Genomic DNA, 72,089 nt, shown 5'->3' on the forward strand with positions numbered 1-72,089 from the left:
TATTATCTATCTATTTATCTATCTATTATCTATCTGTCATCTATTTATCTACCTACCTACAAATACCTTCTAGGGAAGGAACACACAAAAAAGACCACTCCTTTAATCCTCTCCTTTTAAATAAAACATAGAAAAACCTAATTTTTGCAGAACTCATCTTCCACAACAATGTAAAACTGCTTTTAGTGCACACACCAGTCCAATATATCCAGAAACCTTTGTGCTCTGTACCGTGCAGTAAACTCTTTTTCATTTGTAATATCCTCTTTGTCAACATTCTGACAGCACTATAGGTGCTGGAACTTTCTTTCCTTCACTTCCTAGCATATATTGCTCCTGACATTGTCCAATGGCTTTCTTGTGCTAATTTGAAAACCCTCCTCTCTATGCATGTAGATTGACAGACAGGAGAGCAAGAGCAGAAAGATAAAGACTCGCACCCCACTTCCTGTAGAGAGACAAAGATCAGCCCCCCACTTCCTGTGGAGAGACAAAGACCCGCCCCCCCCACTTCCTGGAAAAATAAGTTCACTAAGTATTTAAGTCTTACCACAGGAAGAAACAACTCTCTAGTGAATGGTCATAGCACCATCTAACCTGATCCTCACAGGTCTCTGCCTCCCTAGCTGGCACCCTTTCCTGTACTGAGGCAGTCCTGCCTTTTTATTCTAGCTCTGCCCTCCTAGCTATGTCACATAGAGAGAGACTGCAGGGTTGTAGACCACAAGGTGCCTCGATATGTGGCCAAAAAGTACGAATTTCCATTATTATTTCCAAAAATTTGAACTTTTTCACCAAAATTTAGACCTTTGACTAAAATATCTTACAGTTTTTACAACTACAGCAAACGTCGCAGACATAACAGCGCCACCATTTTCGAAGAACGCTCCGAATGCATATGTTGTTGCACCCATGTACATTTATACAAAAATACTAACGTCCCCTTCATGTGCCGCGGGCGACAAACTTTTGGATTTGTACAAATGATTTATTCTAAACCCTTGAGATACATTTAGAACGAGTGGCTATTTCTGTTCTCGGAACAAGAAAGAAATATCATGTCAAGTGCTTTGCCCAGTCACAAAAATTTCGGTGTGAGGCTCAAAAAAGGAAATGTCAAATTATTGCTGACGCTGTGAGGAATGTGTCTGCACCTAACGGAAGAGATTAGAGAGCGACAGGAGGAAGTTTCATCCTCAGACGCCTCTGGTGGTGCCGGACCTGTCACACAACCTAAGAGAGTAAAAAGCCTTGTCAACACCTTACCAAGTGATGACGCTGATGGCTTTATTCATCACTAGCTTCCAGGTTTGGTATATGTTTTCTTTTCCTCATTGCTCAATGTCAGGCTGGTGCACATAAAGCTTTCCACAGGAAACTATCCTGATCCTGAGAGTCTTTTGTCAACTTTTACACTACATCTCTGGGTCCAAAGTAAATTACACCCTAAACTATGTCACTCTAAGGGTTGAATGTGTGGTTGCAGTTGTTACCACCAGTCAAAAGGGTCCTTGGGTGTGTGATAATGTTTCCTTAGCAGCTTTTTCTTATAGATCTCATGTTGCTATATGGTAATTTAGTAAGAAAGGAGCCACTCCAGGAAGCAAATATAACTTGTAATCTATGGAAGAAACAGTGGAACATTAGGTAGCAGGAATCGCACTTGACTTTACAGTTGCAGGTGGCGGCAAATATCTTGTGAGTGATGTTACAGCAATACAGCATGTCTCACCAGAGCCCTCCATCTCCAGCTAGCTTCTTCTTTAGCTCACTCCCATTCAGTACTTGTGCAAACCTAGAATCTCTTCACCAATGCCTCCAGGTTTGGCCTACACGTAGCCTCTGTCCCTTCACACTCCTGTGCCATCTCGGGGTCCCCACTGAACCATAGCTGTACTTTTGGATCTCTGACATTCTGTACTCCAGAAGTTGAGCTTTTCAGTCTACTGCTTCTTTTCTTACAATCAAGACAATCTGCTTACAAATCTTTCTGTGATTTGTTCAGTTTCAGACTTGCTACCTGTGTCTCCATGTCTCTTTCCTCAAAAACACCCCCCCATGGCGGCCTAGTTGGTAACTCTCCCTGTAACCTGCTACTCTCTCCTAAAACTACACTACTAGCAAGTTCCCCTTTTGCTTTTCTAAAATCTCTTCCCAGCTACAGGGCCTGGCAAACTATTGACTCTCTCCTCGTCTTGTGTCTGCAACTTTTGTTTCTGGTTGTGTCCACAGATCACCAATATATATTTTAATTTTTGCTTATCTGTAACTCAGCCCATAAATGTCGGGGTGTCAGGCGCTGAGGTTGTCTTCTGTTGGAGCCCATTATTGTGTTAGAAAATGGGTACAATGGCAGATCTTCTGGTACTCTCTCCGTTCTGGTTTAGGCTCTGCTCACATCTGTCTCCAAGGGATCCTTGAAAAAACACAAAGAATCTCATTATAAATCAACAGAATCCAATGGCATCTGGTACTATGTCATGGCTTGATGTGAGCAGAAACGGGGGCACTATTACCCTACATCTGAATGATTTATTCTGCAATCGTCTTTACGCTGAATGGGAGGGACCGAAAAAAAGTCTGTGCAGTAGGAAGAGGCAGTCTACTATAAAGCCAAGTTTATACATGGTAACTACATAGAAGGGAAGTTCTGGTGACTAGTAAAAGGGTATTTACCTCCAGGAGTCACATCGTTGTTGAGATGAAGGTTCTCCCAACTTCTGTCTTGCCTGATGAAGAGCCATCTGTGTATCTATGCCTCGTTCCATTCCCTTCTATGGAAGTTATGGAAACATCTGAAAAAGCTTGGCCACCTCTCTATTTTTTCTTACATTGGATCCTATGGCCAATAATCACTTGGATAGATAGGACAGATATCTATACATTATGGATATGCCATGGGAATACCCCTTTGTGCCACCATCAGTGAAGGCACTAGTGATGACCGTGACTTAACATTCTTCAACTATCACAGATTACTACCTCTGCTTCCTGTCCTCTATACCACGTTCAGATGACTTAACATGGCAGCATCTGTGGTGGCCATCGGCCTTTATCGTCCTTCATCGTCCTTCATGAGGTATCTCAGACATCCTACGAGCTGCTAAATTGTGATGACCAACTTGGAAGTTCTCATCATCTTCCCATAATGACCATACCCTTGGCTTGAGTGTCATAAGTTGTGTCCTTGTATTGCTTTAGACATGGACGTTCGGCCAACTAGTAGTCAGGAGGATCCTTTGATGGGTTTGGGCATTGGCCCCAGACATGAGGTCCACCAGACTTTAGGATACACTTGGTGGGCTCAAGGTTGTCCCGTCTAACTCCTGACTTTAGACTCATCTGCCTCCCGGTCCTGTTGACCAGCCATCACTATAGATGTTCTATAAATCTATCCCAATATCTTACTCATATACTTTGTATCAATCTTAAGTTAAAAAAAAAAAAAAAAGCCTAGAGTTTTTTTTTTTTGAAGATCGAAAAGTATAAAAAGTGCAAAAAATAATCAGAATTGCAGATTTAATTTGCATCATTATATCAAGAGGAGCGAAATGTACTTAGACTAAAAGTCTAACTCTTAATACACGCGGAGTCCTTCACGACGATACATTAGTATCAAGCAATCTATCATAACAGCGCACGTAAGGGAAAGTAATGAAATGACATGAAACATTTAGTAAAATGAAGCCATTAGTAGAAGCTTCTTCTTATGGGAGGAGAAAATGTAGAGAAAATATATAAAACAAAAGTGGAGTATAAGACGTTGTTTTAGAAATGGTACTATGTGATATGCAGAACTTTTTGAGCCTTCTATACTCCTATGCAACCATTTCTTTATATTAACTGAATGAAACAAGTCTGTGCTGAGTAGAGAGACAGTCTGTTGTACAGCAGATGGAACTTCCTGTAATCACAGGAACCCTGGTTTTCCTTTGATCCTTGTCAAGACTTCTCCCCTCCCCCCAAAAGAAACAGTGACTAGAAGGGCATACAAATATTGGTCTTCACTGGAAGGGCGTAATAATTTTTGGCTTTTCCGCGTGGTTGAGAACTATGGAAAGTGTCGTCTGCCCCCTCATTCGGCTTCTTTGATGTAGGATTAGGATTTAGGAGGTCAAAAATTTTAAACATTAAGAGTGCACTGGCGAGTCAGTAAACTATATAGCAATACTATGATCAGTCGGTCCTGCCTATGTCAGTGGGAGGACTTTAGAGTTTAGCATCTACAGCTCTGGAGGACCCAACATGTAATACTCCATATGTCCTGTGGGAGTGCTGCAGGGAAGCCAAACACCTGCTGCCAGAGATTTTTGCTGATCACTAATGATCAGCTTACCAATAGGAACTAGTCTAATAAAAAGGGATTGTCCACAGTGCACAAACCCTTTAAGATCACGACACTACACATATATTACATCCCAAATACATCATTTTTGTGAAACCCCAATGTGGATGACCGTCTTTGCTTGGTGACATGTGCAGGGCTGTATAAAACCTTGTAAACATTGACTTGGGCATCTTCCCAGATGAGAACGGGCCGCGCTTTCTCTGTGAGAGCCATTGATCATGCCAAGTGATCTGGCTGGATGCCATAACTGCAGACACGTGTGCCGAGGAAGGGCAACGAACCCCCTCTCCTTCCAGAGAAATTAGTAAAATCACTCATAAATCTGCTTCACTACCTGTCACCTTTCGCTGTAGGGCAGGCAGAGCTGACAAAAAGCCGAACAATTCATTAGGAATTAGTGACTGCAATGAGGCCCGAGGCACCTTGTACCTCATGCCTTAGTAATGTCAGCTATTCCTAGTGGATCGATAGGCTGATTTCTCAATGGTAATGGTCTTTTTCTAGCTTGTAAGAGCAGGTGAGTATTTCTGGCTGAATATGATTAAAAGACCCCTAAAATACAAAAATAAACTTATTTTATGGCCCTGTATGATGATGAATGAGGTACCTAATTCTTTTTTTTTATTTCTTTAGTGCATGTATGTTTAGCTAAAAATCATTTTTGCAATTGGGTTCCACTAAAAATTTAGCCTTCTATACCTTTTTGTGTTATTGGCTGCAGAATGAGTTAACTAAGGGTCCATGAGTGAGCTCATTCTGATTTGATGGCTTATACCTCTTATCTTCCTTTTGGGCAACTCTCAACTAATTTTTGACCACAAAGTTTCAGCTCAACTCTCATCTTGTCATAAAACAGCTGAGATGAGCTCAAGAAGAAGGAAGATAAGAGTTAGGAACTGATAAAGAGCTCACTCACATTTTCTCAGTTAACTCATTCTGCAGCCAGTAAAACACGGAGGCTATGGAAGGCAATTTTTTTTGGTAAAAAAATTATTTATAGCCAAAAATACATGCATTTAAGTAAATATCAATGCTCCCAAAAGTCTACATAGACTTAAAAGAAATATTGTACTGTCACTTTGTTATTCCTCCTGGAATGTAGGATTAAATTGACAGATGACTGTTACCATTTTCCTTATTGATAGATTATGTGCCTTCAGAGTCAGCACTGACTATACAAGCCCAATAAATAAGAGTTTATTCATTAGTTTATGCATTTTCCTGGAGGAATAACAGAGGAACAGCATTTTAGGAAAATGATCCAGAATTGTCATGTTGGAATTTATGCGTTTACCATGGAGTCAGATGATTCATGGGATCTTCTTTAAAGAGGCTCTTGGCATGAAGAAGCCCACCGCGGGTCTCTTGCCTCGTTTCATAGATCTTCGGCCACCAAATTCCACCATAAATTTTAATTGTATCTGCATCCTCATCACTTACTGTATATTTTCTATAGTCTCTCTGACATGGGATAATGCAGGGCTTCTACCTAAAAAAAACACCCTTAATGCCCACCACCTGGTGCTCCTCCGGGTTGTGCGTTGCCTATATTTTTGCACCTCGGGTCGCTCACCATCCTGCACCCGGTTCTGTGCCGCGTCCTGATTTGGCCACCACTTAATGGACTGATATCGCTCATTGCAATCTTTCTTCTGACTCGTGGTATAAAAAATTAGCAGCTGCATAAAAATAAAGTAAAAAAAAGCGCCAGGCTAAATTTGGAAAACACGAGTAATCTATTCCTCGCAATCTGTCTGAGTAAGACCTGCATCAATGTTGCATCGCTCCTTGCTGTAGGGAAAATATGTTTTGATATTGTGTCTGGAGTTGCTCTTTAGACATGTAAAGTATCCCCTTATGTGCATTAATCTTTAATAAACCTCGTTTATGAATTGCAAATTAATTCGAAATTCTGCAATAGAGAAGAAGATGCAGCGCGGGATCAGGAGGCTGCGCATCTCCTCACAAGATCTGCTATAGGGGGTATGTAACAGAGGCAGTCCATGGGGCCACTGTGGGGTCATTGCAGTCGCAGAGACTTGGTTGGTTCCATCCTGGTGGGTTGAATATGCAAGAGACTCCAAACTGTACTAAAAGTGAATTGTTAAAGGGGCTGTCCACCTTTTTTTTTCTACCAAGGACTCTAGTGTGCTCTAAAAATAATAAAAAGGAGATACTTACCTACTGATCCCACGCCGCTTATCTGTGCGATTACCAAAGTCCCCCACCGCTCAATTGCCTAGATTGTTCTGCCACTCATTAATATGATTGCCCTGGTCCCAAGCCACTTCTCCACATGACTGCCCTTGTCTCCTACAGCTTCTTTGTACGGCTGCCAAGGTTCCCCCACTACTCCTCCATATGGCTGCCTTGGTCCCTCAGAGCTCCTCCATGCTCAAGTCTCCTGCCATTCCTCCACATAGCAATGCTTCTCCTTACAACCACCCAAGTCCCCTGCCATTCCTCCATATGGCTCCCAGGGTCCCCTTCGGCTCCTCCATACAACTACCAAAGTTTCCTGCCGTTCCCCCACAAGGCTACCTGGCTACCCTGTCACGCCTCCATATGGCTGCTTTGGACCTCCAGTGCTCCTCCATATAACTGCCTAAGTCAACCACTATTCCTCCGCATGCTTGCCTGGATTCCCTGCTTCCAGGGTCCCCCCGTTGCCTGGATCCATGTGGCTGCCTTGGTCCTCCAATGCTCCTACACACAACTGTCCAAGTCCCCCGCTGTTCCTCCACACTGCTGCCTGTGTACCCCACCGCTCCTCCATATGGCTGCTTTTGTTTTCCAATGCTCCTCCATACAACTGCCCAAGTTCCCAACCTTTCCTCCACACGGCTGCCTGGGTCCCCCACTGCTCCTCCATATGGCTATCTTGGTCTTCCTATGCTTCTACATACAACTGCCCAAGTCCACCGCTGTTTCTCCACAAGACTGCCTGTGTACTCCACCGCTCCTCCATATGGCTGCTTTGGTCCTCCAATGCTCCTCCATTCAACTGCCCAAGTCCCCAACCTTTCCTCCACATGACTGCTTGGGTCCCCCACTGCTCCTCCATATGGCTGTCTTGGTCCTCCAATGCTTCTACATACAACTGCCCAAATCCCCCGCGGTTCCTCTACATGGCTGCCTGGGTACACTGCTGCGCCTCCATTTGGCTGCTTTCCTCCTCTGGCACCCCTACATACAACTGCCGAAGTCCTTCACTGTTCTTCCACTTGGCTGCCTTGGTCCTTCAACACTCTACCATACAACTGCCCAAGTCCTCTGCTGTTCCTCTACAGGCTTCCTGGGTCCCCCGCTGGTCTCCTCTCCTTCTTTTGTGACATTGTTGGTATGTGAACTCTGCAGACAATCAGAAGGGAAAACAAGACCGGTAGGGACCCAAACAGCAATACGGTGGAGTGGAAGGAGAATGGTAGGCGAGTATCTGCTTTTTAATATTCTTAGAGCACCCTAGGACACGTGGTAAAAAATACAAACTGGGGGACAACCTCTTTAAAGATGTTTGGGAATTGGCACAAGGGCATACCTGACAACTCTCCTTGAGTGTCACAGAAGAATGGTAGACCTCTTAGATCCCCAATAGAGTTACTCCAGGATGCTCCACCATGAGATGGAGCCCCGGAGTCTAAATGTGGATTCAGGAATGGTAAATGAGAATAAAAGGCAGTGGAAGAAGTTTGTAGGGGAGCATAGCCTGTGAAAAGGGGCACCGTTTGGGTAATTGTTAACTCCTCTCAGATACACCTCTGTAAAAGTTGGCACAAGGGTTATTAAAATGGGAGTGCAGGAGGGAATAAAACAAAGACCTTCTGTTTTGGTTGACAACTCCTACCACCATCATGGGGTTCCAGTTAAAATGAATAAAATTCCAAATATTCCAGATTTTTGAAAACTTGAAACCTGTAAAACTGGAAATATAAGCTCATATCCACGTTTTCTGAAGATTTCAAGACTTGTTTTATATACTAAATACTTCCACTTAGCGCAGATCCAAGACTGCACCCACAATTACGATGATGTCGCCCCGATGCTGTACTCTATTGTACAACACAAAAAGGATGATGCCCCCTGTTGGCAAAAAAAAATAAAGTTTCTCAGTCAGAGTTCCTTGTTGGATGGAGACATCCCTGTTCTCCAGTGCTGGACTGCAAGGTCATTTCCCATTGTTCCTACTGGGATTCTTGTTGTCAAATTCAATATGAGCAGTAATTTCTGACTATGGAGAAATTTTTGGAGTAATTCCAATGCAGATACCATATATCTTCTGCTAGCTGAATAATTCACTTACATATACCAAAAGGCAAACCACAAGGCTGCCAAAGGGCCTTTAGAGAGGGGGGTGGGCAAAGTCTGGTCTACTGGATGGTAAGAGCTCACACAAGACTCACCTTTACATAGGAACTGAGCTGTTAGCAACTGGGAGATGTATTGGCCTATGGGTCAGCAAAATGGAAGAAACGCTAAGGCCTTCAGTCTTGTGCAGAAAAGCCTAGCATAATAATGAGGGTCTGTTTTGTTCTTTAATTCAGAACCCCCGGACCATCATATACAACATATATACCAAATCTTTCCAAATGACTGGGAGGCTCCCAGAAAGGGGAAGAGTAGGCAGAATTCCTGAACCCGGACAATACTGCCTGAATGTCAGCCGGAAAAAGGGCAGACCTCAAGAACCCTAGAAGAGTAGGTAAATCTCCGGAGTCCTGCTGAAACTGCCCATATGCCTCCCAGGAAAATGGTAGAAGAGTAGGCATATCTCTCGAGCTCTGCCGAAGCTGCCCAGATGCCTTCCCGAAAATAGCAGAGCTGATGGACTCCAGAAGAGTAGGAAAATCTCTCGAGCCCTGCTGAAACTGCCCAGAAGCCTCCCAGAAAAATGGCAGAACTCATAGATCCCAGAAGAGTAGGCAAATCTCCCGAGCCCTTCCAAAACAGTACAGATGACTCCCAGAAAAATGGTAGATCTTGTAGACTCCAGAAGAGTAGGCAAATCTCTTTAGCTCTGGGGACATGAGTATGGTGAAATATCTTTAATCCCGCAAACTAATGTGGTTCCTGACCACTATGAGATACAAACATCACTTGCTCTAGAGCTGTATTATATGTCACAACGACAAGGGGCGGACACTGACTGCTTGGGGCCCCTGTGCAAGAAATGTGTCTGGGCCCCCCTGCTGTTATGCCGACAAAGCTACAGATGTATATATAGCCACACACACATATATACCTCTTTATTATGTATATTGCCGTCCCTTATTACACAGTGCCCTCTCTTGTTATGTACAGCACCGTCCCTTACATATTGGATTATTTATAGCTCCCTGTCTTTATTACATACCGTCCTCTCTTGTTAGATATATAATGCAATGACGGCTGATGGAGCATGAGAAAGCTTCTTTTCTGATGGAGGAGCTGCTGGACTGGTCTCCTGGTCACCGACTGCTCCATCAGCTGTCATTTTATATTTAACAAGAGACGACTATGTAATAAAAGAGGGTGCTGTGACGGATAAAAATAATAAGAATACGCTATGTAAGGGACAGCACTGTACATAACAGCAGAGGAAGCTATATAATAAGGGACAGCACCATATATAACTACAGAGGATGGTACTTAATAAAGGAGGGTGTTATACATAATAAAAGAGGAAACTACTGTATATAACTAAGGACGGCGCTATACATAATAAGTGAGCACACTATATACTAAGGAACTATGCTATACATAATAAGGCTACATTCCTGCATCTGTGTGCAGTGTCAGTGTGCTGCCCTGTTTTACTGACGCATTCAGCATGTCCTATTATAATCCTCAAAATCGGATCAGAACAGGACATACTCTGACCCTCTTAGATCTCATTCTCAGATCCGTGATTTTCATGGATGTGTGAATGGATCTGTAAAACTCTACGAGTCCGTGGACCATCCTATAAAAAAATCTGGCAGCACACGGACATTTCACACAAATGTGAGAATGTGGCCTAAGGGATTTTACAGATAACATTATCACTCCAAGTCACACAGTGCAGATACAGAATAATATTTACATCCAGGCACTTAACGCTGACATCTGAACTGATCAGAGACGGTTTCTGCTGCTTCTTCTCCATCTGGTCGGACCTTCATGTTGACATCTCCCAGTCACGACTCGTCTTGTCACGATGATCTCCAGCCTAGAAAATAGTAAGGTCACATATTGTATGCATACATGTGTCTCCCCCACACTGCACCCCTGACTACAGATATGTACCCCCCACATTAATATACTATTAGCCACTTAGTAATCAAATAATAAAGTGGTAAGCAGCACTGTGCCCCCCATTAACTATAATCTCCACCGGCCAATAATATAAATTATTCAGTCTCTGTGACTCTCCCCAATTAACTGTAAGGCTATGTGCACACGGAAAACATACAAGGCTTCACAGTACAAGCAAAGTGAAACCCCCATAATTGCTCTCTCCCAGCACCCCCATCATTGCTCTGTCCCAGCATCCCCATCATTGCTCTCTCCCAGCACCCCTGTCATTGCTCTCTCCCAGCACCCCCATCATTGCTCTCTTCCAGCACCCCCATCATTGCTCTCTCCCAGCGCCCCCATCATTGCTCTGACCCAGCACCCCCATCATTGCTCTGTCCCAGCACCCCCGTCATTGCTCTCTCCCAGCACCCCCATCATTGCTCTCTACCAGCACCCCATCACTGCTCTCTCCCAGCACCCCCATCATTGCTCTCTCCCAGCACCCCCGTCATTGCTCTCTCCTAGCACCCCCATCATTGCTCTCTCCCAGCACCTCCGTCATTGCTCTCTCCCAGCACCCCTGTCATTGCTCTCTCCCAGCACCCCCGTCATTGCTCTCCCAGCACCCCCATCATTGCTCTCTCCCAGCATCCCCGTCATTGCTCTCTCCAGCCCCATCATTGCTCTACCTAGCCACACCATCTCCATCATTGCTCTCCCCAGCCCCATCATTGCTCCTCCCAGCCCCATCATTGCTCTCTCCCAGCACCCCCATCATTGCTCTCTCCCAGCACCCCGTCATTGCTCTTTCCCAGCAACCCCTGTCATGGCTCTCCCCAGCCCCATCATTACTCTCTCCAGCCCCATCATTACTCTTCCCAAGCCCCATCATTGCTCTCTTCCTGCACCCCCGTCATTGCTCTCTCCAAGCACCCCCATCATTGCTCTCTCCCAGCACTCCCATCATTGCTCTCTCCAAGCAGCACCCATCATTGCTCTCCCCAGCCCCATCATTGCTCTCCCCAGTCACACCATCCCCATCATTGCTCTCCCCAGCCCCATCATTACTCTCCCCAAGCCCCATCATTGCTCTCTCCCTGCACCCCCGTCATTGCTCTCTCCAAGCAACCCCATCATTGCTCTCTCCCAGCACTCCCATCATTGCTCTCTCCCAGCAACACCCATCATTGCTCTTCCCAGCCCCATCATTGCTCTCCCCAGTCATACCATCCCCATCACTGCTCTCCCCACCCCCATCATTGCTCTCTCCCAGCAACGGCCGTAATTGCTCTCCCCAGCCCCATCATTGCTCTCCCCATTCCCATCATTGCTCTCCCCATTCCCACCATTGCTCTCTCCAGCCCCATCATTGCTCTCCCCACCCCATCATTGCTCTCTCCCAGCAATGGCCATAATTGCTCTCCCCATCCCCACCATTCCCATCATTCCTCTCCTCAGCCCCATCATTGCTCTCCCCATCTCTATCATTGCTCTCCTCATGATTGCTCTCCCCAGCTCCATCATTGCTCTCCCCATTCCCACCATCCCCATCATTGCTCTCCCCCACCTCCCCTCATTTTCCTGTTACTCTGTCCAGCGTTTCAGCATAAAAAATAAATAAAAGAAAAAACACCACTTACCTCTCAGCCCACTCCCCTGCAGCATCCTCCTCGTTGCCGGGAACTTTCTCTCTGACCCAGGCGCGTGCTGCATGATGACGTCATAAAGCTGTGCGCGGCTGGGTCAGGGAGGAAGCGCCGGGCAGGAAGCAGAGGACGGATCCCCCAGCTCCGCTGCCATTTTCCTCCTGTCAGCAGCGGAGCTGGGGGGATCGCTCCCTACCCGCTGCACATGATGAGGGCAATCTGGCCATGGGCCTCCTGGGGCTCCGAGAAGCAGGCCAGATTGCCTCAATATTAGCCGCCCGGCAAGGGCCCCCCTGCACTGCTGGACCCCGGTGCAGTTGCACCGGCTACACCGGCGGTATGTCCGCCCCTGACCACGACATATTTATGCTGCTTTGCAGCAGACACATGGGACTAAAGCATCAAAATGGACTAGTGAATAACTGCAAAGGGAATTGTAGTTCTTACCCTTTTTTTTCACTATTTTCTGTCTTTTTACTCCACGTAACGTCTTCAGCATGAAACGAGTTAACTTTGTGTTCATCGTTACAGGCTTCTGCTGCCTAAAGACACTTGCAATGAAATTCACCCCCTACCGAGTAAGAGGCACGAGGGTGTGTTTGATTACACTATTGTTCTAAAAGACCCCGTTACCGCCACTTAGAATTGATACCATTACCATTCAGAATCAATAGCATTATCACCTGAACAATGGCGTCCTCCGACGCTGTTCTTACCTCTAGTGCCTTATAATTTTGGTATATCAATATATTACAATAAAAATAATAGCACCGGGATATCATGCTGGTATCACTACAAGCCGCCGCCGCCAAAAGTGTTTATGTGTTTTATGACTATATTTTTCCAGGTTTATAAATTACAAAAAGTTTTTATTTTTTTCTTTTCAAGCCCATAAATATTCTACAACCTTTTCATGGGAATTTAAATAAGGGACCTGATTATTTTATTTTATTTTTTTTTCATTTTTTTTGTGCCTAAACCGGTTTTGGAAATAATAATACTATAAAAAAAAAATTAAAAAAAAACCCAGATCCTATAAAAAGACAAAAATGCCAGAATTTTGTCACAATAAACAGATGGCCTTGCTATCTACTGCCGTTTTCCCTCCTACAAATAAAATCAATGGATTCGTTTTTGAACAGAGGGTGATTTGTTTTGCTGGGAGATATCTTTTGTTTTAGGCTCTGTCGGGCAACGGAACAATACCAGGATAAGCCCGATCGTGGAGATTTGTTTTTTTTTGTTGTTGCCTATTGCGTTCCGTAAACACATGCACCAAAACGCTGTTCGGATAGTGGTAAATATTTGCCTAAAATTAAGTATATGACTTGGCATCCACCGCGTAGGATCACATTGCAACAGTAAGATCCTAATTTGATGCTATGCTGGGAACAGATAGGCATTTTATCCCCTGTAGTAATGCTTGCCTCGGAAAGATGACCTATTTTGTGTTTTCCCATTCCCGGGAGTAAACATCAAATTAATATTTTTCATAAGTATGAAAAAAAAAAATCATCCATTTATCTACAGTTTTTTTTTTTTTTCGGTGACGTTTTTAAAATTGATATTTTTCATAAATTGTATTTTTGCCCAAAATTTTTTTCATTGTTTAACAAAATAATGATTTATGTAAAATTAGAAGAACAAGGAAGATTAACCCTGATCGAGGTCTTAGCGGAAAGAATAGAAGGGTCGCGATATATAATAGGTCACTTATTATTAACGGGCTTTACAACGCTCTATGATATTCGCCGGAGTCTCTGGCGGTTGTTTGTGTAAAGCAATAATTAGACAAGGGAAATACGGTGATTATGAAAGAGATGAATGGTCCTTTTTAAGATACTGTGAGAATGATTAACAGGTTAAAGGGAGGTAGAATCTTGTGGGTAGCTCCTTTAAGGCTGAATTATGATGGCAGTAATACGTGTAGACTGTTCTTGCCTAATTAAGTATGACAAGATCTGATTTTGTTCTAAGAATTAAATATATGTTACTATACTCCAGAGCTGCATTCAAAATTCTGCTGGTTTTCATTAAAAACAATTGACAAGTTTGTGATTAGGTGCACCCCTAAGAGAGCTGAGCTTTCATAGGACATGACCGGGCGGTACGGTTTTCAGCTTTTATGATTACTGTACAGTATCTGGTGTCAGACAGGAAGTAAATCATAAGAACAAACTCTGGTGAGATATTGAACAAGAAAAAAAATGCTGGGAAATTTCAGCTCTGATTCCTGCAGAATTCTGAGCGCAGCTCTGATGTACAGTATAATACAAGTCATATCTTAGGATCAGTAAAGGTTAAGATCTGCATCACCTGAATAGTGAGTGCAGCTCTGTAGTATAATACAGGATGCAACTCAGGATCAGTACAGGATCAGTAATGTAATGTATGTACCCAGTGACTGTACCAGCAGAATAGTGAGTGCAGCTCTGGAGTATAATACAGGATGTAACTCAGGATCAGTACAGGATCAGTAATGTAATGTATGTACACAGTGACTGCACCAGCAGAATAGTGAGTGCAGCTCTGGAGGATAATACAGGATGTAACTCAGGATCAGTAATGTAATGTATGTACACAGTGACTGCACCAGCAGAATAGTGAGTTCAGCTCTGGAGTATAATACAGGATGTAACTCAGGATCAGTACAGGATCAGTAATGTAATGTATGTACACAGTGACTGCACCAGCAGAATAGTGAGTGCAGCTCTGGAGGATAATACAGGATGTAACTCAGGATCAGTAATGTAATGTATGTACACAGTGACTGCACCAGCAGAATAGTGAGTGCAGCTCTGGAGGATAATACAGGATGTAACTCAGGATCAGTAATGTAATGTATGTACACAGTGACTGCACCAGCAGAATAGTGAGTGCAGCTCTGGAGGATAATACAGGATGTAACTCAGGATCAGTAATGTAATGTATGTACACAGTGACTGCACCAGCAGAATAGTGAGTGCAGCTCTGGAGGATAATACAGGATGTAACTCAGGATCAGTAATGTAATGTATGTACACAGTGACTGCACCAGCAGAATAGTGAGTTCAGCTCTGGAGTATAATACAGGATGTAACTCAGGATCAGTACAGGATCAGTAATGTAATGTATGTACACAGTGACTGCACCAGCAGAATAGTGAGTGCAGCTCTGGAGGATAATACAGGATGTAACTCAGGATCAGTAATGTAATGTATGTACACAGTGACTGCACCAGCAGAATAGTGAGTTCAGCTCTGGAGTATAATACAGGATGTAACTCAGGATCAGTACAGGATCAGTAATGTAATGTATGTACACAGTGACTGCACCAGCAGAATAGTGAGTGCAAGTCTGGAATATAATACAGGATGTAACTCAGGATCAGTACAGGATCAGTAATGTAATGTATGTACACAGAGACTGCACCAGCAGAATAGTGAGTGCTGCTCTGGAGTATAATACAGGAGGTAACTCAGGATCAGTACAGGATCAGTAATGTAATGTATGTACACAGTGACTCCACCAGCAGAATAGTGAGTGCAGCTCTGGGGTATAATACAGGATGTAACTCAGGATCAGTACAGGATCAGTAATGTAATGTATGTACACAGTGATTGCATCAGCAGAATAGTGAGTGCAGCTCTGGAGTATAATACAGGATGTAACTCAGGATCAGTAATGTAATGTATGTACACAGTGACTGCACCAGCAGAATAGTGAGTGCAGCTCTGGAGCATAATACAGGATGTAACTCAGGATCAGTAATGTAATGTATGTACACAGTGACTGCACCAGCAGAATAGTGAGTGCAGCTCTGGAGTATAATACAGGATGTAACTCAGGATCAGTACAGGATCAGTAATGTAATGTATGTACACAGTGACTCCACCAGCAGAATAGTGAGTGCAGCTCTGGGGTATAATACAGGATGCAACTCAGGATCAGTACAGGATCAGTAATGTAATGTATGTACACAGTGATTGCATCAGCAGAATAGTGAGTGCAGCTCTGGAGTATAATACAGGATGCAACTCAGGATCAGTAATGTAATGTATGTACACAGTGACTGCACCAGCAGAATAGTGAGTGCAGCTCTGGAGCATAATACAGGATGTAACTCAGGATCAGTAATGTAATGTATGTACACAGTGACTGCACCAGCAGAATAGTGAGTGCAGCTCTGGAGTATAATACAAGATGTAACTCAGGATCAGTACAGGATCAGTAATGTAATGTGTGTACACAGTGACTACACCAGAAGAATAGTGAGTGCAGCTCTGGAGCATAATACAGGATGTAACTCAGGATCAGTACAGGATCAGTAATGTAATGTATGTACACAGTGACTCCACCAGCAGAATAGTGAGTGCAGCTCTGGGGTATAATACAGGATGCAACTCAGGATCAGTACAGGATCAGTAATGTAATGTATGTACACAGTGATTGCATCAGCAGAATAGTGAGTGCAGCTCTGGAGTATAATACAGGATGTAACTCAGGATCAGTAATGTAATGTATGTACACAGTGACTGCACCAGCAGAATAGTGAGTGCAGCTCTGGAGCATAATACAGGATGTAACTCAGGATCAGTAATGTAATGTATGTACACAGTGACTGCACCAGCAGAATAGTGAGTGCAGCTCTGGAGTATAATACAGGATGTAACTCAGGATCAGTACAGGATCAGTAATGTAATGTGTGTACACAGTGACTACACCAGAAGAATAGTAAGTGCAGCTCTGGAGCATAATACAGGATGTAACTCAGGATCAGTACAGGATCAGTAATGTAATGTATGTACACAGTGACTGCACCAGCAGAATAGTGAGTGCAGCTCAGGGGTATAATACAGGATGCAACTCAGGATCAGTACAGGATCAGTAATGTAATGTATGTACACAGTGATTGCATCAGCAGAATAGTGAGTGCAGCTCTGGAGTATAATACAGGATGTAACTCAGGATCAGTAATGTAATGTATGTACACAGTGACTGCACCAGCAGAATAGTGAGTGCAGCTCTGGAGTACAATACAGGATGTAACTCAGGATCAGTAATGTAATGTATGTACACAGTGACTGCACCAGCAGAATAGTGAGTGCAGCTCTGGAGCATAATACAGGATGTAACTCAGGATCAGTACAGGATCAGTAATGTAATGTATGTACACAGTGACTCCACCAGCAGAATAGTGAGTGCAGCTCTGGGGTATAATACAGGATGCAACTCAGGATCAGTACAGGATCAGTAATGTAATGTATGTACACAGTGATTGCATCAGCAGAATAGTGAGTGCAGCTCTGGAGTATAATACAGGATGTAACTCAGGATCAGTAATGTAATGTATGTACACAGTGACTGCACCAGCAGAATAGTGAGTGCAGCTCTGGAGCATAATACAGGATGTAACTCAGGATCAGTAATGTAATGTATGTACACAGTGACTGCACCAGCAGAATAGTGAGTGCAGCTCTGGAGTATAATACAGGATGTAACTCAGGATCAGTACAGGATCAGTAATGTAATGTGTGTACACAGTGACTACACCAGAAGAATAGTAAGTGCAGCTCTGGAGCATAATACAGGATGTAACTCAGGATCAGTACAGGATCAGTAATGTAATGTATGTACACAGTGACTGCACCAGCAGAATAGTGAGTGCAGCTCAGGGGTATAATACAGGATGCAACTCAGGATCAGTACAGGATCAGTAATGTAATGTATGTACACAGTGATTGCATCAGCAGAATAGTGAGTGCAGCTCTGGAGTATAATACAGGATGTAACTCAGGATCAGTAATGTAATGTATGTACACAGTGACTGCACCAGCAGAATAGTGAGTGCAGCTCTGGAGTACAATACAGGATGTAACTCAGGATCAGTAATGTAATGTATGTACACAGTGACTGCACCAGCAGAATAGTGAGTGCAGCTCTGGAGCATAATACAGGATGTAACTCAGGATCAGTACAGGATCAGTAATGTGATGTATGTACACAGTGACTCCACCAGCAGAATAGTGAGTGCAGCTCTGGGGTATAATACAGGATGCAACTCAGGATCAGTAATGTAATGTATGTACACAGTGATTGCATCAGCAGAATAGTGAGTGCAGCTCTGGAGTATAATACAGGATGTAACTCAGGATCAGTAATGTAATGTAGTACACAGTGACTGCACCAGCAGAATAGTGAGTGCAGCTCTGCAGCATAATACAGGATGTAACTCAGGATCAGTAATGTAATGTATGTACACAGTGACTGCACCAGCAGAATAGTGAGTGCAGCTCTGGAGTATAATACAGGATGTAACTCAGGATCAGTACAGGATCAGTAATCTAATGTATGTACACAGTGACTGCACCAGCAGAATAGTGAGAGCAGCTCTGGAGTATAATACAGAATGTAACTCAGGATCAGTACAGGATCAGTAATGTAATGTATGTACACAGTGACTCCACCAGCAGAATAGTGAGTGCAGCTCTGGGGTATAATACAGGATGTAACTCAGGATCAGTACAGGATCAGTAATGTAATGTATGTACACAGTGAATGCACCAGCAGAATAGTGAGTGCAGCTCTGGAGTATAATACAGGATGTAACTCAGGATCAGTAATGTAATATATGTACACAGTGACTGCACCAGCAGAATAGTGAGTGCAGCTCTGGAGTATAATACAGGATGTAACTCAGGATCAGTACAGGATCAGTAATGTAATGTATGTACACAGTGACTGCATCAGCAGAATAGTGAGTGCAGCTCTGGAGTATAATACAGGAGGTAACTCAGGATCAGTAATGTAATGTATGTACACGGTGACTCCACCAGCGGAATAGTGAGTGCAGCTCTGGAGTATAATACAGGATGTAACTCAGGATCAGTACAGGATCAGTAATGTAATGTATGTACACAGTGACTGCATCAGCAGAATAGTGAGTGCAGCTCTGGAGTATAATACAGGAGGTAACTCAGGATCAGTAATGTAATGTATGTACACGGTGACTCCACCAGCGGAATAGTGAGCGCAGCTCTGGAGTATAATACAGGAGGTAACTCAGGATCAGTACAGGATCAGTAATATAATGTATGTACACAGTGACTGCACCAGCAGAATAGTGAGTGCAGCTCTGGGGTATAATACAAGATGTAACCATCGATCAGTACAGGATCAGAAATGTAATGTATGTACACAGTGACTGCACCAGCAGAATAGTGAGTGCAGCTCTGGAGTATAATACAGGATGTAACTCAGGATCAGTAATGTAATGTATGTGCACAGTGACTGCACCAGCAGAATAGTGAGTGCAGCTCTGGAGTATAATACAGGATGTAACTCAGGATCAGTACAGGATCAGTAATGTAATGTATGTACACAGTGACTCCACCAGCAGAATAGTGAGTGCAGCTCTGGGGTATAATACAGGATGCAACTCAGGATCAGTACAGGATCAGTAATGTAATGTATGTACACAGTGATTGCATCAGCAGAATAGTGAGTGCAGCTCTGGAGTATAATACAGGATGTAACTCAGGATCAGTAATGTAATGTATGTACACAGTGACTGCACCAGCAGAATAGTGAGTGCAGCTCTGGAGCATAATACAGGATGTAACTCAGGATCAGTAATGTAATGTATGTACACAGTGACTGCACCAGCAGAATAGTGAGTGCAGCTCTGGAGTATAATACAGGATGTAACTCAGGATCAGTACAGGATCAGTAATGTAATGTATATACACAGTGACTACACCAGAAGAATAGTGAGTGCAGCTCTGGAGCATAATACAGGATGTAACTCATGATCAGTACAGGATCAGTAATGTAATGTATGTACACAGTGACTCCACCAGCAGAATAGTGAGTGCAGCTCTGGGGTATAATACAGGATGCAACTCAGGATCAGTACAGGATCAGTAATGTAATGTATGTACACAGTGATTGCATCAGCAGAATAGTGAGTGCAGCTCTGGAGTATAATACAGGATGTAACTCAGGATCAGTAATGTAATGTATGTACACAGTGACTGCACCAGCAGAATAGTGAGTGCAGCTCTGGAGTACAATACAGGATGTAACTCAGGATCAGTAATGTAATGTATGTACACAGTGACTGCACCAGCAGAATAGTGAGTGCAGCTCTGGAGCATAATACAGGATGTAACTCAGGATCAGTACAGGATCAGTAATGTGATGTATGTACACAGTGACTCCACCAGCAGAATAGTGAGTGCAGCTCTGGGGTATAATACAGGATGCAACTCAGGATCAGTAATGTAATGTATGTACACAGTGATTGCATCAGCAGAATAGTGAGTGCAGCTCTGGAGTATAATACAGGATGTAACTCAGGATCAGTAATGTAATGTATGTACACAGTGACTGCACCAGCACAATAGTGAGTGCAGCTCTGCAGCATAATACAGGATGTAACTCAGGATCAGTAATGTAATGTATGTACACAGTGACTGCACCAGCAGAATAGTGAGTGCAGCTCTGGAGTATAATACAGGATGTAACTCAGGATCAGTACAGGATCAGTAATCTAATGTATGTACACAGTGACTGCACCAGCAGAATAGTGAGAGCAGCTCTGGAGTATAATACAGAATGTAACTCAGGATCAGTACAGGATCAGTAATGTAATGTATGTACACAGTGACTCCACCAGCAGAATAGTGAGTGCAGCTCTGGGATATAATACAGGATGTAACTCAGGATCAGTACAGGATCAGTAATGTAATGTATGTACACAGTGACTGCACCAGCAGAATAGTGAGTGCAGCTCTGGAGCATAATACAGGATGTAACTCAGGATCAGTAATGTAATGTATGTACACAGTGACTGCACCAGCAGAATAGTGAGTGCAGCTCTGGAGTATAATACAGGATGTAACTCAGGATCAGTAATGTAATATATGTACACAGTGACTGCACCAGCAGAATAGTGAGTGCAGCTCTGGAGTATAATACAGGATGTAACTCAGGATCAGTACAGGATCAGTAATGTAATGTATGTACACAGTGACTGCATCAGCAGAATAGTGAGTGCAGCTCTGGAGTATAATACAGGAGGTAACTCAGGATCAGTAATGTAATGTATGTACACGGTGACTCCACCAGCGGAATAGTGAGCGCAGCTCTGGAGTATAATACAGGAGGTAACTCAGGATCAGTACAGGATCAGTAATATAATGTATGTACACAGTGACTGCACCAGCAGAATAGTGAGTGCAGCTCTGGGGTATAATACAAGATGTAACCATGGATCAGTACAGGATCAGAAATGTAATGTATGTACACAGTGACTGCACCAGCAGAATAGTGAGTGCAGCTCTGGGGTATAATACAGGAGGTAACTCAGGATCAGTAAAGGATCAGTAATGTAATGTATGTACACAGTGACTGCACCAGCAGAATAGTGAGTGCAGCTCTGGAGCATAATACAGGATGTAACTCAGGATCAGTAATGTAATGTATGTACACAGTGACTGCACCAGCAGAATAGTGAGTGCAGCTCTGGAGTATAATACAGGATGTAACTCAGGATCAGTAATGTAATATATGTACACAGTGACAGCACCAGCAGAATAGTGAGTGCAGCTCTGGAGTATAATACAGGATGTAACTCAGGATCAGTACAGGATCAGTAATGTAATGTATGTACACAGTGACTGCATCAGCAGAATAGTGAGTGCAGCTCTGGAGTATAATACAGGAGGTAACTCAGGATCAGTAATGTAATGTATGTACACAGTGACTCCACCAGCGGAATAGTGAGCGCAGCTCTGGAGTATAATACAGGAGGTAACTCAGGATCAGTACAGGATCAGTAACATATTGTATGTACACAGTGACTGCACCAGCAGAATAGTGAGTGCAGCTCTGGGGTATAATACAAGATGTAACCATGGATCAGTACAGGATCAGAAATGTAATGTATGTACACAGTGACTGCACCAGCAGAATAGTGAGTGCAGCTCTGGGGTATAATACAGGAGGTAACTCTGGATCAGTAATGTAATGTATGTACACAGTGACTGCACCAGCAGAATAGTGAGTGCAGCTCTGGGGTATAATACAGGAGGTAACTCTGGATCAGTAATATAATGTATGTACACAGTGACTGCACCAGCAGAATAGTGAGTGCAGCTCTGGGGTATAATACAAGATGTAACCATGGATCAGTACAGGATCAGAAATGTAATGTATGTACACAGTGACTGCACCAGCAGAATAGTGAGTGCAGCTCTGGGGTATAATACAGGATGTAACTCAGGATCAGAAATGTAATGTATGTACACAGTGACTGCACCAGCAGAATAGTGAGTGCAGCTCTGGGGTATAATACAGGAGGTAACTCAGGATCAGTACAGGACCAGTAATGTAATGTATGTACACAGTGACTGCACCAGCAGAATAGTGAGTGCAGCTGTGGAGTATAATACAGGATGTAACTCAGGATCAGTACAGGATCAGTAATGTAATGTATGTACACAGTGACTGTACCAGCAGAATAGTGAGTGCAGCTCTGGAGTATAATGCAGGATGTAACTCAGGATCAGTAATGTAATGTATGTACACAGTGACTGCACCAGCAGAATAGTGAGTGCAGCTCTGGAGTATAATACAGGATGTAACTCAGGATCAGTACAGGATCAGTAATGTAATGTATGTACACAGTGACTGCATCAGCAGAATAGTGAGTGCAGCTCTGGAGTATAATACAGGAGGTAACTCAGGATCAGTAATGTAATGTATGTACACAGTGACTCCACCAGCGGAATAGTGAGCGCAGCTCTGGAGTATAATACAGGAGGTAACTCAGGATCAGTACAGGATCAGTAATATAATGTATGTACACAGTGACTGCACCAGCAGAATAGTGAGTGCAGCTCTGGGGTATAATACAAGATGTAACCATGGATCAGTACAGGATCAGAAATGTAATGTATGTACACAGTGACTGCACCAGCAGAATAGTGAGTGCAGCTCTGGGGTATAATACAGGAGGTAACTCAGGATCAGTAAAGGATCAGTAATGTAATGTATGTACACAGTGACTGCACCAGCAGAATAGTGAGTGCAGCTCTGGAGCATAATACAGGATGTAACTCAGGATCAGTAATGTAATGTATGTACACAGTGACTGCACCAGCAGAATAGTGAGTGCAGCTCTGGAGGATAATACAGGATGTAACTCAGGATCAGTAATGTAATGTATGTACACAGTGACTGCACCAGCAGAATAGTGAGTGCAGCTCTGGAGGATAATACAGGATGTAACTCAGGATCAGTAATGTAATGTATGTACACAGTGACTGCACCAGCAGAATAGTGAGTTCAGCTCTGGAGTATAATACAGGATGTAACTCAGGATCAGTAATGTAATATATGTACACAGTGACTGCACCAGCAGAATAGTGAGTGCAGCTCTGGAGTATAATACAGGATGTAACTCAGGATCAGTACAGGATCAGTAATGTAATGTATGTACACAGTGACTGCATCAGCAGAATAGTGAGTGCAGCTCTGGAGTATAATACAGGAGGTAACTCAGGATCAGTAATGTAATGTATGTACACGGTGACTCCACCAGCGGAATAGTGAGCGCAGCTCTGGAGTATAATACAGGAGGTAACTCAGGATCAGTACAGGATCAGTAATATAATGTATGTACACAGTGACTGCACCAGCAGAATAGTGAGTGCAGCTCTGGGGTATAATACAAGATGTAACCATGGATCAGTACAGGATCAGAAATGTAATGTATGTACACAGTGACTGCACCAGCAGAATAGTGAGTGCAGCTCTGGGGTATAATACAGGAGGTAACTCAGGATCAGTAAAGGATCAGTAATGTAATGTATGTACACAGTGACTGCACCAGCAGAATAGTGAGTGCAGCTCTGGAGCATAATACAGGATGTAACTCAGGATCAGTAATGTAATGTATGTACACAGTGACTGCACCAGCAGAATAGTGAGTGCAGCTCTGGAGTATAATACAGGATGTAACTCAGGATCAGTAATGTAATATATGTACACAGTGACAGCACCAGCAGAATAGTGAGTGCAGCTCTGGAGTATAATACAGGATGTAACTCAGGATCAGTACAGGATCAGTAATGTAATGTATGTACACAGTGACTGCATCAGCAGAATAGTGAGTGCAGCTCTGGAGTATAATACAGGAGGTAACTCAGGATCAGTAATGTAATGTATGTACACAGTGACTCCACCAGCGGAATAGTGAGCGCAGCTCTGGAGTATAATACAGGAGGTAACTCAGGATCAGTACAGGATCAGTAATATAATGTATGTACACAGTGACTGCACCAGCAGAATAGTGAGTGCAGCTCTGGGGTATAATACAAGATGTAACCATGGATCAGTACAGGATCAGAAATGTAATGTATGTACACAGTGACTGCACCAGCAGAATAGTGAGTGCAGCTCTGGGGTATAATACAGGAGGTAACTCTGGATCAGTAATGTAATGTATGTACACAGTGACTGCACCAGCAGAATAGTGAGTGCAGCTCTGGGGTATAATACAGGAGGTAACTCTGGATCAGTAATATAATGTATGTACACAGTGACTGCACCAGCAGAATAGTGAGTGCAGCTCTGGGGTATAATACAAGATGTAACCATGGATCAGTACAGGATCAGAAATGTAATGTATGTACACAGTGACTGCACCAGCAGAATAGTGAGTGCAGCTCTGGGGTATAATACAGGATGTAACTCAGGATCAGAAATGTAATGTATGTACACAGTGACTGCACCAGCAGAATAGTGAGTGCAGCTCTGGGGTATAATACAGGAGGTAACTCAGGATCAGTACAGGACCAGTAATGTAATGTATGTACACAGTGACTGCACCAGCAGAATAGTGAGTGCAGCTGTGGAGTATAATACAGGATGTAACTCAGGATCAGTACAGGATCAGTAATGTAATGTATGTACACAGTGACTGTACCAGCAGAATAGTGAGTGCAGCTCTGGAGTATAATGCAGGATGTAACTCAGGATCAGTAATGTAATGTATGTACACAGTGACTGCACCAGCAGAATAGTGAGTGCAGCTCTGGAGTATAATACAGGATGTAACTCAGGATCAGTACAGGATCAGTAATGTAATGTATGTACACAGTGACTGCATCAGCAGAATAGTGAGTGCAGCTCTGGAGTATAATACAGGAGGTAACTCAGGATCAGTAATGTAATGTATGTACACAGTGACTCCACCAGCGGAATAGTGAGCGCAGCTCTGGAGTATAATACAGGAGGTAACTCAGGATCAGTACAGGATCAGTAATATAATGTATGTACACAGTGACTGCACCAGCAGAATAGTGAGTGCAGCTCTGGGGTATAATACAAGATGTAACCATGGATCAGTACAGGATCAGAAATGTAATGTATGTACACAGTGACTGCACCAGCAGAATAGTGAGTGCAGCTCTGGGGTATAATACAGGAGGTAACTCAGGATCAGTAAAGGATCAGTAATGTAATGTATGTACACAGTGACTGCACCAGCAGAATAGTGAGTGCAGCTCTGGAGCATAATACAGGATGTAACTCAGGATCAGTAATGTAATGTATGTACACAGTGACTGCACCAGCAGAATAGTGAGTGCAGCTCTGGAGTATAATACAGGGTGTAACTCAGGATCAGTAATGTAATATATGTACACAGTGACAGCACCAGCAGAATAGTGAGTGCAGCTCTGGAGTATAATACAGGATGTAACTCAGGATCAGTACAGGATCAGTAATGTAATGTATGTACACAGTGACTGCATCAGCAGAATAGTGAGTGCAGCTCTGGAGTATAATACAGGAGGTAACTCAGGATCAGTAATGTAATGTATGTACACAGTGACTCCACCAGCGGAATAGTGAGCGCAGCTCTGGAGTATAATACAGGAGGTAACTCAGGATCAGTACAGGATCAGTAATATAATGTATGTACACAGTGACTGCACCAGCAGAATAGTGAGTGCAGCTCTGGGGTATAATACAAGATGTAACCATGGATCAGTACAGGATCAGAAATGTAATGTATGTACACAGTGACTGCACCAGCAGAATAGTGAGTGCAGCTCTGGGGTATAATACAGGAGGTAACTCTGGATCAGTAAAGGATCAGTAATGTATTGTATGTACACAGTGACTGCACCAGCAGAATAGTGAGTGCAGCTCTGGAGTATAATACAGGATGTAACTCAGGATCAGAAATGTAATGTATGTACACAGTGACTGCACCAGCAGAATAGTGAGTGCAGCTCTGGGGTATAATACAGGAGGTAACTCAGGATCAGTACAGGACCAGTAATGTAATGTATGTACACAGTGACTGCACCAGCAGAATTGTGAGTGCAGCTGTGGAGTATAATACAGGATGTAACTCAGGATCAGTACAGGATCAGTAATGTAATGTATGTACACAGTGACTGTACCAGCAGAATAGTGAGTGCAGCTCTGGAGTATAATGCAGGATGTAACTCAGGATCAGTAATGTAATGTATGTACACAGTGACTGCACCAGCAGAATAGTGAGTGCAGCTCTGGAGTATAATACAGGATGTAACTCAGGATCAGTACAGGATCAGTAATGTAATGTATGTACACAGTGACTGCACCAGCAGAATAGTGAGTGCAGCTCTCGAGTATAATACAGGATGTAACTCAGGATCAGAACAGGATCAGTAATGTAATGTATGTACACAGTGACTGCACCAGCAGAATAGTGAGTGCAGCTCTGGAGTATAATACAGGAGGTAATTCAGGATCAGTAATGTAATGTATGTACACAGTGACTGCACTAGCAGAATAGCGAGCGCAGCTCTGGAGTATAAAACGAATTAATTCAATTTTCCAGATGTATACAGTAAATATAAAAGGTCCCTATAAGTCTTTATGCGGAGATTTCTCTAGAGCTTCTTTTGCTAATTGTTCTGAGCCGCCAACTACTGAAACACCGTTCTGTAGGAAGAAAAACATCTCTTATACAAGTGTTTGGTAGAGCTTAGTGAAAAGAGTTTCCAAAAGCAGCACTTCTCCATGATTCGGGTGTTGAAGTGAATGGAGCTGAGTTGCAATACCTGACACTGCCTTTAGGCTAGAGTGGTGCTGTTTCTAGATATCCTCTGCCTTTCTTCTTCTAACTTTTCTCCATAGTTGTGTTGTAGCCACTTCATAATGGTTAATGGGAAGGATTCTGCCAGTCATATTATTATTTGTGTGGAGTCGCAGTCTCAGTCTTGCAGAATATCAAAGTGCAAATTACTGTCCGCACTGGTATATTGCTGAGATGTTACTTTGGAGCGGAGCGAAAGCGTACATATGTTAAACTCACATCAGTAATAAAGATTAAGTAGAAGTTAATGGCGTCCCAGTCATGCTTGTGAAGGTAATCTCTTTTCTGAAAATTCAAAATTAGATTTGGAGGATCGAAGCAAACAGGGGGCGAGACTTTGGCGTAATATTTTAATCAAATTGTCATGAATGAGTGGATACAATTAAGAATTCTGTCAGTCACCGAGCTGAGCCCCTTTTGGTAGTCAGATGTTTTGAAGGATGCACTGGGGCATCGTGGGGACAGATTAAACCTGACCTTTCTCAGGACCTCCATTTCTGACCCTCTGGCAAAGGCTCAGCCTGTCATATGGCCACTTTGTGGGAGAAGGGCAAACAAAGGGCTTTATTTTCGCCATGCAGGACACGGTAGCCTCAATTCTATGGTCATTTAGGGTAATAAATAAAAACATGAGTGCCCTGTAGATAAAATGCATGCCTGTCAGTCACGTCGAGAATGACTGCAGCGATATACAACAACATAAAATGAGAAGAAAAAAAAACAAAACAATAATAGCAAAATTAATAAATGATAAATAATTAAATATTAAATAAATAAACAAAATTAATATATTTCTATTGCTATAATAATGATGTATTAACAACAAAAAAATGGAAAAAAAATTCTAGAAATAAGAATAATATCAATAGTATTATAATTATTATTAAAAATAATAATTATTCATTTAAATGCAATAAATAATAATAATAATAAAAAAATAAAGATTAAAATAATAATAAAATATTTAAAATAAGTGTACTACTACTAACATATCAACAATAATAATAAATGAATAATAATAATTAAAATAATAATAATACGATATTTAAATTAATAAATTAAAATAATAATATTTAAAATAATAAAATAATATTACAATAATAATAACATATTTAAAATAATAAAATAAGATAGCAATAATTAAAATAATATAATAACATTACAATACTAATAATCAAATATTTAAATGAATAGTGCTACCAATAAAATAATAAATAATAATATTAATAATACAATTTAAAATAATAAAATAATAATAATGCAATATTTAAAATAATACATTGACATAATAATATTTAAAATAATAAAATAATATTAAAATAATAATAAAATATTTCAAACAATAGTACTACTATTAAAATGTCAATAATAATAATAATAATAATAATTTAAATAATATTAAAATAATAAAAAAATACAATAATAAAATAAGGTCCTAATAATATTTTAAATAAGATGAAATAATAATATTAAAATATTTAAAATAATAGTACTGCTAATATAATATCAATAGTAGTATTCCTACTTCTACAAATAATATATGCATTTCTTAATTTATTGCATTTTACTGCATATTTAATAATAAACAGATTAAATTACAAATATAAATGTTTTATTATTATTCATTAGCTATTTACATGTTTATTTAATTGGTATCATTTTTATTAATCGGTGATTAATTATTAATTAATTAATTGATTAACCTGTCATCCAAATAAAACTAAAAATTTATAAAAACGTGTATAAAAAAACCCTTGGCGGCTGAAAATATTAATAATGAAACACTCGAAATGGACAATAAAAAAAAATATTTAATTTCATCCAACGCTGAGCGAACGATCCCTACAATCCCAGTGATTTGCGTTTCACAATATCCAGGACGCGGCGGCTACAGCACCGGGATTAATGGTATATACGTTGTTGAAATTTTAGTGTTGCAGAAAATATTATATATGAATATTAATAGTCTGGATATTACGGGCAGACATATTTTTTGTCACTTCATTACTTGTATGTGGCGGAATCCCTCTATATCCCTGTGATTTCAAAAGGACTTTTTTTTTTTTTTTCTCCGTGACAGTGATCACAGATATCTTGTTTTAATATTTCTTTTAATACGATGAAAGTGCGAGCAAGTTATACAAATGCAGCTCTCGGTAGAAGTGCACCGTGGGTGCCCTTTACAGTACAGAAAGACCTAATTATATTTTAACACTGCATTTATCCACTTGCCTGGGGAATTATTTTAAATACACTGGCAGACCTTTTGGTGCGGTGACATCACAGATAACAAAAAAAAAAAAGTAAAAGATTTTTTTTTTTTTTTTTTTAAATAAACCTTCTGTTAATTTTGCAACACTACAAAAAATCTGCATTAACAACATCGAACCAAAGTGTTAAACACGTACAGGAAAAAAATGAAAAAAACTATTGCACTCCAGGGGTTGAAACGAATATGCATCAAAATGCTTGGCATTTACATTTTTTTTTTTTCTTTGGGAATTTAGCCAGTGAAATATAGCTGCCAGTGTCTCAGGCCTGCGTGTGTTCTTCTGCAATATGCTCTCGATCAATCAGATTTGCATAACTAAACTGTCTACAATCCTGCTCGGCTGCCCAGGTGCAGAGACATTTGCATATAGAACAGCGAGGAGGTCCCTAGAGTCTCCTCAGACTCCAGTGACTGCTGAGCCCGCAGTCCGCACAGCCCTAGAAATGAAATTGGAATGACAAAAAAAATGGTAGCACTAGTCTGCAAAGAGAGAAATATGTGCAATGTGCTTCCCAGACGGTGCAGAGGCCACAGGACACCGGAAAACACAAAAAATCATGGAACGCATTGCACGTATGCACATTTCATCTACCGCCATATACTTGTTACAAGGAGCCTTCATATATGACCAGTGCTGGAGAGAAGTATGTGCACGGTACTGCCCAGACCTCGCATGGACCACAGGAAAACAAAAAGTCGCAAAATGTAACACTCATCACATATGCACTCTTCATATACAGCGTACCTGCTACAAGGACCATTCATATGTGCACCTGATTGATACAATGTTTGCACTTTCCTTCACAAATTATGCACAGACTACAGGACACCGGAAAACAAATAGTTACAAAAAAAGTATCGCTTATCCCTTGTATATATTTCATGTTAGATTATTATTTAACGGCCTTTGGCTTGATCTCGAGCAATAGCGACTTGATGGATGAACGATCTGTAGGAAGATCAATCTTGTGCAAGCCTAGATAGGTCCACCAGGGTCTTCTATTCAGTTAGCTTGATAGTATCAAGCCATCGAGTCGCTGGTCTTCCTCTTCACCTTGTTCCTTCTATTCTTCCGATCATGATGTCCTTCTCCAGTGATTGCTCTCTTTGTATGATCATGATGTCCTTCTCCAGTGATTGCTCTCTTCTTATGACCATGATGTCCTTCTCCAGTGATTGCTCTCTTCGTATGACCATGATGTCCTTCTCCAGTGATTGCTTTCTTCGTATGACCATGATGTCCTTCTCGAGTGATCATTCTCTTCATATGGCCATGACGTCCTTCTCCAGTGATCATTCTCTTCATATGACCATGATGTCCTTCTCCAGTGATCGTTCTCTTTGTACGACCATGATGTCCTTCTCCAGTGATTGCTCTCTTTGTACGACCATGATGTCCTTCTCCAGTGATTGCTCTCTATGTATGACCATGATGTCCTTCTCCAGTGATTGCTCTTTTCGAATGACCATGATGTCCTTCTCCAGTGATCGTTCTCTTTGTATGACCATGATATCCTTCTTCAGTGATTGCTCTCTATGTATGACCATGATGTCCTTCTCCAGTGATTGCTCTCTTCGTATGACCATGATGTCCTTCTCCAGTGATCGTTCTCTTCGAATGACCATGATGTCCTTCTCCAGTGATCATTCTCTTCGCATGACCATGAGGTCCTTCTCCAGTGATCATTCTCTTCGTATGACAGTGATGTCCTTCTCCAGTGATTGCTCTTTTCGTATGACCATGATTGCTCTCTTCGTACAACTATGATGTCCTTCTCCAGTGATTGCTCCCTTCGTATGACCATGATGTGCTTCTCCAGTGATTGCTCTCTTCGTATGACCATGATGCCCTTCTCCAGTGAATGCTATCTTAGTATGACCATGATGTCCTTCTCCAGTGATCGCTCTCTTTGTATGACCATGATGTCCTTCTCCAGTGATCGCTTTCTTCAAGTGACCATGATGTTCTTCTCCAGTGACTGCTCTCTTCGTATGGCCATGATGTCCTTCTCCAGTGATCGCTTTCTTCATGTGACCATGATGTTCTTCTCCAGTGACTGCTCTCTTCGTATGATGTGTACAAAGTAGTCAACTCGTAGCTTGGTGATCCTTGCTTCCAGTGACATGTCTGGCTTGATTTTTTCCAAAGTTGATCCATTGCAAATAAAAATAAAAAATGTCCCAAAACTTTTTTTTACATTTTACAACTTCATGCAAAGCCCATGAGGTGTCACTTTTAATGGGAGGATTGTGCACGTGAAATTTATGAGCAGGGGGGACTCCAGATTATTAAGGTGCCACATGACCATTAAAAAAGATTGTTAACACGTTTTATTTACGTACATATAATACTGTATGTGGTCCATTATCGGTTACAAAGACTTTTGATATATGGACTGTTCAGGGGAGAGATACACTATATGGAGAAAAGTATGTGCCCCCTCACATTAAACTACAAGAGCTTTTCTGATCTCCCATTCTACATCCATAGACATTAACATAGAGTCGCCCCTCTGCAGATATAACGGCTCCCGCTCTTCTGGGAAGGATTTTAGCAGCATCTGTGGGAATTTTTTCTCCTTCATCCAGAAGAGCATTTGTGTTGCAATACTCTGATGTTGGGGGTCCGGGCTCACAATCAATGTTAGATGGGGCTGAGGTCCAGGCTCTATGCGGCCGGTCATGTTCCCCCCTCCATGTCTGTATGGACCTTGTGCACAGGGCACAGACATGGGGAACAGAAAGGGGCCAAACTGTTTCCACAAAGCTGAAGCTACAATTGTCCACAATGTCTTTTGCTGAAGCGTTAAGATTTCCCTTCATTGGAACTAAAGGCCCAATGCCGACCCCTGATAACAGCCCATCGCATTATCCTCCTCCTCCTCCATTTGTACAGCGCACAATGCAGTCAGGGGGTAACGTCCTCCTGGAATCACCAAACCCAGACTCCTCCATCAGATGCAGATAGAGATGGAGACAGAGACAGAAAAGGTCCCCTCCAGAGTCCAGTGGTGACGGCTTTACACCACTCCATCCGACGATCGGCATTGTGCTTGGTGATGTACGGCTACATGCAGCTGCTCAGCCATGAAGCTCCTGTCCTGGCGGGGGCGCAGTGTTTGTGCTGATGTTATACCAGAGGAGGTCTGGATTCTGCAGTTATGGGGTCAGCAGAGCTGTGGTGACTTTTCTGCTCCTCAGCTCTCGACACCCCGCTCTATAACATTACGGGGTCTCCACTTCGTGTGGTTTCTTCCACTCCTCAATTATATCACTCACAGGTGATGGGGGAAGATTCAGGAGAAAGAAATGTCATGGACGGACTTGTTGCCCTGGTGGCTCCTATTACAGGACCGCACTGGTATCAGTGAGCTCTGCACCACCGGCCGCTCTGTCACATGGTAGTAAAGGCAGACGACATGGCGGGGGGCGGAGGTTATACACGGGGGGCAGTGGGGCCAGAGGTTATACACCGGGGGCAATCATACTAAATGAGTTATTGGAATTCGAGAACTGTGACCCAATACTTTTGTCCGTATACTGTATGTGCTCTATTTTCCAGACTATGGAGAGGCCACAGACCATAGGAAAATCAAAAATTTTCATATTAGATCCTATATTTTTCATCATATATGAACTTTGCAGCTTACCAGAATGCGCAGAGGCCACAGGACATGATTCACATTAGTGGATATATTCATTTGTCTCTTCTAATTTCTATAAAGTCTTGTGTTATTATTGTTAGGTCACATTTGGTTTTATCAAGGCCTAAAGATGAGAACTTATGAGACTTCTCCAGTCAGGAAAGAAGCAGTGTTTATGTGCAGAATGTCATGGAATCATGGATTTGATGTTACCATAAGTTTCTTGGTTTCTCAGTCGTTGGATGTTACCTCCATGGTGCATTTTCACCTTTGACACATTATGTTTGTCATTCTGTTCACCTTTGTTCAAGCTGTTGCCTCATATGAGACTATTAGTAATTATCTAGCGTGTTGTCTCTTGAGATTTTCTGTAACTAGTGTGCTAATACAAGCTTAAATAACTCTGGAAATATCTGGGATGTTGACTCTTGAGAGACTCTATTTAGCTTGATCCCTCTTGAAAGACTCTGGAACTACCTAGCTTCAAGCCTCTTGAGAAATGCTGTAACTATCAAGCGTGTTGCTTCTTGAAAGACTCTGGAACTATCTACTTTGTTAGCTCTTGATAAACTCTGTAACTATCTAATATGTTGCCTCTTGATAAACTCTGCAATTATGTAGTGTGTTGCCTCTTGAAACACACTGTAATTACCATATTTACTGTGTTGCCTCTTGATAAACTCTGTAAATATCTAGTGTGTTGCCTCTTGATAACTCTGGAACTATCTAGTAGTTTGTCTCTTGATGAACTGTAACTATCTAGTGTGCTTCCTCTTGCCTATCTAGCTTGAAGCCTATTAAGAGACTCTGTAACTCTCTGGCGTGTTGCCTCTTGAGAAATTCTGTATCTATCTAGTATATTGCCTCTGGAGAGATTCGGTAACTATTTAACATGTTACTTCTGGTGTGTTGATTCTTGAGAGGCTCTAACTATCTAGCTTGATCCCTCTTAAAAAATTCTGCAACTATCTAGCTTGAATCATCTTGAGAAACCATGTAACTATAAAGCGTGTTGCCCTTTGAAAGACTCTGGACCAAACTAGAGTGTTGCCTCTTGATAAACTCTGTAATTATCTAGTTTTAAGCCTCTTGAGAAACTATGTAACTATCAAGCGTGTTGCAACTTGAAAGACTCTGGAACTATCTAGCATGTTGCCTATTGATAGGATCTTGAAGTAACTAAAGTTTTACCTCTTTGGAAACTCTGTAACTATCTAGTATTTTGCCTCTTGATAGACTCTTTAACTATCTAGTGTGCTGCCTCTTGATAAACTTTGTAACTATCTAGTATTTTGCCTCTTGATAAACTCTGTAACTATCTAGTATTTTGCCTCTTGATAAACTCTGTAACTATCTAATATTTTGTCTCTTGATAAATTGTGCCTATCTAGCTTGAAGCCCATTAAGAGACTCTGTAACTATCTGGCGTGTTGCCTCTTGAGAGATTCTGTATCTATCTAGTATTTTTCTTCTGGAGAGATTCGGTAACTATTTAACATGTTACTTCTGGGGTGTTGATTCTTGAGAGACTCTAACTATCTTGCTTGTTCCCTCTTAAAAAAATCTGCAACTATCTAGCTTGAAGCCTCTTGAGAAACTATTTAACTATCAAACGTGTTGCCTCTTGAGAAACCCTGCAACTATCAAGAGTGTTGCCTCTTGAGAAACTCTGTAACTATCAAGCGTGTTGCCTCCTGAGAAACCCTGTAACTATCAAGCGTGTTGCCTCCTGAGAAATTCTCTATCAAGCGTGTCGCCTCTTGAGAAACTCTGTAACTATCAAGCGTGTTGCCTCTTGAGATGCTCTGTAACTATCAAGCGTGTTGCCTCTTGAGAAATTCTCTAACTATCAAGCGTGTTGCCTCTTGAGAAACTCTGTAACTATCAAGCGTGTTGCCTCTTGAGAAATTCTCTAACTATCAAGCGTGTCACCTCTTGAAAGACTCTGGAACTATGTAGCGTGTTACCTCTTGATAGAGCCTGTGTTAAGGGGACGGTTGCAAACAACTTTATTATAATGGAACGCAACCGAACCCGGGGTCCGCGATGCAGCCTGGTGGACTGCGGCCGAGCACCTTCCGGGTGAGAAGGAAACAACCAACTTAAATAACAATCCCCTCTGTGTTACAGCACACCGGAGCGGGAATAGGAATTCGCACTATCTCTGTTAACTGCACGAGAGATGTGCGATAAATAATATATCTGTAGTCCTGTTACAGCACAGGGACTACACAGTTGGTGCTAGGATGCGTGTGTGACTCACGCCGGCGAATACGTGTCCCCAGCCGGCGTGCTACCGGACTGAGGAGTATCTCTCCACGTGGCTTACAGGTGGTACCGGGAATAGGGTGTCTGTAGACTGCTTGGGGTGTGAGGCGACCCCTTTGTCAGAGCCAGACTGTCAGATGAAGCTACCTGCCTATTTCATCTAAGCCTGCCTATTTCCACTAAACCTGCCTGCCAGAAACTAAAGCACACGTGGAGCCCAAGAGACCAAGCGTCCACACAACACCATCACAGCTCAACGATGAGAGCGCGCCGCCATGTTTGTGGGTGGGCTATTTAAAGATTAAGCTCTGCCCACCATCGCACCATTGGAGACGTCACCCATGACCAATCAGGCGGTGCCAGGTCACCGGATCAGCTGACTCCCAAACCACCAATCACGGTCCGCCATGTCACGGTCATGCTCAGTGCGGTGCATCCTGGACTTAGGCTGCAGTAGCCCTGTCTCCCTCCGCAACCTACGCTTCATGTTGCTAGGCACAAATACCCAAGAGACAACCTGTACATCTCGTGCACCAGCTAGGCGTTGGGACTGATGATGATGCTGAGCAGCATCAGCCCTGGTAGGACTGGAATGGGAGACCACAAAATCCACTGATGGTTCTGAACCCATTTCATATCCAGCAAACGCCTGGAAGTAACTAAAGTTTTACCTCTTTGGAAACTATCTAGTTTGAAGCTTCTTGAGAATCTCTGTCACTATCAAGCGTGTTGCCCCTTGAAAGACTCTGGAACTATCTAGCGTATTATGCTCGACACCATTTTTGGGGTTTTGTGTGGAATTATGTCCAATCTGCCTTTTTTACTCTGTCATTTTATGTTTTTCCAATGCACATAAAGGAAAAAAACATGTGTATAACAAAATACTTCATTTTCTGGAATAATTTCAAGGGTGCCAACACTTTGGGCCATGACCATAACTTGTCGAGAGAAATAACTTGTGATGAGTTTTTGGTTGGACCTTTGGATACTGTTTCTGGGGTGAGGGAAGGCGCAGGGTCACTAATGTATTTGTATATGAGACACAATATTTTACCGTCCGCTTTCTTCGCCCTGTGATATTATCACGCGAGGTGGGATAACATCCGGGGACAATACTCTGGACTTTGCTTTGATCTGTGTAGGGCGGGAGGGTTTTACAATCTGCTTGTACCTGTAATTACATAGAAAATCAGCCACTTAAAGAGAGATTTGTCTAGCGCTCCTGCATTAGTAATAATGTGCTATGGATGTAAGACTGACAGTTTTCATTAGGCGCGCAGAGATGAGTATTCCTGTGAGCCGACGACAGGAAATCTATCCGTGACTTTCACTTAAAAGAGATTTCTGCAAAAAGTATTAAATAATTTTTACAACACAATGACATATATGGATTTTAATGATACCTGCGGCATTGGAAAGTATAGTGAAGGCCACTAAGATTGATGAGAAAAATATAATATCTTTGTTGGATTTCTGCGAGTCATTGGCACCTTTTATTTCAGGCTTGTATTATGGATTATTAAACAAGCGAGGAATTATGTGTTTATGTTCTCCTGGCTATGAAGAATAAAGGCCGGGTTCCTAAAAGCGACTTATGGATCATCGTAAATTAATGCTTGCGGAAAATATATCGAGAAAATGGGGGCAACGACATGGCTATAATACACCTGTACTATGCTCTAAACATAGAGCACTACGACTCCCAACTGATAGACGCGACCATAATACAATCCTATTACACACATAGAACACTACAACCCCTAACATGTCCTGGCCTCTGGACATGACTGTAACACAATTCTATTATACTCTATTGATAGAAGACTACAACCCCCAACATGCCTAGAACACAAGATATTTCCATAACCCTCAACATGACCCAACCACTGGACATGACTATAATACAATTCTGTTATACTCTACTCATAGGACACAACAACCCCCAACATGGTCTGACCACTGAACATGAGCATATAGTTGTTTTACCCTCTATACATGGAGTACTGCTACCCCCAGCATTACCCTCTACGGTGCCGCATTACACAGATAGGGATGTAAGTCCTTAAATGTTTTGGATATAGCCGCCATTGGTGGTTTTCCCTCTCAGGGATGGGGAAGGAAGATATACAGGAGACAGGTCACAGACAGCTAAGGAAGATATACAGGAGACAGGTCACAGACAGCTAAGGAAGATATACAGGAGACAGGTCACAGACAGCTAAGGAAGATATACAGGAGACAGGTCACAGACAGCTAAGGAAGATATACAGGAGACAGGTCACAGACAGTTAAACATCTTTACAGAGAGGCAACACGCTAGATCAGGGGTGGGCAATTCATATTACCGAGGGGCCACATGAGAGACCGTGACTATTGTGGAGGCCGAACCAATAGGCTGAAATTAATTCTGCTCAATATTAATATTAACATATTAATTCTAATTATTATATTAATGATTATATTAATATTAATTGTATCACTTAATATTAAGCAGAAGTAAGTGAGCTGATATCCCCCTATATACAGCATGAGCCCCACACAGCCTCCCCATATACAGCATGAGCCCCACACAGCCTCCCCATATACAGCATGAGCCCCACACAGCTTCCCTATATACAGCATGAGCCCCACACATCCTCCCTATATACAGCATGAGCCTCACACAGCCTCCCCATATACAGAAGAAGCCCCATACAGCCTCCGCATATGCAGCATGAGCCCCCCACATCCTCCCTATATACAGCATGAGCCCCACACAGCCTCCCTATATACAGCATGAGCCCCACACAGCCTCCCTATATACAGCATGAGCCCCACACATCCTCCTTATATACAGCATGAGCCCCACACATCCTCCCTATATACAGCATGAGCCTCACACAGCCTCCTCATATACAGAAGAAGCCCCACACAGCCTCCCCATATGCAGCATGAGCCCCCCACATCCTCCCTATATACAGCATGAGCCCCACACAGCCTCCCTATATACAGCATGAGCCCCACACAGCCTCCCTATATACAGCATGAGCCCCACACAGCCTCCCTATATACAGCATGAGCCCCACACAGCCTCCCTATATACAGCATGAGCCCCACACAGCCTTCTATATACATGAGCCCCACACAGTCTCCTATATACAGCATGAGCCCCACACAGCCTCCCTATATACAGCATGAGCCCCGCACAGCCTCCCAATATAAAGAATGAGCCCCACACAGCCTCCCTATATACAGCATGAGCCCCACACAGCCTCCCTATATACAGCATGAGCCCCGCACATCCTCCTTATATACAGCATGAGCCCCACACATCCTCCCTATATACAGCATGAGCCCCACACAGCCTCCCCATATACAGCATGAGCCCCACACAGCCTCCCCATATACAGCATGAGCCCCACACAGCCTCCCTATATACAGCATGAGCCCCACACAGCCTCCCCATATACAGCATGAGCCCCACACAGCCTCCCCATATTCAGCCTGAGCCCCGCACATCCTCCTTATATACAGCATGAGCCCCACACATCCTCCCTATATACAGCATGAGCCCCACACAGCCTCCCTATATACAGCATGAGCCCCACACAGCCTCCCTATATACAGCATGAGCCCCACACAGCCTCCCAATATACAGCATGAGCCCCACACAGCCTCCCCATATTCAGCATGAGCCCCGCACATCCTCCTTATATACAGCATGAGCCCCACACATCCTCCCTATATACAGCATGAGCCCCACACAGCCTCCCTATATACAGCATGAGCCCCACACAGCCTCCCTATATACAGCATGAACCCCACACAGACTCCCTATATACAGCATGAGCCCCACACATCCTCCCTATATACAGCATGAGCCCCACACCGCCCCCCCAAATACAGCATGAGCCCCACACAGCCTCCCTATATACATCATGAGCCCCACACAGCCTCCCTATATACAGCATGAGCCCCACACAGCCTCCCTATATACAGCATGAGCCCCACACAGCCTCCCTATATACAGTATGAGCTCCACACAGCCTCCCTATATACAGCATGAGCCCCACACAGCCTCCCTATATACAGCATGAGCCCCACACAGCCTCCCTATATACAGCATGAGCCCCACACAGCCTCACTATATACAGCATGAGCCCCACACAGCCTCCCTATATACAGCATGAGCCCCACACAGCCTCCTATATACAGCATGAGCCCAACACTACCTCCCTATATACAGCATGAGCCCCACACAGCCTCCTATATACAGCATGAGCCCCACACAGACTCCCTATATACAGCATGAGCCCCACACAGCCTCCCTATATACAGCATGAGCCCCACACAGCCTCCCTATATACAGCATGAGCCCCACACAGCCTCCATATATACAGCATGAGCCCCACACAGCCTCCCTATATACAGCATGAGCCCCACACAGCCTCCCTATATACAGCATGAGCCCCACACAGCCTCCTATATACAGCATGAGCCCCACACTACCTCCCTATATACAGCATGAGCCCCACACAGCCTCCCTATATACAGCATGAGCCCCACACAGCCTCCCTATATACAGCATGAGCCCCACACAGCCTCCCTATATACAGCATGAGCCCCACACAGCCTCCCCATATACAGCATGAGTCCCACACATCCTCCCTATATACAGCATGAGCCCCACACAGCCTCCCTATATACAGCATGAGCCCCACACAGCCTCCCTATATACAGCATGAGCCCCACACAGCCTCCCTATATACAGCATGAGCCCCACACAGCCTTCTATATACAGCATGAGCCCCACACAGCCTCCCTATATACAGTATGAGCCCCACACAGCCTCCCTATATACAGCATGAACCTCACACAGCCTCTCTATACACAGCATGAGCCCCACACAGACTCCCTATATACAGCATGAGTCCCACACATCCTCCCTATATACAGCATGAGCCCCACACTGACTCCCTATATACAGCATGAGCCCCACACAGCCTCCCTATATACAGCATGAGCCCCACACAGCCTCCCTATATACAGCATGAGCCCCACACAGCCTCCCTATATACAGCATGAGCCCCACACAGCCTTCTATATACAGCATGAGCCCCACACAGCCTCCCTATATACAGTATGAGCCCCACACAGCCTCCCTATATACAGCATGAACCTCACACAGCCTCTCTATACACAGCATGAGCCCCACACAGCCTCCTCATATACAGCATGAGCCCCACACAGCCTCCCTATATACAGCATGAACCCCACACAGCCTCCCTATATACAGCATGAGCCCCACACAGCCTCCTCATATACAGCATGAGCCTCACACATTCTCCCCATATACAGCATGAGCCCCACACAGCCTCCCTATATACAGCATGAACCCCACACAGCCTCCCTATATACAGCATGAGCCCCACACAGCCTCCCTATATACAGCATGAGCCCCACACAGCCTCCTCATATACAGCATGAGCCCCACACAGCCTCCCTATATACAGCATGAGCCCCACACATCCTCCCCATATACAGCAAGAGCCCCACACAGCCTCCCAATATACAGCATGAGCCCCACACATCCTCCCTATATACAGCATGAGCCCCACACATCCTCCCCATATACAGCAAGAGCCCCACACAGCCTCCTCATATACAGCATGAGCCCCACACAGCCTCCCTATATACAGCATGAGCCCCACACATCCTCCCCATATACAGCAAGAGCCCCACACATCCTCCCCATATACAGCAAGAGCCCCACACAGCCTCCTATATACAGCATGAACCCCACACAGACTCCCTATATACAGCATGAGCCCCACACAGCCTCCCTATATACAGCATGAGCCCCACACAGCCTCCCTATATACAGCATGAGCCCCACACAGCCTCCCTATATACAGCATGAGCCCCACACAGCCTCCCTATATACAGCATGAGCCCCACACAGCCTCCTTATATACAGCATGAGCCCCACACAGCCTCCCTATATACAGTATGAGCTCCACACAGTCTCCCTATATACAGCATGAGCCCCACACAGCCTCCCTATATACAGCATGAGCCCCACACAGACTCCCTATATACAGCATGAGCCCCACACAGCCTCACTATATACAGCATGAGCCCCACACAGCCTCCCTATATACAGCATGAGCCCCACACAGCCTCCTATATACAGCATGAGCCCCACACAGCCTCCCTATATACAGCATGAGCCCCACACAGCCTCCTATATACAGCATGAGCCCCACACAGCCTCCTTATATACAGCATGAGCCCCACACAGCCTCCCCATATACAGCATGAGCCCCGCACAGCCTCCCTATATACAACATGAGCCCCACACAGCCTCCCTATATACAGCAAGAGCCCCACACAGCCTCCCCATATACAGCATGAGCCCCACACAGCCTCCCTATATACAGCATGAGCCCCACACAGCCTCCCAGTATACAGCATGAGCCGCGCACATCCTCCCTATATACAGCATGAGCCCCACACAGCCTCCTTATATACAGCATGAGCCCCACACAGCCTCCCTATATACAGCATGAGCCCCACACAGCCTCCCTATATACAGCATGAGCCCCACACAGCCTCCCAATATACAGCATGAGCCCCACACTGCCTCCCTATATACAGCATGAGCCCCACACAGCCTCCCTATATACAGCATGAGCCCCGCACATCCTCCCTATATACAGCATGAGCCCCACACAGCCTCCCAATATACAGCATGAGCCCCACACATCCTCCCTATATACAGCATGAGCCCCACACAGCCTCCCTATATACAGCATGAGCCCCACACAGACTCCCTATATACAGCATGAGCCCCACACAGCCTCCCAGTATACAGCATGAGCCCCACACAGCCTCCCTATATACAGCATGAGCCCCACACATCCTCCCTATATACAGCATGAGCCCCACACTGCCTCCCTATATACAACATGAGCCGCGCACATCCTCCCTATATACAGCATGAGCCCCACACAGCTTCCCCATATACAGCATGAGCCCCACACATCCTCCCTATATAGAGCATGAGCCCCACACAGCCTCCCTATATACAGCATGAGCCCCACACAGCCTCCCCATATACAGCATGAGCCCCACACATCCTCCCTATATACAGCATGAGCCCCACAGAGCCTCCCTATATACAGCATGAGCCCCACACAGCCTCCCTATAAACAGCATGAGCCCCACACAGCCTCCCTATATACAGCATGAGCCCCACACAGCCTCCCAGTATACAGCATGAGCCCCACACAGCCTCCCTATATACAGCATGAGCCCCACACATCCTCCCTATATACAGCATGAGCCCCACACAGCCTCCCTATGTACAGCATGAGCCCCACACAGCCTCCCTATATACAGCATGAGCCCCACACTGACTCCCTATATACAGCATGAGGCCCACACAGAATCCCCATATACAGAATGAGCCCCACACAGCCTCCCTATATACAGCATGAGAGCTTCCCCAGTGTCCAGCATGAGAGCTTCCCCAGTGTCCAGCATGAGAGCCCCCCCAGTGTCCAGCATGAAAGCCTCCCCCAGTGTCCAGCATGAGAGCCCTCCAGTGTCCAGCATGAGAGCCCCCCCAGTGTCCAGCATGAGTGCCTCCCCAGTGTCCAGCATGTGAGCCCCCCCAGTGTCCAGCATGAGAGCCTCCCCAGTGTCCAGCATGAGAGCCCCCTCAGCGTCCAGCATGAGAGCCCCCCCCAGTGTCTAGCATGAAAGCCTCCCTCAGTGTCTAGCATGAGAGCCCCCTCAGTGTCCAGCATGAAAGCCCCCCCAGTGTCCAGCATGAAAGCCTCCCCCAGTATCCAGCATGAGAGCCCCCCCAGTGTCCAGCATAAGAGCCTCCCCCAGTGTCCAGCAAGGGAGCCTCCCCAGTGTCCAGCATGAGAACCCCCCCAGTGTCCGGCATGAGAGCCCCCCAGTGTCCGGCATGAGAGCCCCTCAGTGTCCAGCATGAGAGCCCCCAGTGTCCAGCATTAGAGCCTTCCCCAGTGTCCAGCATGAGAGCCACCCCAGTGTCCAGCTTGAGAGCCCCCCAGTGTCCAGCATGAGAGCCCCCTAGTGTCCGGCATGAGAGCCCCCCAGTGTCAAGCATGAGAGCCCCCCAGTGTCCAGCATGACAGCCCCCCAGTGTCCAGCATGAGAGCCCCCCAGTGTCCAGCATGAGAGCCATCCCCAGTGTCCAGCATGAGAGCCTCCCCAGTGTCCAGCATGAGAGCCCCCCAGTGACCAGCATGAGAGCCCCCCAGTGTCAAGCATGAGAGCCCCCCAGTGTCCAGCATGAGAGCCATCCCCAGTGTCCAGCATGAGAGCCTCCCCATTGTCCAGCATGAGAGCCCCCCTGTTTCCAGCATGAGAGCCCCCAGTGTCCAGCATGAGAGCCATCCCCAGTTTCCAGCATGAGAGCCATCCCCAGTTTCCAGCATGAGAGCCTCCCCAGTGTCCAGCATTAGAGCCCCCAAGTGTCCAGCATGAGAGTCCCCCCAGTGTCCAGCATTAGAGCCCCCCCCAGTGTCCAGCCAAACATCCCATACACATAAAGACCACCACATACTTACCTCGCTTCGTTTCCCCGACGCTCTGCCTCTGCTGAGTCTGCTCCTCTGCGATGCACTGACTCTCCGCAGTGCACAGATGACGCGATGAAATGACGCCATTGCGTCAGCTGTTTCTCACGCTGATTGGTGGAAGATCCTCCACCAATGCATTCACCGCGGATGGAGATTCACTGCGGATGGAGGTAGCTGTGACGGCGTGCGGGCGGGGAAGGGCACACTGCGGCCCGTGGGCCACTGTTATCAGCCCCTCGGCTGTCTCGGTCTGCAGGCCGGATTGGAACAGCCAGAGGGCCGGATGTGGCCCGTGGGCGACACTTTGCCCAGGTCTGAGCTAGATAGTTACAGAGCTTCTAAAGAGGTAAAACTTTCGTTACTTCCAGATCCTGTCAAGAGGCAACACGCTAGATACAAGAGTCTATCAAGACACAACATGCTAGATAGTTACAGTCTTTCAAGGGGCAACACACTAGATAGTTACAGAGTTTTTTAAGAGGACACATGCTGGAAAGTTACAGTCCTACAAGAGGCATCAAGCTAGATAATTAGGGTCTCTCAAGAATCAGCACCCCAGAAGTAACATGTTAAATAGTTACCGAATCTCTCCAGAGGCAAAATACTAGATCGTTACTTTCAGATGTGACAGGTCACGCGACCGCCGACGTCAGTGGTCGCGTGACCCGTCACATGACTAAATGACGTCACCGCAGGTCCTTTTAGACCATCGCGAGCTGCTGGGAAGCCAGGACGGATCACTGAGGAGACCGGGAGACATCAGAAGGTAAGTATAATGTATATTTTTTATTTCAATTCTATTTTTTTACAGGTACTATGGTAACCGAGTCTGGAGGAGAGTCTCCTCTTCTCCAGACCTGGGTACCATCCGCACATTGAATCGCTTAATATTTGCATGTGCACATGTAGTCATGCGGATATTAAGCGATTCAATGCAAGTCAATGGCGGCGAAAACGCCGCGATTCTGCAAAATAATTGGTAGTGCTGGGTATTTTTCCGCAATGATAATCCGCAGCAGAAATTTCCGCAGCATGTGCACAGAACATGCGGATTATCATTGGGGAACATGGCAGGCCTTCTACCAAGCGTTTTTTGAGTGTTTCTGCAGCGGAATTGCCACTGCGGAAACGCTTAAAAAACACATCGTGGGCACACAGCCTACTAGCAAAGTTTAAACAAATGGAAATGACACATGTAATCTGCACCAAAAATGCAGCAAGAAAAGCAGCAAAAAAGCACCCAAACCTGCTTTTTGTAAGTAGTTTCTTTACTGTTAAGAGGGCAGGTTTTGCCTGCAGAAAAAAACGCACCAAAAGTGCAGCAATGTGTGAACATAGCAATACTTCAAATGCAAAGTTACTGCCTTACTTTTTTGATACAGAGAAAAACCCCTACTGACAGAATCTGTCTCATATCTATCTATCATCTATCTATCTATCTATCCATCTATCTATTATCTGTCTATTATCTATTTATCTATCTATCTATATCTATGTATTGTCTATCTACAGTATCTATCTATTATCTATATATCTATCTAATATGATCCAGGCATGCACCTGTTCTCTCCATACTGTATGATGTTCTAGATACAACCATGTGATGGTGCACAGGTGATATACACTGTCCCTTTAAATCGCACTCCCATCACCCCCAATAATGACTACGCAGCTCCCCCGCTGCTACATCTGCACTCCCGGCACAATACGGTGTATGAGCAGCATCACCGTCCTCCCCTGGGAATTAGGCGCCGTGATAGAAGTTGCAATGTATCAATAACACCCTGACACAAGCCTCTAGCTGAGACCCCGCTACCCCCGTCAGGTGCGCCCGCTCACGCAGGGGTTAAGCAGAGTGCTCTTCAGCCGCTGTGTTTCATGTGGCAGATCCCAATGTTATTTTTTGCATGTCTAATTAGGGGACGGAACAGATGGTAATATGTTTGCAGTTTTCTGTCCATTAATATGACCTACTCTGCCAAAGGATTGTTCACTATATCAAGGATATTTTATAGCGGCGTTTGTACACTACTCGCATTTATTCCAAATAATGAACCTCTGCAAATGTGTTCTACAATTCCGCACATTATCCTACCCGTCATAAATTTACCGAATCGGTAACGCCGTGAAATAATAAGATGGCAGGCTATTTATTGCTCATTTATTGCCGGTAGTAAAAAGGCTGCAGCCTGCAATGGTGTTTGCTATAATACCGGCGACTTCTGCTATTTTTAAATCCACAAAGTGGTTAATTGATGAAATTACCGACACTAAATATGCAGAGCGCCCATTATTTCTCTGCGTTTTTAGGTCAGTAATCCAGAGATGTCGGCAACAACTATTCATACAGCGAGGCCTGTGCAAAAGCAGAGGGGAAAAAAGCCACAATACACAGTGATACATTGTATCAAAAATATTTCCTTGTGCTGTCACACGTCTTCCGCTTTCTGCCATTCTCAGATTCTGCAGGTGGTTCAGTTACCAGCTGCAACAGGAAAACACAAACTAAATAGCAAGAGACGCTGCGAGGATCATTTCTCTCAACATGAATCTGGAAGGGATCCCAGACCAGGACGTTTTTTTTCTGTGTTTCTGTCTTTAAATAACTGGCGGACATGATTCTTCTCAAAGACGGAGACGATGGAGGGGAAAAAATTAGCAAAGAAGAAAAGTAAATAATTCACACCTTTCTCTCTTATCAGATGGTCATTGGGGGAGGGAAGAGATTCATGAGAGGAGAATAAAAGTCAGAGAAAAAGTATAGGCTCCATAACTACAAAACTTTCTATCTATCTATCTACACTGCTGCTCACCAGTATTGGTACCCCTTCATTTCTTTCATAGACTGTACAATATCTTCAGAAATAAATGGAAACGTACCAAAGTTATATCCTTAGGATTTTTTAATTAGTGGTCCAAAGTAATACAACAATAGAACATTGTTTTTCAACTTCCATGTCACAATTTCAAAGAAGTAACAGAATAAACTGCATGTGCAGCAATAAAGGCACCCCTAATTAATTCTTGGTTGCGCACCCTTTGGCATTGCTGACAGCCTCCTCCAAACATTTCTTGTAGCCATCTATAAGCTTCTTGCACTTCTCAGATGGAATTTTCTCCCACTCTTCCTTTGCAGTTTGTTCAAGCTCTTGAATGTTTGCCGGGTTCTTTTTCCCAATGGCAGATTTAAGCTCACCCCAAAGATTTTCAATGGGATTGAGGTCAGGACTCATTGCTGGTCATTTTAAAACAGTCCATTTTTTATTTTTCAGCCATTCCTGTGTACTTTTGGATGTGTGCTTTTGGTCATTGTCATGCTGGAGGGCCCATGATCTTCGACTCAAACCGAGTTTATTTCACTCTAAAATCTCTTGATAATTCTCTGACTTCATGATTCCTATGATACGGTCAAGGCTTCCCAGAAGAAGAAGATCCTCCACCATGTTTAACTGTTGGTAAGATGTTCTTTTCCTTATGAACTTCATTGCGCCTGCTGTAAACAAACTGTTGCTTTGCATTGCCAAAAAGCTCTATTTTTGTTTCATCTGTCCACAGAACATTTTCCCAGAAGGACTGTGGTTTGTCATGATACTTTTTTGGCAACGATCAGTTGTTCAATTTTATGTATTTTCTTCAGTAATGATTTCTTCCTTGACCTTCGCCCATAAAGCTCTGCTTGGTTTAGTGTGCGGCATATAGTACTTGTTGAAACCATGGCCCCAAACTGCTCCAGGTTGGCCTTCAGGTCTTTGGATGTTTGACGTGGTGTTTTTTCCACCATTGGCACCAACCTTCGAAGACATCTCTTGGCAATTTTCCTCTTTCCCCCACATCTAGGGAGGTTCTTGATGGTTCCATGCTTGGCAGACATCTTAATAACATTGCATACTGTTGAAACTTGGATATCAAGGTCTTTGGAGATGGCCTTATATCCTTTTGAAGTCTTGGGTTTGCTAATAATAGCAGTTCTGATGTGTTCAGACAGCACCTTTGTCTTCACCAATGTGACAAAGGAACAGGGCCTACCATGTGGCTTTTTAAAACACTGAAGTCATCATTCATTGGCTAATTTATGTCACATGGGCACCAACAATTAACCACAGGTGAATCTCTTTTGGCGAGTCAAAATGTGTTTCCATACCAAATTAATGTAAGCATGCCAATACCAGTGACACAGCAAGCTTTAGGTTTTACTATTTTTCCCTCCCATTGTTTTTTGTTTTATGAGTGCTCTATACCAAAAAAACTGTTTTGCTTGATTCATTTTAGTTGGTGGATATCCCAGGACTTTGCCTCAGTACAAAGATGAGCACTAATCTATATTTCTCATACTTGCCAACTCATCTGGGAGGGCAAAAGGGAAAACTTCCCCGAATCTTGGAAGAGTCAGCCAATTTACCAAGCCTCATCAAAACAGCAATAAACCTGATTCCATAAGGTTTTTATGCCCCGGCGTCTTGGGCAGGTGGGATCTGAGGTGCGGATGGACATGGTATGAGAGTGAAGGAGAGAGATCTTGAAAATGGTTGTGGTCAAGATAAAAAAATGTGTCTGTCTGCCTGACTGTCCATCTTCATCCAGTAGACTTTGTGGAATGTTTCTAATCACTTCTACTGTACAATAGAAACATATATTTTTAGAACATATAATCGCTCTTTGAAGCTAATTTATGGTGATCCCAAAGGAGGGTCCGCTGTTAATAATCCAGAATCCAAACTGGGAAAACACATTAAGAACCTTGAGTCTAGATCACACTGGGTCGGTAGCCGGTCCTTGTGGGCATCCTGCCTACTCCATCCTCAAGTGTGGCCCAGATCATCATGTGCCAATCCTGCCCAGTAAACAGCTACCATTGTACTCCATGGGGATGAATCAATTCATATTAACAAGCTGCCCTGAGGACACAAGTCCTATTTTAGGGATTGCTGATAAAACTTGACTTTATTGTAATAATTAATACTGTAGCTCTTTGATAGAGACCTACTGATAAAATTCATATTGGAAATCACCTGCATAACTGATCATATTGGAAGATAACCTGCGTACTTTGTAATATATCACTTGTATTCTGCTTGGGATCTATTATATATTATATGGGATTAAGTAATTATATATTTGGGGTTTTTCGACATATTAATATAATCCTTCATATCCAATCTGAGTTTTGGAAATCTGTTCTATATCCTATTTCCGCTGTTTAGTAACTCTGTCTAGTGATATGGCTAGTAATAAATATAGTATATTTTCATTTAGTCTTATGATATACAGCCATGGCCGAAAGTGATGGAACTGTTGAAATTGTTCCCAAAAATGAAGTATTTCTCCCAGAAAATTATTGCAATAACACGTTTTGTTATACACATGTTTATTTCCTTTGCGTGTATTGGAACAACAACAAAAAAAAACTGAAAAAAAGCCCAATTGGACATAATTTCACACAAAAGCCCAAAAATGGGCCGGATAAAATTGTTGGCATCTTTCCAAAATTGTGGGAAAACAGCTTTGTTTCCAGGATGTGATGCTCATTCAAACTCACCTGTGGCAAGTAACAGTAGTGCGCAATATGAAAATCACATCTGAAATCAGATAAAAAGGGGAGAAGTTGACTCAATCTTTGCATTGTGTGTCCTCAGACAGTTCTCTTCTCCTCTTTCTGTTCTCCATGTTTAGTGTGGCGCACACAGACACACAATGCAAAGATTGAGGCAACTTCTCCCCTTTTTATCTGGTTTCAGATGTGATTTTCATATTGCCCACACCTGTTACTTGCATCAGAGGAGTTTGAACGAGCATCACATGCTTTAAACAAAGTTGTTTACCAATAGTTTTGGAAAGGTGGCAACATTTTTGACTGGCCCATTTTTGGGGTTTTGTGTGAAATTATGTCCAATTTGCCTTTTTTTCTGTTTTTTTTTTGTGTTGTTCCATACACAAAAGAAATAAACGTGTGTATAACAAAACGACCAGAATGGTGACTGGTCTGCAAACCATGTCCTATGAGGAACGGTTGCAGGATTTGGGAATGTTTAGCTTGCAAAAAAGAAGACTGAGAGGAGACTTAATAGCTGTCTACAAATATGTCAAGGGCTGTCACATTGTAGAAGGATCATCTTTATTCTCATTTGCACAAGGAAAGACTAGAAGCAATGGGATGAAACTAAATGGGAGGAGACACAGATTAGATATTAGAAAAAACTTTTTGACAGTTAGGGTGATTAATGAGTGGAACAGGCTGCCACGAGAGGTGGTGAGTTCCCCTTCAATGGACGTCTTCAAACAGAGGCTGGACAGACATCTGTCTGAGATGATCTAGTGAATCCTGCTTTGAGCAGGGGGTTGGACCAGATGACCAAGGAGGTCCCTTCCAACTCTACCATTCTATGATTCTATGATTCTATGTTGTTGCAATAATTTTCTGGGAGAAATACTTCCTTTTACGGGAACAATTTCAACGGTTCCATCACTTTCGGCCATGACTGTATATCATAAGACTAAATTGTCCAGTTTGCCTTTTTTCTGTCTTTTTTCATGTTGTTCCAATACACAAAAAGGAAATAAAGGTGTGTATAACAAAGCATGTGTATTTACAATAATTTTCTTGCAGAAGTGCTTCATTTTCTGGCATAATTTCAAGGGTGCTAACACTTTCAGCCATGACTATATATAATGATCTCCTATAGCCCAACTTTCAAGCCCTGTAATATGCCTGGTAAAGAAATTAGTAAAAAAACATAATATACATTCCAATTAGGTCCTATGATATAAAAAATAATGATCTCTTATAGCACAATTTCTAAGTCTGTAGGCATGCGTAGTAAGACACTTAATGTATTTTTCAGCTAAGTCCTGTGACATGAGCACTAGTTTCCACTCGTCTGGGAGACTAAGTCCTGTGACTTTTCCCCCATTGTCTGCTCGCAGGTGAGACTAAGTCAGTTGACATGCGCACTAATGCGAGTGAGAAGTGCGCATGCGCGAGCACGTCATAGACACTACGTGATTGGATGCCAGGTTCGACCAATAGGTAAGCTTTTCTGGACACCGCTCGTCAGACGATGAGACTTCTGGTGTGTCATATGGAGAAAGCCTATTGGTGGACTGTAAGTTAGAAATGACTCTTGGTGTATAGTGGGTGGTTTCAGTCAAATGAATAACCTATCAGAGCGAGCGGAATTTGTTAAATAGGATACGGTGGGTCATGAAGGAACGAGAGGATTTCTCATTGGATACTTGTTATACATTATCCCATTGGTAACCTCAATGATGATCATAGCAAAGCATTTTAAAGGTCCTGCAGTCCTCATGGTGGCATATTATAGCTTCAATCCCCTGATGACGCCTATCTAGGTGAAACATGTTGGGGGGGGGGCCTATGAGCTATTGTTAATGGCTTATGTGGATATAATTATGTAGACCCTGGCATCTCCATTGGATGCTGATACCAGCCCTCACGTCACCATTCCTCATTTTAAAGTAGTATTAAAATATATATATTTTTAAAAATCTACCACATTTTTGCTCTTTTCTGCCCTTAGTAGCCCAATAGCATCTGCTACAAATGAATGGGGGTCCTGTTGGTGACCACTGATGCAAAGTCAATATGATCGTCTCTAATAACGCTCTTCTATCACAATCCCCCCCAGTCTTGGAGTTTCTTTCTATAGAAGGATTTCTGGGATCAGCAGCGTCTTGTTTGGCGCAGTGTTTTATTTCCCTCCTCAGCATTTCTCCCCTCTCATTATTACAGCCTCCTCCCTGGCTTGTATGTGTGTTAGCAATCCACCGACACCTTTCACCTTATGTACTATATCTTACCCTAAAGCAAAGCCTAACAATATCATTGATTTTTTTTACACTTCAATAAGCTGGTTCAAGAGCACCCTGCTGATTTATCCCCAACCATCTCGGTTCCCCCGGGGCACACTGCTGCTAGTTATCACACCTCCCTTGGCTCATTGGACATTCTGAAATATGTTCATTGCAACACCGCAACTTCTGGAGGAAATCATTATGTAGAGTGTTAACTTTGTAAAAAGAAAGTGAAAAAAAAAAGTTTATCTGAAGGATCCTGAAGACAAAGTGATAGGATTCAATTCACCATCTTGTTTGTCTCCATTTTTGACATTTTGTAGGACGGTAGATCGTATTGTGTCATCCAAGAAAAAGCTCTGGCCCATCGAAGAATGGATTCCGCAAGACTTCTGATGGTGTCCAAGAAGTTAGGAGCAGGAGATTTAAAGGGGATTTGTTTTAATAATTAGTTTAAAAGTAGATCAATATCAGATCATTGGGGACACACTGCCCGGGAAACCCACTGATCAGGTGTACGGAGCTCTGCCAGTTCTGGTGCACCATGACTCCTTTAAACCATTGTGGTGCCATCAGATCGGCTCTGATCGCCTGGAACCCCACTGTACTGCTAGATCTATTCTAATGATCGGTTACCAATAACAACGTTTTTGAAAACTACTATCGGTCCTGTAAGTTGTGAGGTATGGCCTCCAAGGATCAGACTTGTTTTGACAGAACATCCAATAGATGATTGTTTGGATTGATTTGGACACAAATCATCACCTTGGTCATGTTTCTTGTACTATTCCTCAACGATAATTACACTACTGAAAGAGTCCACCACTATTAAGAGATACCTCTGCCATAAAGTGTGTATGTGGTCAGTGCAATGTTGGTGGAACAAGTAGCATCAACATGATGCCAAGACACAAGGTTTCCAGCAGAACATTGTCCATCACACTGCCCCGCCGGTTGGTCTTATTGCTATAATGTATCCTTGTGCCACCCCTTCCCCATGTAATTGACACAGCTGACTTGATGGAAAACCTGATTCTTTACACCAGGCCGCCTTCCACCATTGCTTCATGGTCTAGTTCTGATCACATGCCCATTTCAGTGGTGGACAGTAGTCTTCATGGGCACTATACGTACAGACCATTTAAAAAAGCTAATCCAAAAAGTGTGAATGCCCATTTTTTACCATTGATCACCTTCTACTAAAATGAATCAATGGTCAACTTCAACCATGAAAGATAGTAAAGATATTTTTCATGTCCAGCCATTCATTACTCATTCTACTGCAGCCAATTTTGAACAGGATCTTTAAGAGAGTCTATGCAATGATGGCACGTCCTCCCTTCTACGGGAAGTGTGGATTTACAAATGGATCAGAATCCTGTCCTAGGGTCATGCAAATGGAACACTATTCAAATAAAATGGTATAATAATTGTATTCAAATTTTTGAATTGTTCATAGTTTTGGCATTTTTGTGCCTTTGGGTGGTTTTATGTTTTTATGTTCATTTATAACAGAATTCACATAAAATAGGAAAATATACATTTTTTTAAGTTTTCCAGCAGAAGCTTCTTTGTATGAGTACATTTTCTCCAATGCATAGACATATGGGCCTGACGGTAGTGAGGTGTCGTACACAAGTCTCCTGCCATATGAACATCTTTGTCTACCCTCCGTTTTGCTCGAGAATGGCATACTGCTAGAACTGTCTATTTTTATGTACTTAACATATATTAAACTATAAAATTTCTAGTCTGAGCTTGGCTTATTTCAAGGCTCCTAAATCTTGGCAGATTCTGTACAGTCTGTTGCAGTTTTTCATTGCCAGGGAAAGTTTTCTCAGAGGAAACTGAAACAGGGCGACATGATAATTCCTAATGGACGGTCGTAGAGAATATCCATGGTGGCTTAGAGATTGGTAGCAGTGGGAGTCCGGGTTTTAATTTAACCAGGTCAACATCTTTAGGGGTTTTTATGCTCTTCTTTTGTTTTTCTTTGGTTTCTTCATGGTTCCTTTCACTCAATCATTGGCTTTTAATATTTTTTTCCATTTTCGATGTCTGGCATGGTGAAGTTAGTTTCTGAACACCATCGGGGACTTAGCATAGGGCATTACCAAAGATTAGGGCAATGCCTTGAAAAAAATCATAGATGTGATGGAAACACTTGGCTTGGATATTGAATATGTGCTAGATGTGAAATATACCCACCCACATTCTTCAGGTTCTCAAGTTCTACTGTCCAAAATGAGGTCATGGATTGTCCTCTTTCAATATCTTAATACTTGAGGACCATACTAGCTCAGAAGATGAAAACTCTGTACTGTCAGCTCATTTTTACACCAGTTCCCTGGGACCATTCCCAGCGGGGACAACACCTTCCATTGACCATAGCATTTAATAGAAGAGGGGTTGACCATAACTCTGATAGACCCCAACCATCTCAAACTGGTGCCATCCTTGACCTACTCCCTTCAGGTGAACCAATGTCTCACACCAGGGACAGGAATGTTTGCAGGTTGTAGTTTCTGTGGGAATGACTTACTCTACCAACCTATATGCTGCTGTAACCTGAAGTCTTTTTCTATTCCCCAGTGCCAATGAAAGCTTCTCATTAGCCCTCCTCACTCTTCTCAGTCATCACCCCTATCCTCATTATCCCTCTCCTAACTGCTCATACTCTTCCAACTCATGTCATGGCCGTTCCTGCACTATACTTTGCCCATTTTGGCCTCTGAGGTTTTCAAGGACTAGAAAGTTGATGGCGCAGCATGCAGAAGTATTTAATGTAGTCATCAGCCCAAGTGCTATTGGGGATCCATATACGGAACGGCGTTGTGGCGAAATGGAAACCATGATGCCTATGTGACCATGGAACATAAGAAAAACACCAGATCTTCCTACTAAAAAACATTTGTCAAGATTAGGGCACACAAAAAAGTGGAGGTTATACATTGCTCAAAAGTAAATGAGTACACTCCCTTTGGAAAATAAAGCACCATGCAATCTTCTAAATTCATTTTTCTAAATATATGGTGCCTATAGTGAAACAAATGGTGGCCATGATCTTATGTGGGGCACATGAGCGCTGTTGGTGTTAAGGGAGCTACATGTCATTGATGAGATCATGAAGTCACAGATGTCCTGGCTCTATAGCAACAGAGAAGATGCTGCCATTACTCCGTGCCCTTGGTAGATGAGCACTTTTCCAACATGACAATGATCCAAAACACGCATCTGTTGCATTTCTGAAGAAGGACAGGGTGAAAGTGATTCAGTGGCCAAGTGTCTCCTGATCTGACCTGTTCCTGGTCATCACTCTCCATCCAGCATCCAGGCTATAAAAGAGCTCGTTCTTGAAGAACGGAAAAAGATAGATGTTGCAATATGTTGCCAACTTGTTCATTCAAGGCCTAGAAGACTTGGTGATGTCCTTAAAAATCATGGAGGTCACACAAAATACTAGATGTAATAGTTTTTGATGTGGGTGTACTCATTTTTGCATCAATTGATTTGAGTAAAACTGAAGATTTTGTAATGAAAGTTATATTATTAACCTTACTGGTTGAGCAACTCCAGTTTGGTTAACAACTCCAGTTTATCTCTGTCCATGCATGCCTTAAAACGTAGAGTACCTAAGCAAAAGCACCACACAGAACCCAAGTAACGGAGACATACAGTACTGAAATAATAAAACCATATAATGGCCAAATACCTCTACTCTTGTCCTTTTTTACCCCAAGGCTGTCCATGCTGAGGATTTTAATTGTGAAGGACTTATGGCACCATAAAAGTTGGCTGAAATGAGCGATAAATGCCATAATGAACGATTATCAGCTGGATAGGTGAAATGAACAATTGAATGTTGGTTTTGACTGACGGCTGACCAAATAAAGTTTATTACCAATTAGACATGTTGAATTTTTTCAGCCTTTGATATGCACTGGTGAAAAATTCAACATGGCCAATGTGGTCTGAGATAGCCCCCAATCCACCTGGTAAAATCATGATTGTTGGCAAGTATAAAAAAACACATTAACAATACATTTATATTTGTTCAATCTTTTATTGTTAAGGTTTACATCTGAGGTGCCTGGTAGATAGAATAATTTTTCTAAAATCGATGGACATGTCTATGAGCTATCAGGAAGATTTTAATTCTATGTCTGGCTTAATTGTTATTTGACGTAGTCAGATTCCCTCATTTTCTATGTATAGTGGTCTAATTCACAAAAAATACAATGTATCTTTAACTGACTGATTCATAGTGGAGGAGGCCACTGTGTACAAATAATGGAGGGGTGTCTGACTATGCTATGAAACAAAGAGATATAAGAAGCATTTAAATTTATTTTTTGTTTGTTTTTTGCTTCTATTTATTAATAATTTATAAAGAAACAATCTTTTATACTGGGATTAAGTGATAGTAGACTATGTACTGACAATAGGTATTTTCAGAGCCTATCACCCAGGACTTATCAGTGTCGTAAGTTTGTAAATGGAAAGACATATTAGAACTATGTATAAGAATCTGTAATTCTTCAATATAATGATCCTGTAATGTAATAATATAGGGGAGGCAGAGCTGGTAGTAACCAGTTCAACACTAATTGGTTAATAGCAGTCCCTCTATAGAGTCATTGGCAATAAATCGTGGCCATTAAATGTCCTTAGTGTAATTCTTGATTGTTGGGAGCAATGGGAGAAATCACATGACCTAACAAAGCCAAGGGTCTCCGTAGAAAATCTGCCATTTTGTTTTGACGTTATGTGGCTTATTAACATTCATCTTCACTAATTAACACGTCTTCCTATATCTTAACAAACATGCCATAATGGGTCCACATTGAATATTGCAATTAGAGATATGGAGGACAAAGGGGTGGGTTGTGGCAGATAACATGTCGAGGGTTTGAAATCACGGGAGGATCAGAAAAGTATTAAGGATGTTGTTTTGTTAACGTTTCACAACTTGGTACATCTATATGTATCAAGATTTATGACTATTTGTTAGTGGGAAAACCAGACCGGGTCCCAAAAATTCATCCAGGCCAAAAATCGGATGGTTAAAATTAATACACAAAACAGACCAGATGCCAAAATCAACCAGACACTAAATCAGACTGAAAAATATGACCCCAGACAGACCCTTAAATTGAATCAGACCCCAGAACGGACCCCTAAAGTGAATTCAGATCTAAGAACAGATCCCTAAAATAAATTAGTCCCCAAAAATTAATTCAGATAATAACATTCCTAAAATGAATAAGACACCCATCTAGATCATTACATTTAAATCAGATCCCTAAAATAAATCAGACCACAGAACCCTAAATTCATTCAGGCCCCAAATATCAGACTACGTTAACGAATTCAGAAAACAGATCAGACCCTAAAATAAATTAGACACTGAACCAGACTCAAAATATCAATTCAGACCCCAGAACAGACCACTAAAATGAATCAGACCCCGGACCAGAACCTTAAAATGAATTCAGACAATATTCCAGATTCCTAAAATGACCATGACCTCATACTAGATCCTCAAAACTAAATCAGTCGCAAGACTCAGACCTCCAAAATTAATTCAGACCCCAGGCCAGATCCATAAAATTAATTTAGACTCCTATAGTTAATAGTTAATCAAAACCCAGACCCTTAAATTCATTCAGGACCCAAATCAGACTATCAGACTACTAAAAATAATTTAGAGAGCAGACAACTTCCCAAAATAAATTCTTAAACTAGACTGAATAAAACTAATTTAGACAAAAATTTGGACCCTTAAAATTAAAATCAATCAGATCCCAGACCGGACATCTAAAATTGATTCAGATAGTATTTCAGATTCCTAAAACGAATATAAATGACTAGATCCTTGATACTAAATTTAAACGCCCGGACCAGAACCCTAAAACTAATCAGAAACCAGACCTGTAAATTTAAATCAGACAATATTTTAGATTGCGAAAATTAGTGAGACTTTAGACCCAAGCTCTAGAAATGATGTAGACCATAGGAAGTGGGGATAAGTCTTTGTCTCTCTACAGGAAGTGTCGATGGGTCTTTGTCTCTCTACAGGAAGTGTGGGTGGGTCTTTGTCTCTCTACAGGAAGTGTGGGTGGGTTTCTGTCTCTCTAAAGTAAGTAAAGTGAGTTACAGTGGTGTGAAAAAGTGTTTGCCCCCTTGCTGATTTCTTATTCTTTTGCATATTTGTCACACTTAAATGTTTCAGATCACAAAACAAATTTAAATTTTAGACAAAGATAACATAAGTAACCACAAAATGCAGTTTTTAAATGAAGGTCTTTATTATTAAGGGAAAAGGAAATCCAAACCTACAGGGCCCTGTGTGAAGAAGTTATTGCCCACCCCATAAAGCATAAATTAATTGTGGTTTATCACATGTTTAAGAAGCTGAGTTCAATTTCCCTAGCCACACACAGGCCTGACTACTGCCACACCTGTTCTCAATCAAGAAATCACTTAAATAGGATCTGCCTGACAAAGTGAAGTATACGAAAAGATCCTCAAAAGCTAGACATCATGCTGCGATCTAAAGAAACAAATGTGAAACATAGAAATTGAGATCTAACAGTCTGGAAAATGTTATAAAGCCATTTCTAAAGCTTTGGGACACCAGTGAAACACAGGGAGAGCCATTATCCACAAATGGCGAAAACATGGAACAGTGGTGAATCTTCCCAGGGGTGGCCGGCCAACCAAAATTACCCCGAGAGCGCAGCGACGGCTCATCCAAGAGGTCACAAAAGACCCCACAACAACATCCAAAGAAGTGCAGATCTCACATGCCTCAGTTAAGGTCAGTGTTAATGGCTCCACCATAAGAAAGAGACTGGACAAAGATGCCATGCATGACAGAGCTCCAAGACGAAAACCACTGCTGAGCAAAAAGAACATAAAGGCTCATCTCAGTTTTGCCAGAAAACATCTTGATGATCGCCAAGACTTTTGGGAGAATGCTCAGTAGACTAAAGAGACAAAAATTTTTACTTTTTGGAAGGTGTATGTCCTATTACATCTGGCGAAGAAGTAACACAGCATTTCAGAAAAGGAACATCATACCAACAGTAAAATATGGTGGTGGTAGTGTGAGGGTCTGGGGCTGCTTTTCTGCTTTAGGACCTGGATGACTTGCTGTGGTAAATGAAACCATGAATTCTGTTGTCTACCAAAAAATCCTGAAGGAGAATGTCCGGCCATCTGTTCGTGACCTCAAGCTAAAGCGCACTTAGGTTAAGCAGCAGGAAAATGATCCAAAACACACCAGCAAGTCTACCTCTGAATGGTTTAAGAAAAACTAAATTAAGACTTTGGAGTGGCCTAGTCAAAGTCCTTACCTTAATCTGATTGAGATGCGGTGGCATGACCTTAAAAAGGCGGTTCATGCCTGGAAACTGTCCAATGTAGCTGAATTAAAACAATTTTGCAAAGATAAGTGGCCAAAATTCCTACAGAGCGATGTAAAAGACTCATTGCCAGTTAACACAAATGCTTGATTGCAGTTTTTGCTGCTAAGGGCCCAACCAGTTATTAGGTTTAGGGGGCAACCACTTTTTCACCCAGGGCCCTGTAAGTTTGGATTTCTTTTTCCCTTCATAATAAAGACCTTAATTTAAAAACTGTATTTTGTGTTTACTTGTGTTATCTTTGTTTAATATTTAAATTTGTTTTGTGATCTGAAACATTTAAGTGTGATAAACATGCAAAAGAATAAGAAATCAGGGAGGGGGTAAACACTTTTTTATACCACTGTATATCACGATAACCCATACGCACCCCAATTATCCCACGATGATCCGTACGCATCCCAGTTATTCCAAGATTACCTGTATGCACCCCATTTATCCAATGATAACCCAATTATCCCACGATGACCTGAGCCCAATTCCATCATCCAACGATGACCAGTAACCACCCCAATTATCCTATGATGACCCGTACGCACCCAAATTATCCCACAATGACCTGTATCCACTGCAATTATTCCATGATAACCTGTACCCACCTCAATTATCCCACAATGACCTGTACCCAATCCAATTATCCTGTGATGACCTGTACCTACCCCAATTATCCCATGATGATCCATACCCACCCTAAATCACCAATGGTGACCAGTACACGCCCTAATTATTCCATAATGACCCGGACACACCCCAACTATCCCACGATTACCTGTACCCAACGCAATTATTTCACAATAACCCATACCTCCCCCAATTATTCCATGATGACCCGTACTAACCCTAATTATTGCGGGATGACCTGTACCCACCCCAATTATTCCACGATGACCCACACCCTCCATAATTATCCAATGGTGACCCGTACGCACCCTAATCATCCCATGATGACCCATGCCGGAGCTGTAAGAAAGGAATTATTGGTTGTCAATCAGCTTTCCCAGATTAAGAAAAAAATCCTGCAGAAGTTCATAGTTTTCCTTTTTACTGCCTAATCCCTAGGGCTCCTTCTCTCGCGGCCTCTGTCTTTTCTGCGTTCTCCAATATTCACACGGCGTTGCCTTCAATAAGAGGATACATTAATGGAACTTGTCCGATCTACTCCAGTCCTGCTCTACGTTTCCCAGACTGACGGCGTCGGTGCCCGAACAACTTCGTTTAATGAAATTATGTCTAGTGGAGCATAAAAAAAGCATCTTTCAGCCCTAACACCAAACATGCGTCAGGTGGAGAGATTTCATTGTGCTTAGAAAAATATTAATAAAAATAAATTCTAGTCTGACGAGGGTGGGGGGAAAAGCGCCGAGGCCTGACATAGCCGCCGCCGCTGCCACTGCATGGCCCCCTTTTGCTTCTCTGATTGATACTTTTCAATTATAAAGCCCCTATTTCTTTGACATTTGAAATGCTATTTTGCGGTTGCGATAACTTCAGATGCTCAAGTTCCAACAGTGGCAGTCACCCTGTTTAGCTGTACTAGTAAATTGCTTCCTTGTACTACATAATGGTTGTGACAGCTTTATGCTAAGAAAATGAATTCTCCAATGGGGCATACCTACAGTATGATAAGGCATCCCGTCCTCAAATTGTATTTCTCTGTATCGGAATTAAATCAGGATTTTATACGTCTGCACTGGAAATGCGCGCCAGCCGGTCCGTACACAGCGCCGACAAATAAGGAGCAGCCAGGATCTCTTTCACCTAAATTGGATTCCAAGCTATAATGTATTTATTTTTTTATTTGCTCGGCCCTATTAAAATACCTTTAAAAAAAATCTAATATTGATAAGTGTTTAGTCGAATGAAGATTGATGATGAGGGTGAAATATTAATAGGCGTGAGGGATGGGATCTGATAGGTGAGGAGGAAGGGTAGAGTATAGGGGTCTATTAAAGGGAGTGTATCATCAGATAGTGGCGGAGTGGCTCAGGATAGGGGCCTGATAAAGGGAGTGTATCATCAGATAATGACGGAGCGGCTCAGGATAGGGGCCTGATAAAGGGAGTGTATCATTAGATAATGATGGAGCAGCTCAGGATAGGGGCCTGATAAAGGGAGTGTATCATCAGATAATGACGGAGCGGCTCAGGATAGGGGTCTATTAAAGGGAGTGTATCATCAGATAATGGAGGAGCGTCTCAGGATAGGCGCCTGATAAAGGGAGTGAATCATCAGATAATGGCGGAGCAGCTCAGGATAGGGGCCTGATAAAGGGAGTGTATCATCAGATAATGATGGAGCAGCTCAGGATAGGGGCCTGATAAAGGGAGTGTATCATTAGATAATGACGGAGAGGCTCAGGATAGGGGCCTGATAAAGGGAGTGTATCATCAGATAATGATGGAGCAGCTCAGGATAGGGGCCTGATAAAGGGAGTGTATCATCAGATAATGACGGAGCGGCTCAGGATAGGGGCCTGATAAAGGGAGTGTATCATCAGATAATGGCGGAGCGGCTCAGGATAGGGGTCTATTAAAGGGAATGTATTGTCAGATAATGACGGAGCGGCTCAGGATAGGGGCCTGATAAAAGGAGTGTATCATCAGATAATGGCGGAACGACTCAGGATTGGGGTCTATTAAAGGGAATGTATTGTCAGATAATGACGGAGCGGCTCAGGATAGGGACCTGATAAAGGGAGTGTATCATCAGATAATGACGGAGTGGCTCAGGATAGGGGCCTGATAAAGGGAGTGTATCATCAGATAATGACGGAGTGGCTCAGGATAGGGGTCTATTAAAGGGAATGAATCGTCAGATAATGACGGAGGGGCTCCGGACAGGGGCCTGATAAAGGGAGTGTATCATCATATAATGGCGGAGCGGCTCAGGATAGGGGTCTATTAAAGGGAATGTATCGTCAGATAATGACGGAGCGGTTCAGGACAGGGGCCTGATAAAGGGAGTGTATCGTCAGATAATGACGGAGCGGCTCAGGATAGGGGTCTATTAAAGGGAATGTATCGTCAGATAATGACGGAGCGGCTCAGAATAGGGGCCTGATAAAGGGAGTGTATCATCAGATAATGGCGGAGCGGCTCAGGATAGGGGCCTGATAAAGGGAGTGTATCATCAGGTAATGGCGGAGTGGCTCAGGATAGGGGCCTGATAAAGGGAGTGTATCATCAGATAATGACGGAGTGGCTCAGGATAGGGGTCTATTAAAGGGAATGTATTGTCAGATATTGACGGAGCGGCTCAGGATAGGGGCCTGATAAAGGGAGTGTATCACCAGATAATGGCGGAGCGGCTCAGGATAGGGGTCTATTAAAGGGAATTTATCGTCAGATAATGACGGAGCGGCTCAGTATAGGGGCCTGATAAAGGCAGTGTATCATCAGATAATGACGGAGCGGCTCAGGATAGGGGCCTGATAAAGGGAGTGTATCATTAGATAATGACGGAACGGCTCAGGATAGGGGCCCGATAAAGGGAATGGCTCATCAGATAATGGCGGAGCGGCTCAGGATAGGGGTCTATTAAAGGGAATGTATCGTCAGATAATGGCGGAGCGGCTCAGGAAAAGGTCCTGTTAAAGGGAATGTATCATCAGATAATGACAGAGCGGCTCAGCAAAAGGTCCTGTTAAAAGGAATGTATCATTAGATATTGAAGGAGCGACACAGTATAGGGGCTTGCTAAAGGGAATGTATCATCAGATAACGATGTATAGAAAGAAGTAAATACAGTCTTAAAAATATAAAAGCACCAATATATAAAGCTGAATTAATGAAATATTCTCATTGAATACTTTGTTCTGTACAAAGTTGAATGTGCCGACAACAAAATCACACAAAAATCATCAATGGAAATCAAATTTATTAACCAATGGAGGCCTGGATTTGGGTCACCCCCAAAATTAAAAAGTGGAAAAACACACTACAGGCTGATCCAACTTTGATGTAATGTCCTTAAAACAAGTCAAAATAAGGCTCAGTATTGTGTGTGGCCTCCACGTGCCTGTATGACCTCCCTACAATGCCTGGGCATGCTCCTGATGAGGTTGCGGATGGTCTCCTGTGGGAACTCCTCCCAGACCTGGACTAAAGCATCCGCCAACTCCTGGACAGTCTGTGGTGCAACGTGACGTTGGTGGATGGAGCGAGACATGATGTCCCAGATGTGCTCAATCGGATTCAGGTCTGGGGAACGGGCGGGCCAGTCCATAGCTTCAATGCCTTCATCTTGCAGGAACTGCTGACACACTCCAGCCACATGAGGTCTGGCATTGTCCTGCATTAGGAGGAACCCAGGGCTAACTGTACCAGCATATGGTCTCACAAGGGGTCTGAGGATCTCAACTCGGTACTTAATGGCAGTCAGGCTACCTCTGGCGAGCACATGGAGGGCTGTGCGGCCCTCCAAAGAAATGCCACCCCACACCATTACTGACCCACTGCCAAACCGGTCATGCTGAAGGATGTTGCAGGCAGCAGATCGCTCTCCACGGCGTCTCCAGACTCCGTCACGTCTGTCACATGTGCTCAGTGTGAACCTGCTTTCATCTGTGAAGAGCACAGGGTGCCAGTGGCGACTTTGCCAATCCTGGTGTTCTGTGGCAAATGCCAAGCGTCCTGCACGGTATTGGGCTGTGAGCACAACCCCCATCTGTGGACGTCGAGCCCTCATACCACCCTCATGGAGTCGGTTTTGTGGCCTGCTGGTGGTCATTTTGCAGGGCTCTGGCAGTGCTCCTCCTGTTCCTCCTTGCACAAAGGCAGAGGTAGCGGTCCTGTTACTGGGTTGTTGCCCTCCTACAGCCCCCTCCATGTCTCCTGGTGTATTGGCCTGTCTCCTGGTAGCGCCTCCAGCCTCTGGACACTAAGCTGACAGACACAGCAAACCTTCTTGCCACAGCTCGCATTGATGTGCCATCCAGGATGAGCTGCACTACCTGAGCAACTTCTGTGGGTTGTAGAGTCCGTCTCATGCTACCACGAGTGTGAAAGCACAAACAACATTCAAAAGTGACCAAAACATCAGCCAGAAAGCATTGGTACTGAGATGTGGTCTGTGGTCCCCACCTGCAGAACCACTCCTTTATTGAGGGTGTCTTGATAATTGCCAATAATTTCCATCTATTGTCTACTCCATTTGCACAACAGCATGTGAAATTGATTGTCAATCGGTGTTGCTTCCTAAGTGGACAGTTTGATTTCACAGAAGTTTGATTTAGTTGGAGTTATATTCTGTTGTTTAAGTGTTCCCTTTATTTTTTTGAGCAGTGTATATTTATTTTTAGGACTATATTTATACTTGCAGAGAATAATAAGAGGCATGTAAAACTGAAAGAAAAAGTTAGCCTTCCTTCATCCCTTCTTATCTAATTTCCTTCCTTCCTATCTCCCTCCCTTCCTTCCTTCCTTCCTGTCTTCCTTCCTTTTTCCCTCCCTCCCTCTATTTCTCCCTTCCTTCTTCCCTTCTAATCTCCCTTCTTATCTCATTCCCTCCCTTCCTTCCTCCCTTTCTCCCTTCCTTCCTTCCTTCCTCCCTCCCTGCCTTCCTTCCTTCCTTCCTCCCTCCATTTCTCCCTTCCAATCTCCCTTCTGATCGCATTTCCTTCCATCCTATCTCCCTTCCTTCCTTCTTTTCTCCCTTCCTTCCTTTCTCCCTTCCTATCTTCCTTCCTATTTCCCTTCCTTCCTTTCTCCCTTCCATCCTATTTTCCTTCCCTCCACCCTTCCTTCCTTTTTCCCTTCCTTCCTCTCTCCCTTGCTATCTTCCTTCATAACTATCTCACTTCCTTCCTAACTTCCTTCCCCTCTTCCTATCTCCCTTCCAAAACACAGCACACATTCTCTGCATCTCACTTGTTGGCTTTGTTGCATAGCATGGGACGGAGATAGCAGAGATCAAACATTTAAAGGGGTTTTCTGTGTCATGTATACTGAAATCCTATCTTTAGCCCGTAAATTCATCCCTTACATTTATGATGGAGGGAGGAGGAGAACTTATATCAGGGAGACAAATTCATTTTCTATCTTTCCTGCAAAAACACAGAAAAGGTTGATCTGCCTAAACTAAGAAAGACACCCAGACCAGACCCCTAGAGAAACACAGAACAGACCAACTAGGTAAATACAGACCCTGTGAGGGGCACAGGGTGGTAGATGTGGCGAGGGGCTGCTGTTCTCTCACACCCTGGCGTCCCACAAAGAAAAGATAATGTCCTGTCTGTCGTGTCATGTGGGAGTATTGGACAACACTCACGTTTGTAACTGCAGCCTCTGCTAGTCCCATGGTCCTGGATCCAGACGCCATGGCAAATTCAAAGACAGACTCTGTATTAATCTTTAACAGTTCAGCTTTACTCAATAACAAAGAATCAATGGCAGTTTCAGTATAGAACGTGTCCGTTTTTGCAGCCTGAGCTCTCCCTTTCATTCCCGGCTCCTCTGGCCCCTAAGATTCTCTTTCCAGCTCTACAATTCCCTTGCTTCTTGACCCACTTTCCTGTCCTTGTTTCCCATCTGACTCCCGTAGCTGGGAGATGAAAAAGGCACTCATGTCTGTACCTGATTCGGGCCGTAGGCCCCAGATTTTTCTGGAGATACCGCTGAATGTACTGGCAGCCGTCCGCATTCTGTTTTCCACAAAGTTCTGTGCTTCTTCGTACTGTGTGGCCCACTGGCCTATTCTGCCTTACTACAGATATCTCTCCAGCTTAGCGTTGCAACTATGCTACTCACACTCCACTCTGTCCCAACCAGGAAATACTACCCCTTTTATAACCTTGTCCCACCTCCCTAACTGGGGGTGTTCCTATAACTATTAACCTTTCCCTTACTTTAGCTAACTATTCCCTGACCTACAGTGCCCTCCACTCTACTTCCCAATCCTAAGTATAATTACTTCCTTATCCCATCTTCACATATATCCCTAATCTTGTCCTATCAAAGCAGGTGTAATAGTTGTAAAAACCACACACAACATATTAGTCACATTATTATAAACAAGGTACAAATGCGCATAATTTACATTACATAACAATTCCTGAAGTATTTAGGGGGAGAGGCGCATGACAGCTTCTGTCACACCCTTACAACCCTACAGCAGTACTCTGAATCAATACAGAACCCAGACCAGATCCCTAAATACAGACTTCATACCAGACCCCCAAATCAGTTAAGATCCAAGACCAGACCCCCAAATACAGAGCCTTGATTATAATATCTAAACAAATTCAGACCCCCTCCCCCAGTCAAAACCCCCTAAATAAATACAGAACTTAGACCAGGCCACTAAAAAAGACCCCGGTCCAGAGCCCTAAATCAATTCAGATCCCAAACAACTCTCCTAAATACAGATGCCTGAACAGATAAGGAACCCAGACCAGACCCACAAATAGACCCCAGACCAAACTCTTTAAATAAATACAGACCAAAGACCAGATCCCTAACTCAATTTAGACCCCAGACCAGCCCCCTTTTACAATTCCCAGACAAGACCCCCTTAACAAATACAGACCCCAGACCAGACCACATATTTAAATACAGACACCCAAAATAAATGCAAACCCTGTGGGTATTCACTTCCTCTCATTCCTGCAATTTCCTCTAATCTTCACTCCTAGACGTCGCAGCGGACAATATCCCGCATCAGGGGAAAAAAATACATCGTCGTCCAGGACTGAAGAAGACTGCAGAAGCGAGGAGAGGTAAGTGTTTATGAAAAGACATGAGTCACCCAGATGACTTGTCAACTCTTTAAGGAGTCCAGGAGGCGGAGTATAGCTAAGCAGGGGAGGAGCTAACACCAATAAGACAAGACTTTTTTAGGACATTTAGACAGTGGGCTAGGGTTAGGTATCTACAACCTTCTCATAATAGGTTACCGAAAAAAAACAAAAAACTTATTTTTAGATTTTTTATCTACGTTATTTTTTTTTCATTTTTTTTCTAATTTTACATTATTTTTGCTTTAACACAAAAATTTTTTTTTAAATTCCCCCAAACATTAATATCTATTTCATATATAAAAAAAAACCTTTTAAGGCGCGATTTCGCCACTTTACAATGAAACGGTCTCTCTCCGTGTTCTTGAAATGTCATTATCTGTGAAAAATGTTGAATACAGAAGGGCGAGTTAAATCCTGCCACTGAGACTGAAAACAGCTTTAGCCAAACGTATTGGCGGAGGATTAAAAATGCATCAAGCATGTATTTGTCTTCGCAGCGGAAAGCCCTTATTAATAGTTTAAAAAGTGAAAAGCTTTAGTCGTAGACTATAGGAACGCCGGCATTTTTCTAAAGGCGTTTAATGGGTAAAAATTGCAGGACGCCAACGTTCTCATTAAATATCTCCTTTTTTTCCCAGTTATTTTCCCGTAAGTGGCCTATAAAAACACTCAGTGATACTAATAAGACTGCATCCCTCAGAGTAATAAGATTAAGGACCCTATTTTCCGGTGGGACCCTATCCCATGCCTCTCGGAGGCGGCCGGCCCGGCCCTGGAGCGTACGCCGTCTTCCTTTGTTTTGAAGGTCAGCTGCTTTTTGGATTCAGGATGTGTCGGGGAAACTTAAACCGAACCTAGTAGAAAGCGGCAGGAGTGCGCAGCGCAGAGCCGGGAGATGTATGTACACAGCCATATATGCTAATTCCTCCCTATCTCCTCTCACTATCCTAATAGACCGGAGCTTGCAATCACTTAGGATTGCTTTCTATTATGAATATACAGAAGCAAAATAGAGTTGATTTCTCCTATCAGCGCGGCGGTAATCCCATCCGAGGCCTCGAGATGCACTGGCGAAATTATCCAAGATTAAAAACCGGAGGAAAATAAATAAATTAATTAATTAAATCTCGCCACCTGGCATCCTTTATTTTATTCTTCTATCAATGGGAACGCCGTAGAATACCATATTAGGAACCAATTTTATTTTCTTTAAGGAGCTGCTTGGATTAAAGTGTTCTCCTGGCATAATTTAATAAATCATTGTCTTCCCTTCTAATAAATTATTCAGGAGCCACTTTTTTTTTTCTTTTTTTCTTCAAGAACTGTCCCTCTGTAATTCCACCTGGAAATGTAGAAATAAATTATTTTTGGAACCACTTTTTTTTTTTTTAAAGAATTGTCCCCTCTGTAATTCCTCCTGGAAATTTATAAATAAATTATTCTGGAATCACTTTTTTTAAGAACTGTCCCTCTGTAATTCCTCCTGGAAATTTATAAATAAATTATTCTGGAACCACTTTTTTTTTAAGAAGTGTCCCTCTGTAATTTCTCCTGGAAATTTATAAATTAATTATTCTGGAACCACTTTTTTTTTAAAGAACTGTCCCTCTGTAATTCCTCCTGGAAATGTAGAAATAAATTATTCTGGAACCACTTTTTTTTTAAAGAACTGTCCCTCTGTAATTCCTCCTGGAAATGTATAAATAAATTATTCTGGAACCATTTTTTTTAAGAACTGTCCCTCTGTAATTCCTCCTGGAAATTTATAAATAAATTATTCTGGAACCACTTTTTTTTTAAGAAGTGTCCCTCTGTAATTTCTCCTGGAAATTTATAAATTAATTATTCTGGAACCACTTTTTTTTTAAAGAACTGTCCCTCTGTAATTCCTCCTGGAAATGTAGAAATAAATTATTCTGGAACCACTTTTTTTTTAAAGAACTGTCCCTCTGTAATTCCTCCTGGAAATGTATAAATAAATTATTCTGGAACCATTTTTTTTAAAGAACTGTCCCTCTGTAATTCCTCCTGGAAATTTATAAATAAATTATTCTGGAACCACTTTTTTTAAGAACTATCCCTCTGTAATTCCTCCTGGAAATTTAGAAATAAATTATTCTGGAACCACTTTTTTTTAAGAACTGTCCCTCTGTAATTTCTCCTGGAAATTTATAAATTAATTATTCTGGAACCACTTTTTTTAAAGAACTGTCCCTCTGTAATTCCTTTTGGAAATTTAGAAATAAATTATTCTGGAACCACTTTTTTAAGAATTGTCCCTCTGTAATTCCTTTGGGAAATTTAGAAATTAATTATTCTGGAACCATTTTTTTTAAGAACTGTCCCTCTGTAATTTCTCCTGGAAATTTTTAAATACATTTTTCTGGAACCACTTTTTTTTAAAATCTGCCCCTCTGTAATTCCTTCGGGAAATTTATAAATAAATTATTCTGGAACCACTTTTTTTTTTAAAAGAACTGTCCCTCTGTAATTCCTCCTGGAAATTTACAAATACATTATTTTGGAAACACGTTTTTTTTTTTTTAAGAACTGTCTCTCTGTAATTCCTACTGAAAATTTATAAATGAATTACCGTATTCCGGAACCCCTTTTTATCTTAAGAATTGTTCCTCTGTAATTCCTCCTGCAAATGTATAAATACATTATTATTTATTCTGGAATAAACTGGGTGTTACCGTTTCTTGTCAACAGGGTGTGTCCCTACACCGTCGCCACTGATTGGCCATTGCCTTATGGTCTTATAATAACAAGTAACCCAATTATCGATTTGTTCATAAATTTCCAAGATGGATAACAGAGGAGTAACGCAGAACAGATTTTAAAGAAAAGATTATCCAATCAGTGCCGACAGCATCATATTGTGTAGACGCACATCCCTCCTACTAGATAGTAATATGCCCAGTAGTTAAAGAGTAACTATTATTTGCAAAAAAAAGTTTTTAGATATTATAGGGACTCCACTGAAACAACTTTGTTTTTTTTTTATTTATTTTTTAGAACCATTCCTCTGTTATTCTTCCTGGAATTTATAAAAACATTGACAAGTGGGCGTAACCTTTTTCCCTTGCCAATATGGCGTGTCTCTAAATTGTCCAATCAGAACTGACAGCATCAGATTGTGTAGACACATAGCCTTCCCACAAAGGGAATGGTAATGCCCAGTAGTTAAAGGGTAACTATTATTTGCAAATACGTTTTTATATTTTATGGGGGCTCCAATGAAACAACTATAATTTTTTTTTGAAGAAATGTCCAACTGAAAATGTCTAAATATATTGGCAATTTTTAAAAATATATATTATAGGGGCCCCAACGTGTTGCGGATAGGTGGGGTTCACTCCTGTAAAAGGGTTTCATAGATTTACTATTGAGCCCATACACGCCAATGTGTATGCAGCAGCTATGCACTTCACAGTAGTGTTCGGAGGGATCAGTAGGGGTCTTAAGACCTGGATCCCACTGATTAGCAGCACTTTGTAGTCACAATGATGTATAAAAAAACTTTTTGCAAATGATAGCTACCCTTTAATTTATCCATACATGTTCAGAGAGAATAAAAACGCAGAATTTTGAGAATTGATTCGATTTCATAGCGAATGCAAAGGTTTATTAATGCTGACTAATCAGGAGAACTGGTAGGTTAACCTTTTTTAAAGGGGTTTTCTGGATTTGAAATTGTATTTTTAAATACTTTTTTTTTTTCTTTCCGTTAAAAAAAAGCAACTACAAAGATTGTCTGTCTCTCTGGAGGACCCAGCACCTCCATGTACAACAATGTCAATCAAAGCTGTGTAATACTTCATTCATCCTGCGTGTGTGCTGTGGGGAAACTGAATACTTAGCGCTGAGTTCTAGAGATTACAGTGGATTTCTGGGATTAGTATAGCCTTAAAAAAAGCTTTGAAGCTAAATACCATAGTAAGCCCATACTCATCCCCTAGAAATACCCAGTTTACATAAGCCCTTGAGGTCCATTTCTCTTTCAGGAGAACTGTGGAGGGCATACGGCCAGAAATGGTTGAGTGCCAGTGGAAAATGAACTCTACTGGACATCCTCCTAGGCACATGGCTCAAAAAGTTGTCAAGTATGGGAGAATCTCTTTAGATAAGCAAGCACAGTTATTTGCCATAAATATGTATTCTTTTAACCTGGTGTAAAAGCCGCTGTTCCCCTGAATCCGGAGATGTTTTTCTTTTGTTCCTGCGCCTTTCCGTTCCTGAGATATGACCTTGTCTTCTCTGTAGATAAATCTAATCTTGTTATCCAATTGGGTGTGGTCATCAAGTAGATACCTACAGGGAAGAGTTTATGACCACGCCCACTTAAGTATAAATACTAGATTGATATACAGGAAAGAGGAGGCCATATCTCAGGAACGGAGAGGCGCAGGAACAAAAGAAAAACATCGCCGGATTCAGGAGAACAGCGGCATTTACATCAGGTAATAATATTTTATATTTATGGCAAGTGACAAGTCACCTTTAAAACGAGTCTTATCCCGCACCCCAGGCTGATGTTATATTCCAGTCTGCCTAGTGATATACTTTGGGTAAATGTGTTTCCCATCATTTCCTCGCCATATATTTCGTTCAGCTTGATCCACATCTATTAGAAGGGTCTATGATCTTCTCTTTGTTCGGTCGATGTCATAAAATGTAAATTTTTTTTCTGCTGACGAATTGAGAACTTTTCTCATACATTTCACGGAAGGTTTGTTTGTCCGGTGTCAACGTTCTTCTTCTCAGCTCATCTGGATACACAGAGGTTAAACCGGCTTTTATCTGGGCCTCCCTGTGGCGCGCTCACATTGGGGATCCTAAGGAGTAATCAGTGAAGCTGTTCCTTATAGTCTATTAAAGCGCAGCTGTTCATCAATTACAATGGTAAAACCAATCTTGCAGCGTCGAACGCTCTCGCCAGTTATTGTTGCATT

This window comes from Phyllobates terribilis, unplaced genomic scaffold, assembly GCF_046119375.1.
Source record: "Phyllobates terribilis strain yellow unplaced genomic scaffold, ASM4611937v1 Scaffold_7__3_contigs__length_470593459, whole genome shotgun sequence".
In the NCBI taxonomy this organism is placed as follows: Eukaryota; Metazoa; Chordata; class Amphibia; order Anura; family Dendrobatidae; genus Phyllobates; species Phyllobates terribilis.